This window comes from Salvelinus namaycush, chromosome 38 (assembly GCF_016432855.1).
Source record: "Salvelinus namaycush isolate Seneca chromosome 38, SaNama_1.0, whole genome shotgun sequence".
NCBI lineage: Eukaryota > Metazoa > Chordata > Actinopteri > Salmoniformes > Salmonidae > Salvelinus > Salvelinus namaycush.
Genome location: NC_052344.1, coordinates 20,675,941 through 20,746,128, shown reverse-complemented (window position 1 = coordinate 20,746,128; position 70,188 = coordinate 20,675,941). Strand labels below are relative to the sequence as shown.

At 43.5% G+C, this 70,188-nt stretch overlaps 5 protein-coding genes, 1 long non-coding RNA gene and 1 pseudogene across 6 annotated transcripts; 6 read left to right on the top strand and 1 right to left on the bottom strand.

The window, feature by feature from the left end:
- Positions 1-4,850: 4,850 nt before the first annotated feature.
- LOC120031936 lies at positions 4,851-5,315 on the bottom strand. Its single transcript, XR_005473772.1, has 3 exons — positions 5,273-5,315; positions 5,058-5,162; positions 4,851-4,939 (listed from the first exon to the last, which is right to left on the bottom strand). It is a non-coding gene; the product is annotated as an uncharacterized LOC120031936 (long non-coding RNA).
- Positions 5,316-20,359: 15,044 nt separating this feature from the next.
- On the top strand, positions 20,360-22,162 carry LOC120032095 (fish-egg lectin-like). Its single transcript, XM_038978035.1, has 5 exons — positions 20,360-20,414; positions 20,530-20,763; positions 20,941-21,158; positions 21,292-21,410; positions 22,021-22,162. The coding sequence occupies exons 1-5, from the start codon at positions 20,360-20,362 to the stop codon at positions 22,160-22,162; spliced, it is 768 nt and encodes a 255-aa protein (XP_038833963.1).
- An 8,287-nt stretch (positions 22,163-30,449) lies between these two features.
- Positions 30,450-32,250, top strand: LOC120032094 (fish-egg lectin-like). The gene is made up of 5 exons (XM_038978034.1): positions 30,450-30,504; positions 30,620-30,853; positions 31,031-31,248; positions 31,382-31,500; positions 32,109-32,250. Exons 1-5 carry the CDS (start codon positions 30,450-30,452, stop codon positions 32,248-32,250), a joined length of 768 nt encoding a protein of 255 aa, XP_038833962.1.
- A 2,795-nt stretch (positions 32,251-35,045) lies between these two features.
- On the top strand, positions 35,046-37,014 carry LOC120031742 (fish-egg lectin-like). Its single transcript, XM_038977533.1, has 5 exons — positions 35,046-35,100; positions 35,243-35,476; positions 35,684-35,901; positions 36,050-36,168; positions 36,782-37,014. Exons 1-5 carry the CDS (start codon positions 35,046-35,048, stop codon positions 36,921-36,923), a joined length of 768 nt encoding a protein of 255 aa, XP_038833461.1. The 3' UTR covers positions 36,924-37,014.
- An 11,918-nt stretch (positions 37,015-48,932) lies between these two features.
- On the top strand, positions 48,933-49,930 carry LOC120032265 (annotated as a pseudogene).
- A 6,926-nt stretch (positions 49,931-56,856) lies between these two features.
- LOC120032340 (fish-egg lectin-like) lies at positions 56,857-59,066 on the top strand. Its single transcript, XM_038978390.1, has 5 exons — positions 56,857-56,911; positions 57,027-57,260; positions 57,438-57,655; positions 57,789-57,907; positions 58,515-59,066. Exons 1-5 carry the CDS (start codon positions 56,857-56,859, stop codon positions 58,654-58,656), a joined length of 768 nt encoding a protein of 255 aa, XP_038834318.1. The 3' UTR covers positions 58,657-59,066.
- Positions 59,067-64,946: 5,880 nt separating this feature from the next.
- LOC120032058 (fish-egg lectin-like) lies at positions 64,947-65,805 on the top strand. The gene is made up of 3 exons (XM_038978001.1): positions 64,947-65,142; positions 65,340-65,557; positions 65,689-65,805. Exons 1-3 carry the CDS (start codon positions 64,947-64,949, stop codon positions 65,803-65,805), a joined length of 531 nt encoding a protein of 176 aa, XP_038833929.1.
- Positions 65,806-70,188: the final 4,383 nt, after the last annotated feature.

Sequence of the window (70,188 nt, the reverse complement as noted above, 5' to 3'; positions counted from 1 at the left end):
TGTTTAGTGTAGTAGAGTGTTTAGTGTAGTGAAGTGTTTAGTGTAGTGTAGTGTTTAGTGTAGTAGAGTGTTTAGTGTTTAGTATAGTGGAGTGTTTAGTGTTTAGTGTAGTGAAGTGTTTTGTAGTAGAGTGTTTAGGGAGGGAGTGTTTAGTGTTGTAGAGTGTTTAGTGTAGTGTAGTGTTTAGTGTAGTGGAGTGTTTAGTGTAGTGTTAGTGTAGTGGAGTGTTTAGTGTAGTGAGTGTTAGTGTAGTGAAGTGTTTAGTATAGTGGAGTGTTTTAGTATAGTGAGTGTTTAGTGTAGTGAGTGTTTTAGTGTTTAGTGTAGTAGAGTGTTTAGTGGAGTGGAGTGTTTAGTGTAGTGGAGTGTTTAGTATAGTGAAGTGTTTAGTGTAGTAGAGTGTTTAGTGTAGTGGAGTGTTAGTTTATAGTGGAGTGTTTAATGTTTAGTGTAGTGTAGTGTTTAGTATAGTGTAGTGTTTAGTATAGTGAAGTGTTTAGTGTAGTAGAGTGTTTAGTGTAGTAGAGTGTTTAGTGTAGTGGAGTGTTTAGTGTAGTAGAGTGTTTAGTGTAGTAGAGTGTTTAGTGTAGTGTAGTGTTTAGTATAGTGAAGTGTTTAGAGTAGTAGAGTGTTTAGTGTAGTAGAGTGTTTAGTGTAGTAGAGTGTTTAGTGTAGTGTAGTGTTTAGTATAGTGTAGTGTTTAGTGTAGTGAAGTGTTTAGTGTAGTAGAGTGTTTAGTATAGTGGAGTGTTTAGTGTTTAGTGTAGTGAAGTGTTTAGTATAGTGGAGTGTTTAGTGTAGTGTTTAGTGTTTAGTGTAGTGGAGTGTTTGGTGTTTAGTATAGTAGAGTGTTTAGTGTAGTGGAGTGTGTAGTGTTTAGTATAGTGGAGTGTTTAGTATAGTGTAGTGTTTAGTGTAGTAGAGTGTTTAGTGTAGTGAAGTGTTTAGTGTTGTAGAGTGTTTAGTGTAGTGAAGTGTTTAGTGTAGTAGAGTGTTTAGGTATGGAGTGTTGAGTGTTGTGGAGTGTTTAGTGTAGTGAAGTGTTTTTGTAGTAGAGGTTGTGTTAGTTAGTGGAGTTGAGTATAGTGTAGTGTTTAGTAGTAGAGTGTTTAGTGTAGTGGAGTGTTTAGTGTAGTTAGAAGTGTTTAGTGTAGTGAAGTGTGTTTAGTGTGTAGAGTGTTTAGTGTAGTGGAGTGGTTAGTGTTGTGGAGTGTTTAGTGTAGTATAGTGTTTAGTGTAGTGAGTGTTTAGTGTTTAGGTATATGTGGAGTGTTAGTTAGTGGAGTGTTTAGTATAGTGTAGTGTGTTAGTGTAGTGGAGTGTTTAGTGTAGTGGAGTGTTTAGTGTAGTGAAGTGTTTGAAGTGGTGTTTAGTGTAGTGGAGTGGTTTAGTGTAGTGAGTGTTTAGTGTAGTGTAGTGTTTAGTGTAGTGAAGTGTTTAGTGTAGTAGAGTGTTAGGTGTTTAGTATAGTAGAGTGTTTAGTGTAGTAGAGTGTTTAGTGTAGTAGAGTGTTTAGTGTGTGTAGTGTTGGGTAGTGAAGTGTTTAGTGTAGTGGAGGGTAGGGTAGTGTTTTAGTGTAGTAGAGTGTTTAGTATAGTGAAGTGTTAGTGTAGTGTAGTGTTTAGTGTAGTGAATGTTTAGTGTAGTAGAGTGTTTAGTATAGTGAAGTGTTTAGTGTAGTGTAGTGTTAGTGTGTGAAGTGTTGTGTGTGTAGATGTTAGGTTTAGTATAGAGAGTGTTAGTGTAGTAGAGTGTTTAGTGGTAGTAGAGTGTTAGGGTAGTGTAGGTGTAGTGAGTGGAGTGTTAGTGTAGTGTTTAGTGTAGTAGAGTGTTTAGTATAGGAAGGTTTAGTGTAGTAGAGTGTTTGTGTAGTGGAGTGTTTGTGTAGTAGAGTGGTTAGTGTTTAGTATAGTGGGAGTGTTTAGTGTTTAGTGTAGTGAAGTGTTTAGTGTAGTAGAGTGTTTAGTGTAGTGGAGTGTTTAGTGTAGTAGAGTGTTTAGTGTAGTGGAGTGTTTAGTGTAGTGGAGTGTTTAGTGGAGTGGAGTGTTTAGTGGAGTGGAGTGTTTAGTATAGTGAAGTGTTTAGTATAGTGAAGTGTTTAGTGTAGTGGAGTGTTTAGTGTAGTAGAGTGTTTAGTGTAGTGGAGTGTGTAGTATAGTGAGTGTAGTTGGAGGTGAGTGTGAGTGTTTAGTATAGTGAGTGGTTAGTGTAGTAGAGTGGTTTAGTGTAGTGGAGTGTTTAGTATAGTGGAGTGTTTAAGTGTTAGTGTAGTGTGTGTTTAGTATAGTGTAGGTTAGTATAGTGAAGTGTTTAGTGTGTGTAGTGTTTAGTGTAGTGAGTATTTAGTGTTTAGTATAGTGGAGTGTTTAGTGTTTGTGTAGTGAAGTGTTTAGTAGTAGAGTGTTTGTGTGTGGAGTGTTTGTGTAGTCGAGTGTTTAGTATAGTGAAGTGTTAGTGTAGTAGAGTGTTTAGTGTAGTGGAGTGTTTTGTATAGTAGAGTGTTTAATGTTTAGTGTAGTGTAGTGTTAGTATAGTGGGTTTAGTATAGGGAAGTGTTAGTGTAGTGTAGTGGTAGTGTAGTGAAGTGTTTAGTGGAGTGGAGTGGTTTAGGGTAGTAGAGTGTTTAGTGTAGTGATGAAGTGTTTAGTGTAGTGGAGTGTTTAGTGTGTGGAGTGTTGTTAGTTGTAGTGAAGTGTTTAGTATAGTGGAGTGTTTAGTATAGTGGAGTGTTTAGTGTAGTGGAGTGTTTAGTGTAGTAGAGTGTTTAGTGGGTGAGAGGTTTAGTGTAGTGGAGTGTTTAGTATAGTGAGTGTTAGTGTAGTAGAGTGTTTAGTGGAGGTGGAGTGTTTAGTATGTGGGTGTTTAAGTGTGTTAGTGTAGTGTTTAGTATAGTGTAGTGGTAGGTATAGGAAGTGTTTAGTGTAGTGTAGTGTAGTGTAGGAAGGTTTAGTGTAGTGGAGTGTTTAGTGTAGTAGAGTGTTTGTGTAGTAGGTGTTTAGTGTAGTGTACGTGTTTAGTATGTGTAGTGTTTAGTGTAGTGAAGTGTTTAGTGGGTAGGAGTGTTTAGATAGTGAGTGTTTAGTTTAGTGTAGTGAAGGTGTTAGTGATAGTGGAGTGTTTAGTGTAGTGTTTAGTGTTTTAGTGTAGTGGAGTGTATGGTGTTTAGTATAGTTAGATTTGAGTGTTAGTGTTAGTATAGTAGAGTGTTGTGTTAGGTAGTGAGTGTTTAGTGTGTGTTTAGGTTTAGTGGAGTGTGTTAGTGTAGTGTAGTGTTGTAGTGTAGTGAAGTGTTTTGTGTAGTAGAGTGTTTGTGTTTAGTATAGTGAGTGTTTAGTGTAGTAGGGTTTATGTAGTGTTAGTAGAGTGTTTTGTAGTGAGTGTTTAGTGTAGTAGAGTGTTTAGTATAGTGAAGTGTTTAGTGTAGTAGAGGTTAGTGGTAGTGGAGTGTTTAGTGGTTTAGTGTAGTGAAGTGTTTAGTATAGTGGAGTGTTTGGTGTGTGAAGTGTTTAGTGTAGTGGAGTGTAGTGTAGTGTAGTGTAGGTGTTTAGTGTAGTTGTAAGTGAGTTTAGTGTCGTGAGAGTGTTTAGTATAGTGAAGTGTTTGTGAGAGTGAGTGTTAGTGTAGTCGAGTGTTTAGTATCGTGAAACGTCTAGCACGTTTAAATTTGACTGAACAAGGCGTTCTAGCAGGTTAACAAATTGTTCAAGATCTGCTTCACCCTTATTTAAAATAAGCGATACACGGCTCTGCAGACTGTCTCCAAAAATTTCCAACTGTAAGGTATCCCTTGGTTGGCTATAAGCTCTAACTCTATCTACCAGTTCATTCAAAGTGTCCATAAGCATTACGTAAAACACAGCATATTCCCGAATCTGACCCCCCCATGCGAAATTGAAAAACTGTCGAACCTCAATATTGTGGAATTTATTTCGATACAAAACATGTTCACTGCGATCAAGACCATCCCCATCCTGATTTGCTAGACAATTGTCCAACTGTTCAAAAACATCGTATTGGGTTTCAGACTCTTCAGACATGGGTGTTAAAGGCTGGCTTAGAGGTGTAGGTGGTGCAGAATTAAACCTAGGGCTCTCGTTCTGTACATTGTGATCAAGACCTTCCCGCTCCAGATTTGATAGACATTTGTTCAGCTGTTCAAAAACATCGTATTGGGTTTCAGACTCTTCGAACATGGGTGTTAAAGGATGGCTTAGAGGTGTAGGGGGTGCAGAATTAAACCTAGGGCTCTCGTTCATCTGGGTAATTAAAGATATGATTGATTCGGGTATCTGTGATAACCTGTTTTCATCGGCAGATCCTGACTCATTCATACGTGTAATAATTTCAATGAGTTCGGAGGGAATCTGGGATAATAGGTTTTCATCTATAGCCCCTATGTCAATTAGCCCAGAATCATTCATATGGTTAATTATATCTTGGAGCTCTGTAGGGATTTCCGCTAAGAGGGTTTCAATTGTCTCGCTTAGGTCTATAGGGGGCGCCATTTCTCTACTTAAGGATGTGTGTGCTTGTGTTTTTTACATATGTGTTTTTTAACGGAGGTATTTGCTTGTTTTAACCCTACTGTTGTTTAACATGCGGGGAAGCTCTCTACGCCAGAATGACACATCCTGATTGTATTGATGTTCGAATAGAATACCCATACGACGTTGAAGTAAAGCCTTTCGTGATTTTAAACCCTGTGTAAAAGCCTTGAAAAGCACGGCTTGGTCTATTTCACAAGAGGCTGTTGCCCCACCAGAATTGGCCGCTTCAATAAGGTTGGCCACTTCACAGAACATCAAATCGTCTACCTCAGAAATGTCATTTAAAACTTTGAAATCATCAGGCTTCGCTGTTCTGGTGACTGGGGTCTTTGGCGCCTCCTCGGGATCTAGATGTGTAGCTTCTTGGATGTCTTTATAAGCCGGCGAGGAGTCTGCATTAAAAATAATACATACAGAAAAATAGGTTATTAACCCTAAAATATGTTTGATAAAAATGTAAAATACATTTCAGATATAAGCCTATATATTAACAATACATTAATTAAATACCTCGGCTTTTTTGAAGAGGGCTGTTCTGAAGAAGCTCTGAGAACTCGGGAACATGTCTTTGGGCAACCCTAATTATAGCATCTGCCTGGTCTGTAGCTTGTGAGCCTGAAATAAAAAAAAAAAAAAAAAACAGCATTAGGCCATGTTTAAACATATTATTTTATATATTCAGGCATAAAAATAAAATATATATATAAATGATAATTGATTCATACCTTGTCCTTGTAACGCTGTCTCGTGAATACCCTCCCAGTAGTATTGTTCGGGTGAAGCAGACCTGTGGATCTGGGCACTGATTGTCCGTTGGTGTTTAATAGGGGGCGCCCAACGGTCCTGGCTCAGGGGAGTTGACCTGCCGTTTAAAGTCTCTGTTTGCGGCTTGTGTGTAAATACATCCTGGGAGTAGGGCAAAATTGTCTCGTAGGCATATCCTTCACAGAAACCGTGTAGACTCCCTATCGCACCCCTTCTAGGATGTATTTCCGCTGTAAACACATAAAATAACTTTTAATATAAGATGCCGACACTTTTTGTTTTTTAAGGTATAAATATTCTTACGGAATTCTTGGATCTTACTTACTACAATTCAGGGTCGGCGTTGGGATGTAAGCAATTTGTTCCGGAGACCCTACGGCCGGTTCGAGTTCAGTTATATCTCGGAGAATCTGCGTGAAGGTTTGAGAATCTAAAAAAAAAAAAAACATTAGATAATACTAAAGCTCTAATCATTTTAGCTAATATTGACATTTTATACGTTAAGAATCCGGGCCCTAAGGCCTGTTTAATATTTCTATAACATACAACGTTTTCAAACAATTCCCCAGAACAAACAAATCTAATATATAGCATATGTAAATATTTATTTCAAGAACTAACCTTCAGAAATATCCATGAGGAGGTTTTTCCCAGATTATCTTTTTTAACGGGGTCCGTCCGATAACTATTCCTGGGGGAATGCTGTAGGGTAAATGCGCTAAAACGAGGCTAACAGGGGGACCTGTTTTGCTTAGCTTTTGTAGCCGTCTGACTCTAGTGGTGTCGTATTTTTTCGCGCTAAAACCGCCTCAAAGTTATCTTTGAAGCCTAAGGCATGTGGTTCAAACACCTGCCATTTGGTTCAAACATAGGGTATTGGGGGGGTGTCTAAACATTAGGTATCTTTTGATATTCTAAAATCTCCGGGGGCTAGCATCTAGATGCTGGGGTGGGGAGGTCTCGAGATCGCTGGGCTGAATGACTTTTAGGCATCTGTTTTGCCAGATAGTGTAAACCTTGGTTTCAAACGACCCCATGCATAGAGAGCCTTGAGCGCAGATGCAAGGGTATTTTTTTAACAAACACCTCGCCCCCTTTTTCTGTTTTTGAAACACACACACACACACAGCCACTACAGCACACGCACGCACATACGCGCGCACATGGCTTTTTTCCGCAAGTTTTTGGGCTAAGAGTGAACAAACTAACGAGTTCATGACGTGGTGAGATTCTGCTTTTAAAACCATTTATTTCATTCAAAATATTTAGTACATACATTTTATAGCCTTACATTATTAAGGTCTTTTACGCAGCCTTTCTTACAGATCCAGGGATCTGATGCAACCATCCCCCATTATCAGTGTCCAGTTGGCCATCAAAATGCCGGGATCTCTTGCAAGGTTCATCAACACTTGGTAAGTTTTCACTCCAGGGGTAGATCCGACGTCGGGCCTTTTGGTCTTGACTCTGTCTCAAGGAAAGCCTCGCCCAGCGCTGTAACTGTTCACCATTTTGGAAGAGAATGTCCAGCTTATTCATAAGGGTTATGAAAATTGGATAATCCACCCATTTAAAACTAAACACAGGAATAAAAAAGTTTACATGTTTGCGTGCTCTGGAAGCTACAGGAGAATTGACAGACTTTGTAGCATTAGACTTATCATAAAGGTCACAGGCTAAAATTGTCACTTTGTTGTCAGGGCTATAGTCCATTGAAGCAATTCTTAGAGCCTTGAGATCACTGCGGCCGCAGACCTGTTCTTCCAACGCATATCCTGGCACATTTGTACCACTCAGGACCTGTTCAATTTTACAAAGCGCCAGCCTGATGTTTAGCCATTCTCTCATCCCCAGAGCCGGGGGAAAACTCCCAGGTTTTGCCGGATAAAGGGGTTTGGGTCCACTGTCTGTGAATATCTTTACCGTAGAATCCTCCGGGTGGAATATGTAAGACATGTGGCCCTCACTCGTACCCAAAAATCCTTTAAAACATTCTGGAGCTTCACACAGAACTTTTTCAAGGCTTTGGTCACTGGGTTCATGACAAGCCGTGCATAACATCCCTAAAATTGGCATAGGTGTCATTTTTGTTTAATATTCAGGGGGGTTATCATGTACAGGCTTAAACAGGTATTGTTCAGGCGCTTTATAAGGCTTCTGCAAAGCCAGCCTCTTTGAAAGGGGCATTAACCACCCCCAAACCGTGAGAAACAAGTTGACCTGACACCTGGTCACTTACTCAACCCTACCCCCCTAACCACCACGATGTCCTGACCTGAAACCCAAATATTGGCATGCACCCTTCTACATGACATAGGGTCATAAATCATTACATAGGGTCATAAATCAGGCTTGGGTCATAAATCATTACCGGTTGACCTGACAACTGGACCCTTACCCAAAGACCCCCACCTAACCATCAGGATGTCCTGACAGGCAGCCCCTTAGGTTCACATAGCGGTCACATAGGTTCACATAGGGTCATCCATCAAATTTTGACGTGTGACATCTACTTTAATCTCTCTCATAAGAATAAAAAACACATTTCGGTGGGCACAACTCTATCGCAATTATCTCTCCGCTATTATTTAGAATTCATTAGATTTAGGTAACTGTCTCTTCTATGATTCAGTCATTTAAATACGACTCCATTCTCAATACGTTATTCCAGCAGACCATTTAGGCAACAGACAACGTATTACATCGAAATCGCCTCGCTATTATTTAGAATGAATTAGTCTTTCAATTGAACCTTAACAAGCTATTAAAACGTTCAGTTTATATCTTAAACAAACATTAACAACCGAATCTTTCCAGGCAAAACATATCAATAGTTGAATTACATTCAGACACCCAGATTTTAGTCAATTGGTGTATAGGCTGGGATACAAACCCTGGTCTCCAGCATGGTAGGTGAGAACTATACCCCTGGACCACCAAAGCTAATGAAATGTTGAAGACTCCTCGCAAATATCCCTATTTATAATTGTCTGTAGTCGTAAAATCAGGCACGTACTACCGAGACAATTCCCAGAAAATAGCCCTAATTTAAAGGTCCGAGCATTTCTCCGGCGATGATTCCCCTTCCTCTCTCTCTCGTTGTCTCTGCCTCTCTCTTTCTCTCTGCATGTCCCCTTATCTTCTCTTTTCCTTTCCTCTCTTGACTTTTGTCACTCTCTCTATCTCCTACTCAGAATTTAGGAATAATTACTATTGTGACTTTTAATAAGTTATTAGGTCTCACACGCACATCATTTTTCCCCTGCTGATATCCTTCTTGTAACTTTCTCTCACACTTGCCTTCTTACCTTCTTTTCCAGGCTTCAGACAGCCAGGTATCTAACCCTCGACCTGCTGTTTCCCTTGACTATCTATACGTCTTATGTATCTACTTTATCATTAATTCAAATTTTTCTACATCTAGACGTCTCTCAAATTCGTACTTCTTTCTCCATTTTGGGCATTAGATTTACCTCTCATCCCCGGTTAATTCTGGGACCTCCTTTGAGGATTTACTACCCATGTTATTCAATTACCTTTCCTTGTTATTCTGCTTCTTCTCACGATCTATGTGTATGTGCTTTTAAAACTCTGATCTCTTCTCACAATCTATGTGTCTCACAATTGATGTGTATGTCACTATTCCCTATGTGTGTGCTCCCACTATATGCTCACAATCTATGTGTATCTCTTAACCTATGTGTGCTTTTCCATTCTTGAAAGTTTATCTATAGAGGTGTCTTTCGATCGGACATTAGGTCTCACACGTATACAACTATAAGCTATTTTCCAGGGGTCGTAAGGCCCTAGTTAGCAGCCTATTTTTCTGTTGTTCCTTGTGACTCGTTAATATCTCGTATCTCACCCCGCTATATTAGGCTTCCCTTCTTTTCCTTTCTAGACTTTATTTCAGTATTGTCTTTTGAATCGGATCTATGGTTAATTCAACACATGTTAATTAACCATTTAAGTTATCTTGTTCGCAAAGAATTACCGTCCTATCTCACAAACCCTATTTTATATATACTGCTCCACCGACTCCCAGACGGTCTCTGGCTCTCTCCACGGCTCGACCGACCACCCCTTGTGCCCCCCCCCATTCTGTGGCCGCGGACCCCGGCGGCGTCGCTGTCCTCCTATACTCCTTGGTGACTCGCATCCACCCATTATTTCCTCCCATGTCCAGCTCTCCTTTACCTCCATGGCATGCTGCTTGGTCCTGTAGTGGTGGGATATTCTGTCACGTTCGTCGTATACATAATGAGCGGACCAAGGCGCAGCTTGAGTAGAGTTCGACATATTTATTAAAGTGAACCTTCAACAAACAACAAAGAATAAACTAACGTGCAGTTCGTAGCGCACATAGCACTGAACCAAAACAAAACAATATCCCACAAACCCAGGTGGGAAAAGGACCACACTAAGTATGATCCCCAATTAGAGGCAACGATCATCAGCTGCCTCCAGTTGGGAACCATACTCACGCCAACATAGAAATTCAAGACTAGAACACCCCCTAGTCACACTCTGACCTATTGCACCATAGAGAACCCCAAGGGCTCTCTATGGTCAGGGAGTGACAATTATGCTGGTGTCAATTTTGTGAGAGTAAAAATGTATCATTTTTCAATAAAATCTCTGAACTATTGTAGTGGAAATTCACCACCATGTTGTGGAAATTACCACCAGGGACACTCGAAATCAATCTTAAATGAATCATCCTTTCTGATCAGCGTGCTGGAGAGGTTCCAACCAACTCAATGCACCATAGTACACGTGTCAATCAGGAGCTCTGCTGGGGCAGTCCCAGCTCAATGCACCATAGTACACGTGTCAATCAGGAACTCTGCTGGGGCAGTCCCAGCTCAATGCACCATAGTACACGTATCAATCAGGAGCTCTGCTGGGGCAGTCCCAGCTCAATGCACCATAGTACACGTATCAATCAGGAGCTCTGCTGGGGCAGTCCCAGCAGTTGTCTTATATATGACTATACACAGACAAGTTATATTTGCATGATTTAGCATAATTAATCAATCATTAACATTTTGTTTCATTCATGTGACCGACCAATACTGGTTCATACCATGTGACAGACCAACACCTCACGAGGCTTCTTTCTCTCTAAACTGAGACCTTGAAAATGAGATCCTTCAAATCAAATTTTGTTGGTCACATACACATGGTTAGCAGATGTTATTGCGAGTGTAGCAACATTTCTTCTCAAAACAAAGGTCTGGGCGTACTGCTAAACAGCAGATACTGATAGTGAGAATTCGTTCAGTCAGTCACTTGCATGAGCACAGAAAATGGTTATTAGAAAAGCACATGAATAGAACACAGAAATTAGTTATTAGAAAAGCACAAACATAAAAAAAATCCAGCACACCATTAACAGGAAAGGCATAGTTCCAGAAATACATTTTTAGAATGAAAGATTCTCACAAACAAAACGTCTGGACACTGTAATAGCATGTTAGCTCTCTAATTTCAAGTGACCAATGGCTGGCCAACTTGAGACTCAAAAGATAAACCTGACTTTGCAAGATATATCTTAGATCAGCATAAAAAGACTAGCATTACAACCCCTCAGACAGCTGTACATGAGAGTATTACAACCCCTCAGACAGCTGTACATGAGAGGATTACAACCCCTCAGACAGCTGTACATGAGAGGATTACAACCCCTCAGACAGCTGTACATGAGAGCATTACAACCCCTCAGACAGCTGTACATGAGAGGATTACAACCCTTCAGACAGCTGTACATGAGAGGATTACAACCCCTCAGACAGCTGTACATGAGAGGATTACAACCCCTCAGACAGCTGTACATGAGAGGATTACAACCCCTCAGACAGCTGTACATGAGAGGATTATAACCTCAGACAGCTGTACATGAGAGGATAATGTTTTATAATTTGTTGTTCCTGTTTGTTTGCTTTTCGACCACTGAGATTCTATTTTATAATTTAAAGCGATATATAAACTAAATAAATTATTATTTATTACTATTGTGTGCACTGCATGGTGAAACCGGACTTGGAGATGACCCAAAGATGGCCCAATTCTTAGGTCATGTGCTTGTGGTGGCTAATTTCTTTACTATCAAATGAGGAGACAAACTTATCACACAAGTCAGAGTTATACTTAAACTAAATCTTTATTCACTTATTAATAAGGGAGCAGGTCAATACAAAACACACATATAAAGTGAGTCGATTTAAGTGCTCTACAATAATGATGGCTGGTCGACGAATCACCCTCAGATGATTCGTTGAGAGCCCCGAGAAAAAAGTACAAAGGTCTTTTATAGCCAAGTTACTCCCCTTTCAACCTACATAGAAAGGGTCACAAGGTTAAGATTTGTATGAAAGATACTTATAATTCACAGCAGACAGTATCTGCTGTAAAAACAGTTATCTTTGTGTAGAGACCAGGGTCTGGCCCCGAGCCATCTCTCCCTGGTACGGTATAGAACAGAAACATTAACTCATGCTCTGGAATGCGGTCTCCTTAGGTTTTATCACCCAAAAGACATCGTAAATCTCCTGTCAGTGTTATCTCCCAGAGGCCCATCCTCAGTAGAACACACACACAATAGTTATAAGAATCCTCTATTCTGTTGCATAAAACAACTATTTGATGCAATAAAATAATTATAACATAATCTTGCAATTTTGTTCTCACATGCTTCATGTGCATGCACATCGAGACATGGCTCCATCCAGTGTCCTCTGGTTTACTGGCTGTGATGCCATCTGTGTTGAAGAAAGGGGTGAGGTTTGTGTTTAAAGGAGATCCTAAATGTTAGGGAGACTGTCAAATATACACGGTAAAAAATGTATGCCGTTTCAACTAATTATTATTAAGTAAGGCTTTTTTTAGTTTACTCAACTTTTCAGGTAAAGTGTTAGCAGAACTTCATGTTTAGTTGGCCCAAAATTGTGTTTGCTCAACTTGTCTATGTTCGTTCAACTATTATTTGGGCATCTAACAAAGAAAGTATGTGCAGCTGGTTACACAAACACACACAAAGTGCTTTTCACATACAATGTTTTCAACTTATATATCTGATGTACATGATTACATTGTTCATGTTCATTTATTCAGTAATTGTTATTCAACATGCCCTTACCTGGGATTTGAACTCACAACCTTTGGGTTCATGGCATTCCGATCATCCTGCTACGCCCCCATGTTGTGTGTTTGTAAAAAGTTATTGTTTTCCTACCTTGTCAGAACATTCAGGTGAATTGTTTGGACGTTGGGGTCCTGAAAAGGCAGGAAAACACGTACACATGTACGCACGCACACAATATATGAGATAAGTTAATATAATATATGATGACAAGGTGTTAATCAAGGAATAAAGGTGAATGTGGTCACACTTTATTTAGATAGTTCCATATAGATGATCTACAGATAGTATTACCATCTGTTGATCATTTGAGTGGGTTGAGTCATTGACGTGGTCTTCCTGTCTGGGTTGGTGCCCCCCCTTGGGTTGTGGCGTGGCAGAGATCTTTGTGGGCTATACTCGACGTTGTCTCAGGATGGTAAGTTGGTGGTTAAAGATATCCCTCTAGTGGTGTGGGGGCTGTGCTTTGGCAAAGTGGGTGGGGTTATATCCTGCCTGTTTGGCCCTATCTGGGGGTATCATTGGATGGGGCCACAGTGTCTCCTGACCCCCCTATTTATGCTGCAGTAGTTTATGTGTCGGGGGGCTAGGGTTAGTCTGTTATATCTGGAGGATTTCTCCTGTCTTATCCGGTGTCCTGCGTGAATTTAAGTATGCTCTCTAATTCTCTCTTTCTCTCTCGGAGGACCTGAGCCCTAGGATCATGCCTCAGGACTACCTGGCATGATGACTCCTTTCTGTCCCCAGTCCACCTGGCCGTGCTGCTGCTCCAGTTTCAACTGTTCTGCCTGCGGCTATGGAACCCTGACCTGTTCACCGGATGTGCTACCTGTCCCAGACCTGTTGTTTTCAACTCTCTAGAGACAGCAGGAGCGGTAGAGATACTCTGAATGATCGTCTATGAAAAGCCAACTGACATTTACTCCTGAGGTGCTGACCTGTTGCACCCTCAACAACTACTGTGATTATTATTATTTGACCATGCTTGTCATTTATGAACATTTTAACATCTTGGCCATGTTCTGTTATAATCTCCAGCCGGCACAGCCAAAAGAGGACTGGCCATCCCTCATAGCCTGGTTCCTCTCTAGGTTTCTTCCTAGGTTTTGGCCTTTCTAGGGAGTTTTTCCCAGCCACCGTGCTTCTACACCTGCATTGCTTGCTGTTTGGGGTTTTAGGCTGGGTTTCTGTACAGCACTTTGAGATATCAGCTGATGTAAGAAGGGCTATATAAATACATTTGGTTTGATTTTGATTTGATTTACAGCTAAAGGCTATCAAATCTGGTCGTCTATTGCATTGGGGACAGAGAATAAATAGAGCAGATTTCTATGCGTGGTAGAAAAGATTCAGGGCATAATGTACAGACAGGAGTTTGGTAGGGTAAGGGTAGAGTGGAGTAAAACCTAGGCATTGAGTGACAATAAAAGAGGTTGCATCTCTGAAGGTGCTAGTTATGCTAGTTGAGGTCACCCCATTTGTGGGAGGTCGGGCAAAAGCGTTATCTGAGGCATGTTGTTTGGGGCTAAGGGCTCCATAGTAAAAAAAACAATGATAACTACCCTAAACAACAGTATACAAGGCATATTGACATTAGAAAGAGACAAAGCGAGGCATAAAGCAATCACAGCTGTTGATTGGGAGAGCTAGCAAAGACAACAACGGGTAAGACAGCAACAGCTAATCAGCCAAGACAACAACAACAGGTAAAATGGCGATGAATGGGCAGAGAGGGTCAGTTAACTACACACAGGGCCTGAGTTCAAAGTTTGGGGCCGACAGATAAACAAAATGGAGTACCGTGATTAATGAACAGTCCAGCAGGCATCAGCTATGGAGCCAGATATCATAGGGTCCAGTGAACAGCAATAAATGAAAACGGGAAGTCGTTACTACGCTAGCAAGCGGGAGACACGGCGCTCATAAAGGTTAGCTGGCCGGGGCTAGCAGAAGCGTCTTCACCGATGTCCGATAAAGACCGGTTGAGGGAACATAGGACTGAATTACGTCGGCAGACCAGATGTGATGGATCGGCAGGGCTCCGTGTCGACAAAGGGTCCAGGCCAATTGGCAAAAGAGGAATTGTAGCTGGAGTAATTTTGTTTGCTAGCTGGGAAATGCGCCTGGCTCGGGGCTAACTGGTGCTAGCTTCGGGACAAGGGCGTTAGCCACTCGGTAGCAGCTAGCTAGTTGCGATGATCCGATGCAAAGGTCCAGAGCTTACGGCAGGAATCTGGCAATGTAGTGGCTTCTAGTCGTGCTAGTGAAGAGTCCGGGGGGCATCAGCTGTGTAGCCGAGTGATCATAGGGTCCACTGAGCAGACCGGGAGATGGGCCTCGAGGCTGGGCCACTCGGTAGCAGCTAGCGAGCTGTGGTGATCTGGAGTAATGGTCCAGTAATGGTGGCGAAAAGCAGTCCAATATTCTCAGGGTTGATATCGCACTGAGCAGACTGGCGGGTATTATCCAGGGTAAAAGCGGCTGGTGTCTGAGCTAGAGGTAAAGGCCACTAGCAGTGGCTAACAATGACTAAATAGCTAGTAGCTCATTAGCTGGCTAGTATCTGATGGCTAGCTTCTGATGGAGGTTCTAGCTTTAAGGTCTAAAAAAAATAGCGGATCTGTATTACATTGGGTGAGGCGGGTTGCCGGAAGGTGTATTTAATTTAAAAATGGAAAAAGAGATTGAAATATATACAAAAGACGAAAAAATACAATTTACACGGGACAACGACAAACACGTCTGCACCGCTACGCCATCTTGGATCACTATGTGATCTGTGTAACACTGTTTTGGTAACTACACGATTCCATATGTGTTATTTCACAGTTGATGTCTTTACTATTATTCTACAATGTAGAAAATAGTAAAACCCTTGAATGAGTAGTTGTCCTAACTTTTGACTGGTACTGTAGGTATATGGAAAGTTGTTGACTGAGACATGGGAATGAAGAAAGTTTACATTCTGTCAAACATGTTATTGTTGAATCTCATGGATCCTAATGGGGGAAGCACAGGGCAAATGTCTGGTTTCAGTCACAGATAAGGGAGGACAGGTGTGGATTAAGGAGGAGAGAGGAATTCGGCCCAGGTCACAGGTCAGATGGAGTGAGAAGGAACAGACCACAAAGGTTTTAGCGTCAGGTGGGGCCATGACTACACCAGTGAGAGGAACCAAACAAGTTATTGACTAGTAACAGAAATGTATTGGCTGTCTAGATGTGCAAGGAGTTGATTCCGGCTAGTGGGAGGACAAAAATATATGTGTTTGTGTAATCATGTTTTTGTATTTTGCAGTTGTTTAACCCAGTGGGTGAATGAACTTAGTTTGAGCTTTTCGTGAGTTTTTACTCTGTTTGTTCAGAACCTAACACAACCTTACCTAGTATAAACATCACCCAAAAAGTTGACCCCACTACCATCAGTTTCCACCTCAATCATAAAAAGCTTGCCGTCAATGGGACTCCACCCCTTGTTTAGGCAGTCTTGATTCAGCTGGAAACAAACAGATTCAATCAGGGTTTAATGACAATTTCAACAGTTATAATACGAAACAGTTTTATAAACTGACACTCTCCATCCTCTACTACTCTGCTCCAGCTCTCACACTCTTTCCCAGATCTTACACTCATTGAGTAGATATCATCATTCTTGTTGACTGCCCAGCACCCAAAGGGTCCACAACTGTAGTACTTCACAGCTCCTGGCAATCCTGTCCATGGAAGGGGTGAGCCTGGACCCTTGTAACCAACTGTGGCACTACGTGTCAGACAGAATGGAGTATCGTCCATGTTGGCCCCCACAATAAACTGTTCACCTCCAGCATCCACCTGCTTCAGAAGGCCTGAAGACAACAAAGACAGACGGACAGACAAGCAAACGGGAGCACGTATCTGTGAATTCTGCCAAATGACTTACATGTTAAAATTATAATACATTAATAATTTTTTCAACACCCTGATGGTATCAGGAACGCTAAGAAGCAGGTGTCCTCTGGATAAATATTGAGCAATACTCTCCACTTACCTGCAGCTTGCACCCAAATTTGGCAATTGTCAGTAGGGAAGAATTTATGCGTCCACTGCTGTTGCCGCGCATTTCGGTGCCGGCCACTCATCTCTGCCTGGGCAAAATGTCAGTGTTCTCGTTGAACCACATCGTATTTGAATGTTGGCTATACCATTATTTGTCAAGCCCATTCGCTCATTTGTCATGCCTCTAACATGCAGTAATCCTAAAAAGTTGTGTAATAGCATACAGTTTTTGTGAATGTCTCATGTCTCACCCTGGCTCTATCTGCTACATGTTGCACAAACACAGAAAATAATAATTACCCACACACACAGGTGGGGAAAAAGGCTGCCTAAGTATGATTCCCAATCAGAGACAACGATAGACAGCTGCCTCTGATTGGGAACCATACCCGGCCAACAAAGAAACAGACAAACTAGAATGCCCACCCAAATCACACCCTGACCTAACCAAATAGAGAAATAAAAAGGCTCTCTAAGGTCAGGGCGTGACAGTTATTCTATATGTGTATTTATGTGATACAGGACTTGTGCAATTGAGTTTTATTTGTGTGTTTTTTGTTAGAAATAGTGGAATAGTGGAATGATTTGATTCTCTTTTTTGTTTGTATTTATATGCTACAATTTGTTTCTATTTGTCTTTGTTACTTCTTTTTGATATTTATAGTTTTAAATGTTATGATTATTTATTTGTGTTGTTCCAAATGTCTGAATAAAAATTACAGTTAGTGCAGAATGGTGTTTGTTTTTCTGTGTGTGGGGGGGGGGCTTGAAGTGGAGGTTCGCCAAGGGAGCCATGCAAGCTAGAACCGCCTCAAGTATTGAATTTCAAGCACAGATTCAACTATACAGACCAGGGAGCTTTACAAAAGCCTCATGAAGAAGGGCAGTGATTGGTAATTGGGTAACAATGACAAATCAGATATTGAATATGTATTTAATTTAACATTTATTTAACTAGGCAAGTAGGTTAAGAACAAATTCTTATTTACAATGACGGCCTACCAAAAGGCCTCCTGCGGGGACGGGGGCTGGGATTACAAATGTAATAAAAATATAGAACAAAACACACATCACGACAAGAGAGACACCACAACACTATATAGAGACCTAAGACAACAACATAGCATGGCAGCAACACATGAAAACACAGCATTGTAGCAACACAACATGACAACAACATGTTAGCAACACAACATGGCAGCAGCACAGCAGGGTAGCAGCGCAAAGCATGGTACAAACATTTTTGTGCATAGACAACAGTATAAGAGGCAAGAAGGTAGAGACAACAATACATCACGTGAAGCAGCCACAACTGTCAGTAAGAGTGTCCATGATTGAGTCTTTGAATGAAGAGAATGAAGCATGGTCACGTTAATAATTATGCTGTGGATGATGTTTTAAACGACCCAGATACAACAAAGATACATTGGTCCTTCTGAACTGAGCTGCAGGACAGGAAGGAAACTGATTAGTCATTTTAAAACAGCTAAAGTTCAATGGCTGTGATGGGAGAAAACTGAGAAGGGATCAACAACATTGTAGTGACTCCACAATAATGACCTGAATTACAGAGTAAAAATCATTATAAAATGTACAGAATAAAATATTACAAAACATGCATATGTATGCAACAAGGCAACAAAATGAACACAGCAACGGAATACACGTTTTGGCCTAAATGCAAAGCCTTATGTTTGGGGTAAATCCAACACAACACATCACTGAGTAACTGCCTCCTTATTTTAAAGCATGGTGGTGGCTGCATCATGCTATGAGTATGCTTGACATTGGCAAAGACTGGGGGAGTTTTTCAGGATGAAAAGAAACAGGATGGAGCTAAGTACAGGCAACATCCTAGAGGACAACCTGTTTCAGTCTGCTTCACACCAGACACCGGGAGAGGAATTCACCTTTCAACAGGACTAAGACACATCTACACTGATTGGTTACCAAGAAGACAGTGAATGTTCAATGAGTGGCCAAGTTACAGTTTTGAGTTAAGTCTGCTTGAAAATCTTTGGCAACACTTGCAAATTGCAGTCTAGCCATGATCCACAACACCTTTACATAAACTATATGACCTAGTGGGGCCTAACCCGAACCACGAAAACCATCCCCAGACCATTATTTCTCATCCACCAAACTTTACAGTTGGCAATATGCATTCAGGCAGGTAGCGTTCTCCTGGCATCTGCCAAACCCAGATTCATCTGTCGGACTGCCACCTCAATTACCTCGACTAAGCTGTGCCCCACCCCCCCCCCCCCCCACACACATTGACTCTGTACCGGTACCCCCTCTATATAGCCTCGCTACTGTTATTTTACTGCTGCTCTTTAATTATTTATATATTTTTTAAATGTACTTATCCATTTTTTACTTAATACTTATTTATTTCAACTGCATTGTTGGTTAAGGGCTTGTAAGTAAGAATTTGTCACGACTTCCGCCGAAGTCGGCTCCTCTCCTTGTTTGGGCGGCGTTTGGCGGTCGACGCCACCGGCTTTCTAGCCATCGCCGCTCCATTTTTAATGTATCCATTTCTTTTGTCTTGTTCCCTGCACACCTGGTTTTCATTCCCCAATCAATTCATATGTATTTATTCCTCTGTTCCCCATCATGTCTTTGTGTAAGATTGTTTGTGTTACGTGTATTTTGATATTGTGGATATTGTTACGCGCATTACTTTTTGTCTATGTTCCGTGTTTGGGCACATTTTATGTTACTTTGTGCTGTCATTTTGACCGGAATAAAAAGTGTGCCTGTTTACTACACTCTGCTCTCCTGCACCTGACTTCGCCTTCTATACACACTCCTAACAGCATTTCGGCGCATGTGACAAACACTATTTTATTTGATTTTATTTGAGATGGTAAAGCGGGATTCATCACTCAAGAGAAGGCGTTTCCACTGCTCCAGAGTCCAATGGCGGCGAGATTTACACCACTCCAGCCGACACTTGGCATTACGCATAGTGATCTTAGGCTTGTGTACGGCTGGTCGGCTATGGAACCAATTTCATGAAGATCCCAACGAACAGTTCTTGTGATGACATTGCTTTCATAGGTAGTTTGGAACTCGGTAGTGAGTGTTGCAACCGAGGACAGACTATTTTTACGCGCTACACACTTCAGCAGTTGGCAGTCCAGTTCTGTGAGCTTGTTTGGCCTACCACATCGCGGCTGAGCCGTTGATGCTCCTAGATGTTTCCACTTCACAATAACAGCACTTACAGTTGACCGGGGCAGCTCTAGCAGGGCAGAAATTTGACGAACTGACTTGTTGGAAAGGTGGCATCCTATGACTGTGCCAAGTTGAAAGTCATTGAGCTCTTCAGTAAGGCCATTCTAATACCAATGTTTGTTTATGTAGATTGCATGGCTGTTTGCTCGATTTTAGACACCTGTCAGCAACGGGTGTTGCTGAAATAGCTGAATCCACAAATGTGTAGTTGTGTCCACATACTTTGTATATATAGTGTAGCTTGAAGAAGATTTTAAAAGAGAAATGGGCAAATATTGCACAATATAGGTGTGCAAAGCTCTTATGAGACTAACCCTTGAAGAAATCCAAGGTGGGTGTGGACTTTCTATAGGCACTGTATTTCAAAATGTAAACATGGCAAATGCATATTTCAATGTAAACACAGAAAACATGAGAATAACAAAGGAATGATCTTTGTCATCAGGTGACTTTAACACAACTCTCCTCTCTCCCGGACACCGGACACCATCAAGTCTTCGTTTAACAGGTGGAACAGGAACCCATCATTGGTGAAAGGTATGTGCAGGGCTATAAAAGCTCAGTCTTGCAAGGGGACAATTGAAGTCTGGTGTACAACCAAACTTATACTGTAGATCTACAGAGACATCATGAGAGTCACTGCAGCCGTCCTACTGGTCCTCTGTCTCCTGGCCGTCAGTCATGGTAAGTTACCATCATCTGAAACATGCTTGCTCAACTTGGAGTTGATGAAATTTGCTCCATAATGTCATCCTCCTTTTTCTTGGTGTACTCTACTCATATGTCTTTGTCTCCATAGCATGGGACTGTCAGAAGGTAGTAAACATCAAGAATCTGATGCAGATCGATGCAGGACTGGGGCAAGTGGTTGCTACGGACACAAGTCAAGTCCCCTACTACCTTGTAGGTGATACATGGATCCGCCTGCCTGGTTCCCTGAAGCATATCACTGTAGGACCAGCAGGGATCTGGGGTGTCAACAAGGCAGACTCAATCTACAAGTATGTGGCCGGTAACTGGGTGCAAGCTGCCGGTAAGTGGAAAGCATTACTCAATATTTATCCAGACGACACCTTCTTTTTAGCTTTCCTGATATCATCAGGCTGTTGATTTTTTTTTAAATTGTAACTTGTAAGTCATTTGGCAGTACTGACAGATATGTGCTCCTTGTTTGCTTGTCCGTCCGTCTGTCTGTCTTTGTGGTCTTCAGGCCTTCTGAAGCAGTTGGATGCTGGAGGTGAACAGTTTATTGTGGGGGCTAACATGGACGATACTCCATTCTGTCTGACACGTAGTGCCACAGTTGGCTACAAGGGTCCAGGCTCACCCCTTCCATGGACAGGATTGCCAGGAGCTGTGAAGTACTACAGTTGTGGACCCTTTGGGTGCTGGGCAGTCAACAAGAATGATGATATCTTCTTAATGAGTGTAAGATCTGGGAAAGAGTGTGAGAGCTGGAGTAGAGTAGTAGAGGATGGAGAGTGTCAGTTATTCTAAAACTGTTTCATATTATAACTGTTGAAATGGTCCTAAAACCCTGATTGAATCTGTTTGTTTCCAGCTGAATCAAGACTGCCAAAACAACGGCTGGAGTCACATTGATGGCAAGCTTTCCATGATTGAGGTGGCAACTGATGGTAGTGTCTTTGGGGTCAACTCTGCGGGTAGTGTTTTTACCAGGTAAGGTTGCTACTGAACTATGTGTATAATAATGGTATACCTTTAATTATAATTCTTATCCTTACTGTACATGCTTAGTGAAGCTCTTTACACAACAACTAAAATACTGTAGATACATAAATAAAATCAATCAAATATAATCAGATCTAAACTTATAATAGACATATAAAGAAATGTGTAGACAGTGTATGATATAATATGTAAAGTGGGATGTCCTGTAAAGCTACAGTTTGTGATAAAAACAACAACTTCCCAGACACCCCACCACTTGTTTTGGTAAACAGCTGAGGAATGTAGTTAGAGACATGTAACTACTCTCAAATCCATACATGGAGCTACGGATGCAAAGACACATCAATTATTATTTATTTTTATTTTTTTTTACATGTTTTTTAAAGCTATACATTGTTTGTTTACAATAACATTGTTGACAAACAATTGAGTAAAAACGTACATTTTAGCTTCTGACGTGGTTAAATAAAGCTCAAGAGGCAGAAGTTATATTCTTAAAAATCAATGGCTATAATCAATTATTAAAGTCCAAAAATGGATGTACTTAAAAAGATGGATAATCTTTAAAACATGAACCCCAACCTTTTCTTCAACACAGAGACGGCATCACAGCCAGTAAACCAGAGGGCACCGGATGGAGCAATATCCCAATGTCCATGCGCATGGGCCACGTGACCTACGACCTGAGCCGTCTTTGGGTCGTCTCCAAGACTGCGGTCACCATGGTGTGCACACCTTAGCCTCTCCTCTGCATCTGATGGCCGTTCGGGATCTGTCTAACGTTCACTTGCTAACTCATTGATCTCTCTTTCTGGAACAGTCTTCTGCTTGAGAATGCCCAACATTAGTTCATAAGAATCCTTCATTCTAAAACCTACTACTCTAACTATACTGTTCAGTACTTTATCTCTGTCAATAGTAATCACTGATCTTAATGATCTTGCTCACCAGCCACATGGGTTTTGCTGTGCTTCAGAGGTCATTCATAGAGATGGATGGAATCCTTTTCAATGCTTATTATCTCATTATATAATCATTTCCCGCTAAAATAAAGCATTCAGTTTGAAGCTATTGTAATTTCGGTGTTTCTTTGTTTTCATATTGAACAGCAGGATGTTAGTTTGCTCTGCCAGTGGCGGTTTTAGCATGTACATCTTGGTGGGGAAAACAGATCAAATTGTTTTAGATACACTCCAGCAAAGCCACTACACAACACAACATTAAACCAGTGGTGGAAAAAGTAATCAATTGTCATACTTGAGTAAAAGTCAAGATACCTTAATAGAAAATGACTCAAGTAAAAGGTAACGTCACCAAGTAAAATACTACTTGATTAAAAGTCTAAAAGTATTTTGTTTGAAATATACTTAAGTATTAAAAGTAAATGGAATTGCTAAAAATGTACATAAGTATCAAAAGTAAAAGTAAAAATTCCTTATTTTAAGTAAACCAGACGACACAATAAAAAAATTGACGGATCGCTAGGGGCATGCTCTAACACTCAGACAACATTTATAAACGATGCATGTGTGTTTAGTGAGTCCACCAGATCAGAGGCAGTAGGGATGACCAGGGATGTTCTCTGATAAGGGTGTGAATCGGACCATTTACTTTTGGGTGCCAGAGAAAATGTATCGAGTAAAAAGTACATTGTTTTTTTTGGAATGTAGTGAAGTAAAAGTACAAGTTGGCAAAAATATAAATAGTAAAGTAAAGCACAGATACCAAAATGTTTTACTTAAGTAGTACTTTAAAGTATTTTTTACTTAAGTACTTTACACCACTGCATTAAACAATCCATTAATTGCAGTATAAGGGTGACAGACAGTGCCCACAAACTGTTAGGGCCTACATAAAGCTATCCAGACAGCAGAGCTTTCCTTTCAGCACCATGGAGTGAATCCTTACCACCAATACACCTGACTATCAGCGGAGCCTGGCAACCTGGTCTCAGAGTAATTAGTATTATTCTGTACGTAAATCCGGGACCACTATTTAGTATGATATGTTACATTTCGTATGGGATGTATTCATTTGTGGATATCCATTACCATTTTCATAAGATATATGTTAGGAATTATAATTTGTATTATATGTTACGAACTTGCAAAGCGTACAATATGTTACATATTCTGGTTAGGTGGCTAACGTTAGCTAGCTGGCTAATGTTAACTAGGCTAGGTTAGGGATTAAGTTTAGGAATTAGGTTAAAGGGTTAAGGTTAGGGGAAGGGTTAGCTAAAAGGTTTAAGGTTAGGGGAAGGGTTAGCTAACATGTTAAGTAGTTGTGAAGTACCTAATAAATAGTAAGTAGTTGAAGTTGCTAATCAGCTAAATTGCTAAAGCTAGTCTTGATGAGATTCAAACGCGTTATACGCCCACCCATACACCCAGACTTAAGTAATCATGTGTCATACCAAACCTAACATATCATACTAATTTGAGTGTCCCAAACTTACGTTTATGAGACCAGGCTGAGCATCGTCTGGCAGCAATACAGTTCATTCGGCCTAATTTACTGCATTTTATAAAAACAGCTGATATGGCTGACTTGCTTAAATAAATATGGTTTCTACGGATTCCTTGTGGATTGGTGTAACTCGATAAGAATCACGTTCTGCTTCAAAAATAGTGAATTCCGACATGAGTTTAGACTTTTGAACCATACACAAACATTATTACATTTATGTTCAGTAAATTCATAATGTTTGTTCTGATCATTAGCAAACGAGCTGCGACGAGGTAGGCCTATTCCTTTAGTACTTTCAAAATGGACACCGACAGAAATTCAGATGTTATTTCAGATAAATTCAGCAATGTGTTGAGGCCTTAACTTTACTCTTCATTAAATCACCTCAGACACACACAGAGAGACAGACAGACAGACAGACAGACAGACAGACAGACAGACAGACAGACAGACAGACAGACAGACAGACAGACAGACAGACAGACAGACAGACAGACAGACAGACAGACAGACAGACAGACAGACAGACAGACAGACAGACAGACAGACAGACAGACAGACAGACAGACAGACAGAGACAGACAGAGACAGACAGAGACAGAGACAGAGACAGAGAGAGGAGACAGCGAGAGAGAGCGAGAGAGAGAGAGCGAGAGAGAGAGAGTGTTAGCCTACCATTTGAAGTATTTTATTAGGCATTTGTGGTCTAAAACGGACGGAAAATACAATCACGAGGATTCACTTTTATAGGCAATATACCGACTCACAGACAGCGCATTGAGCAAACAAAACAACCCTCGCAAAATCAACTGGAATTACATGGAGAAAAACACCTGAGCTAATTATAATACACAAAGTATGCAAAACAATTAAATGCATCATTCCAACATTACCTAAAATTATGAACAAGATGAGATAGACCTATATATGCAATATAATAATTGAGATGTACAAAATACAGAATAAGGGAAAAATTTGCGGATAAGAGGGAAGCCATCATTTTGATTAAGACATTAATGAGCGAGTATAAATGGACGTAGTTGATATGCCTATTTAGTTGATAGGACGTAGTTGATATGCGAATCCCAGCCCGGGATTCGAACAGGCCACCTTTTGGCCACAGGTCTAACTCCTTAGACGCTGGCTACCTACCCCAAGTACAGTATGTATTGTTGCCTGACTGTTTCCGGAGAAGAAGAAAAAAGGAGGAAACAGTTAATCTGCAGAAAGAGTTAATCTGACAAAATGAAGACAAAATGCTATGTGTACATACTGTATAATTTGTTAGGATGTTGTAGAACTATTTACATGCAGTGGCTGTCAGCAGCAGCTGAGAGATCATCTGCCTCTGGTAGTTCTGGGTTACTGCCAGACTGAGCAAAACATACAGTAGCGGTGCGTAGGTAAAATCACTGGGGATGCCAGAAAAAAAAGCCATATTACAACCTATGTGTTGTGATAGTTGAGTTGTTTGCTCTATAACCTGTTAGTTCATATGCCTTGACACCGTGACATATATGCCTAAGGCCAAGACAGTAAGAATACACCATGACAGAATAAATTCAACCACACCTTTGTTTCATCACGAAACCGGATAGCAACCTCTGTCTGGTGAAGTCCACAAAGCATATTGCACTTAACAGTGACATGACTTACAGTATGTTCAAGGAAGTAAATCTTTGACATTTCATGACCACTAAACAACTGTTGACTTAGAACCACATTACCGCAAGTATAACAAAATAAACAGGAGCTGCCTCCACTATTCCAGCACCATTTAATCTTCAACATTTTAACATCAAATCCCCTATGCTTAGTCTAATACAGCGACAGCTAATATACCAAAATATATCAAAAACGATTTCGTCCAATCAATGTCCAATCAATGTAATCTCACTGTGTTCTTTGGGACCTTCAATGCTGCAGAAATGTGTTGGTATCCTTCCCTAGATCTGTGCCTCGCCACAATCCTGTCTCAGAGCTCTACAGACAATTCCTTTGATATCATGGCTTGGTTTTTGCTCTGACATGCACTGTCAACTGTGGGACCAGATATAGACAGGTGTGTACCTTTCCAAATCATGTCCAATTAATTGAATTTACAACAGGTGGATGATCAATGGAATCAGGATGCACCTGAGCTCAAAACGAGTCTCGTATCAAAGTGTCTGAATACTTGTGTAAATAAGGTATTTCGATTTTTTCTATTCAACAAATGTGATGAAAAAAATATTGCTTTGTCGTTATGGGGATATTAACCCCATACCCCTCAGAACACTATCATCAAGAGCCAGGTGGTAGACAGCAGGTGGTAGAGATCATGCTCTAGCTGGTCTGACCAGCATGGTCTAGCTGGTTTTGCTGGTGACAATCCTTCAGTGTATTTTGGACAATGGTGACAAGCCTTCACTGTGTTTTTGACACAGGTGACAAACCTTCACTGTATTTTGGACACATACAAGCTTATAATGGTGATGTTGTTATACTGGTGACGAAGCTGGTCAAGCTGGTCTGACCACGTCCAACAGTTTGGGTAGTCGTATTTAGTATTATTTCTAACCCTGGCAGTCATTCTGGATGCATATTGTGTGAGAAGAAAAGTTAAAAATTGTTGATATCCCCACTCTGGCTGGATTTTGATAGGAATTAAACATCCCTTTTCAAGCCAGCATGACGTGACTTGATTCTGGTGACTGGCTTATGTTGGTCACCATCAAAAACACACCAACGTCTGGTCATCACAAAAAGACCACGGAAACACAGCAAAGGCTGGTCACCAACATCCTCAACAGGCTCTTCCTGGTCTAGTCTGTTTTTCTCAGCAGAGGAGGCCGCCATCTTTATGCACGTGAAAACTCTACACTTCAATTATTGATCACACAGCGCTTGTGATGTACTGTAGGTTGACATAGCAAACATACAGGCCTAAAGAAAGTCTACACCTCCATGTTGTTGTGTTACAAAGTGGGACTGAAATATATTTAATAGATTTTTTTTTGTCGTTGATCTACACAAAATAAACTATGAATACTCCATAATGTCAAAGTAAAAATAACGAATCTGAAATGTTTTACAAATTAATAACAATTAATTAACTAAAATATAGTTGTTGCGTAAGTAGTAGAAGTAAAATGTGGCTTAACAAATCACATAAGTTATATGGACTCACTATGTGTGAAATAATAGGGGGTTGACCCTTCCTCTGTCCCCCATACATACAGTGGAGGATTTAGGTATAGGCGACATGGGCAGCCGCCCAGGGTGGCATCTTGCCGGGGGCGGCACGGGGCGCACGCACAAAAACAAAAATAATAATATTCGTAATGGTGACATTTGCGCAATCGGTTTTCTATCGCTCATTTGCAAGTCACGTCAATGATATCATGTCACCGTGTGGGACTGTGGGTCGGTTAACCTTGTCGGAGTGGGTTCACTGATTCTAGTTTGTGAGCTAGGCAGGCTGAACAAATTCTTATTTACAATGACGGCCTACCAAAAGGCCTCCTGCGGGTACGGGGGCTGGGATTAAAAATGTAATTAAAATATAGGACAAAACACACATCACGACAAGAGAGACACCACAACACTATATAGAGACCTAAGACAACAACATAGCATGGCAGCAACACATGAAAACACAGCATGGTAGCAACATGTTAGCAACACAACATGGCAGCAGCACAGCATGGTACAAACATTGTTGTGCATAGACAACAGTACAAAGGGCAAGAAGGTAGAGACAACAATACATCACGTGAAGCAGCCACAACTGTCAGTAAGAGTGTCCATGATTGAGTCCTTTAATGAAGAGAATGAAGCATGGTCACGTTAATAATTATGCTGTGGATGATGTTTTAAACCACCCAGACACAACAAAGATACATTGGTCCTGCTGAACTGAGCTGCAGGACAGGAAGGAAACTGATTAGTCATTTTAAAACAGATAGAGTTCAATGGCTGTGATGGGAGAAAACTGAGGATGGATCAACAACATTGTAGTGACTCCACAATAATGACCTGAATTACAGAGTAAAAATCATTATAAAATGTACAGAATAAAATATTACAAAACATGCATATGTATGCAACAAGGCAACAAAATGAACACAGCAACGGAATACACGTTTTGGCCTAAATGCAAAGCCTTATGTTTGGGGTAAATCCAACACAACACATCACTGAGTAACTGCCTCCTTATTTTAAAGCATGGTGGTGGCTGCATCATGCTATGAGTATGCTTGACATTGGCAAAGACTGGGGGAGTTTTTCAGGATGAAAAGAAACAGGATGGAGCTAAGTACAGGCAACATCCTAGAGGACAACCTGTTTCAGTCTGCTTCACACCAGACACCGGGAGAGGAATTCACCTTTCAACAGGACTAAGACACATCTACACTGATTGGTTACCAAGAAGACAGTGAATGTTCAATGAGTGGCCAAGTTACAGTTTTGAGTTAAGTCTGCTTGAAAATCTTTGGCAACACTTGCAAATTGCAGTCTAGCCATGATCCACAACACCTTTACATAAACTATATGACCTAGTGGGGCCTAACCCGAACCACGAAAACCATCCCCAGACCATTATTTCTCATCCACCAAACTTTACAGTTGGCAATATGCATTCAGGCAGGTAGCGTTCTCCTGGCATCTGCCAAACCCAGATTCATCTGTCGGACTGCCACCTCAATTACCTCGACTAACCTGTGCCCCCCCACACATTGACTCTGTACCGGTACCCCCTCTATATAGCCTCGCTACTGTTATTTTACTGCTGCTCTTTAATTATTTATATTTTTTAAATGTACTTATCCATTTTTTACTTAATACTTATTTATTTCAACTGCATTGTTGGTTAAGGGCTTGTAAGTAAGCATTTGTCACGACTTCCGCCAAAGTCGGCTCCTCTCCTTGTTTGGGTGGCGTTCGGCGGTCGACGCCACCGGCTTTCTAGCCATCGCCGCTCCATTTTTCATGTTTCCATTTGTTTTGTCTTGTTCCCTGCACACCTGGTTTTCATTCCCCAATCAATCCATATGTATTTATTCCTCTGTTCCCCATCATGTCTTTGGGTAGGATTGTTTGTGTTACGTGTATTTTGATATTGTGGATATTGTTACGCGCATTACTTTTTGTCTATGTTCCGTGTTTGGGCACATTTTATGTTACTTTGTGCTGTCATTTTGACCGGATTAAAAGTGTGCCTGTTCACTACACTCTGCTCTCCTGCACCTGACTTCGCCTTCTATACACACTCCTAACAGCATTTCACACCTGTTGTATTCGGCGAATGTGACAAACACTATTTTATTTTATTTTATTTGAGATGGTAAAGCGGGATTTATCACTCAAGAGAACGCGTTTCCTCTGCTCCAGAGTCCAATGGTGGCGAGATTTACACCACTCCAGCCGACGCTTGGCATTACGCATAGTGATCTTAGGCTTGTGTACGGCTGGTCGGCTATGGAACCCATTTCATGAAGATCCCAACGAACAGTTCTTGTGATGACATTGCTTTCATAGGTAGTTTGGAACTCAGTAGTGAGTGTTGCAACCGAGGACAGACTATTTTTACGCGCTATACACTTCAGCAGTTGGCAGTCCAGTTCTGTGAGCTTGTTTGGCCTACCATATCGCGGCTGAGCCGTTGATGCTCCTAGATGTTTCCACTTCACAATAACAGCACTTATAGTTGACCGGGGCAGCTCTAGCAGGGCAGAAATTTGACGAACTGACTTGTTGGAAAGGTGGCATCCTATGACTGTGCCAAGTTGAAAGTCATTGAGCTCTTCAGTAAGGCCATTCTAATGCCAATGTTTGTTTATGTAGATTGCATGGCTGTTTGCTCGATTTTAGACACCTGTCAGCAACGGGTGTTGCTGAAATAGCTGAATCCACAAATGTGTAGTTGTGTCCACATACTTTGTATATATAGTGTAGCTTGAAGAAGATTTTAAAAGAGAAATGGGCAAATATTGCACAATATAGGTGTGCAAAGCTCTTATGAGACTAACCCAAGTAGACTGTAATCGCTGCCAAAGGTGTTTTTACCATGTATTGACTCAGGGAAGGGGGGGGGGGGTTAAAACGTATATAATCGAGGTACATTTGTGGGGGTTTTTATCGAGGTACATTTGCGTTAATTTAAAAGTATATCAGTTTCTTTCACTATGACAATACAGAGTATTTTGTGAAGATGGTTGAAAAAATATTGCTATTATATCTGTTTTAATCCCACTTGGTAATAAAAAATGTGAAGAAATCCAATATGGGTGTGGACTTTCTATAGGCACTGTATTTCAAAATGTAAACATGGCAAATGCATATTTCAATGTAAACACAGAAAACATGAGAATAACAAAGGAATGATCTTCATCATCAGGCGACTTTAACACAACTCTCCTCTCTCCCGGACACCGGACACCATCAAGTCTTCGTTAAACAGGTTGAACAGGAAGCCATCATTAGTGAAAGGTATGTGCAGGTATGTGTAAGTCTTCCACCGGGACATTTGAAGTCTGGTGTAAAACCAAACTTATACTGTAGATCTACAGAGACATCATGAGAGTCACTGCAGCCGTCCTATTGGTCCTCTGTTTCCTGGCTGTCAGTCATGGTAAGTTACCATCATCTGAAACATGCTTGATCAACTTGGAGTTGATGATGTTTGCTACATAATGTCATCCTCCTTTTTCTTGGTGTACTCTACTCATATGTATTTGTCTCTATAGCATGGGACTGTCGGGAGATAGTAAACATCAAGAATCTGATGCAGATCGATGCAGGACTGGGGCAAGTGGTTGCTACGGACACAAGTCAAATCCCCTACTACCTGGTAGGTGATAAATGGATCCGCCTGCCTGGTTCCCTGAAGCATATCACTGTAGGACCAGCAGGGATCTGGGGTGTCAACAAGGCAGACTCAATCTACAAGTATGTGGCCGGTAACTGGGTGCAAGCTGCCGGTAAGTGGAAAGCATTAATCAATATTTATCCAGACGACACCTTCTTTTTAGCATTCCTGATATCATCAGGCTGTTGATTTTTTTAAAAATTGTAACTTGTAGGTCATTTGGCAGTACTGACAGATATGTGCTCCTTGTTTGCTTGTCCGTCCGTCTGTCTGTCTTTGTGGTCTTCAGGCCTTCTGAAACAGTTGGATGCTGGAGGTGAACAGTTTATTGTGGGGGCTAACATGGACGATACTCCATTCTGTCTGACACGTAGTGCCACAGTTGGCTACAAGGGTCCAGGCTCACCCCTTCCATGGACAGGATTGCCAGGAGCTGTGAAGTACTACAGTTGTGGACCCTTTGGGTGCTGGGCAGTCAACAAGAATGATGATATCTTCTTAATGAGTGTAAGATCTGGGAAAGAGTGTGAGAGCTGGAGTAGAGTAGTAGAGGATGGAGAGTGTCAGTTATTCTAAAACTGTTTCATATTATAACTGTTGAAATGGTCCTAAAACCCTGATTGAATCTGTTTGTTTCCAGCTGAATCAAGACTGCCAAAACAACGGCTGGAGTCACATTGATGGCAAGCTTTCCATGATTGAGGTGGCAACTGATGGTAGTGTCTTTGGGGTCAACTCTGCGGGTAGTGTTTTTACCAGGTAAGGTTGCTACTGAACTATGTGTATAATAATGGTATACCTTTAATTATAATTCTTATCCTTACTGTACATGCTTAGTGAAGCTCTTTACACAACAACTAAAATACTGTAGATACATAAATAAAATCAGTCAAATATAATCAGATCTAAACTTATAATAGACTTATAAAGAAGTGTGTAGACATTGTATGATAGAATATGTAAAGTGGGATGTCCTGTAAAGCTACAGTTTGTGATTAAAACAACAACTTCCCAGACACCCCACCACTTGTTTTGGTAAACAGCTGAGGAATGTAGTTAGAGACATGTAACTACTCTCAAATTCATACATGGAGCTACGGATGCAAAGACACATCAATTATTTGTTAAAAAAAAATGTTACATGTTTTTTAAAGCTATACATTGTTTGTTTACAATAACATTGTTTACAAACAATTGAGTAAAAGCTTACATTTTTAGCTTCTGATGTGGTTGAATAAAGCTCAAGAGGCAGAAGTTACATTCTTAAAAATCAATGGCTATAATAAATTATTAAAGTCCAAAAATGGATGTACTTAAAAAAATGGATAATCTTTAAAACATGAACCCCAACCCTTTCTTCAACACAGAGACGGCATCACAGCCAGTAAACCCGAGGGCACCGGATGGAGCAATATCCCAATGTGTATGCGCATGGGCCACGTGACCTACGACCTGGGCCGTCTTTGGGTCGTCTCCAAGTCTGGCGTCACCATGGTGTGCACACCTTAGCCTCTCCTCTGCATCTGAAGGCCGTTCGGGATCTGTCTAACGTTTACTTGCTAACTCATTGATCTCTCTTTCTGGAAATTTCAACATTAGTTAATAAAAATCCTTAATTTTAAAACCTATTGCTCTACCTATTATTTTCAATTCTTCAATGATCTTATTGACATTAAAAAAAAAATGTATTTGATATTTTCTTGATCACTCTTTGATTAACACTTCAATAGATCTTTGCCATGGCTGCTATTTAACTGTAGTGTAAACTTGGGCACGGTCATGTTGCTCACAATCCACATGGGTTTTGCTGTGCTTCAGAGGTCATCAATAGGGTTGGATGGAATCCTTGTCATTGTTTATTATCTCATTATATAATAATTTCTTGCAAAAATAAAGCATTCCTTTTGAAACTATTGTAATTTCTGTGTTATTGTTTTTTTTGTTATCATATTGAACAGAGGGATTTTAGGTTGCTCTGCCAAAGGTGATTTTAGCATCGAAATCATGGTGGGGCAAACTCAACCAATTTTTTTTTAGATACATGCCAGCAAAGCCACTGCACAACACAAACTGCCCACAAACTGATAGATCCTACATAAAGCTGTCCCAACAGCAGAGCTTTCCTTTCAGCACCATGGAGTGAATCCTTACCACCACTACACCTGGCTATCAGCGGAGCCTGGCAACCTGGTCTCAGAGTATTTAGTATTATTCTGTACGTAAATCCGAAACACTCAATTTAGTATGATATGTTACATTTTGTATGGTATTTATTCATTTGTGGATGTCCATTACCATTTGTATGATATGTTACGAATTACAATTGGTATTATATGTTAAGAATTTGCAAAGCGTACAATATGTTACAAATTCTGGCTAGATGGCTAACGTTAGCTAGTTGGCTTTACTCTTCTTAGGTAGGGGAATAACTTTTTCTTCCCTCCAGGCCTGAGGGTGCACACTTTCTAATAGACTTAACTTGAAGATACGGCAAATAGGAGTGGCAATATCGTCCGCTATTATCCTCAGTAATTTTCCATCCAATTTGTCAGATCCCGGTGGCTTGTCCTTGTTGATAGACAATTTAAAAAACACTGTTTGTTGTTGGCATGTCATGCCTAAGTTTGCTATTCTTGCCAATGAAAAAATCATTAAAGTAGTTGATAATACCAGTGGGTTTTGTGATGAATGAGCAATCTGATTCAATGAATGATGGAGAGGAGTTTGCCTTCTTGCCCAAATTTTCATTGAAGATGCTCAAAACTTTTTACTATAATTCTTTATGCTATTTATCTTTGTTTCATAGTGTAGTTTCTTCTTCTTTTTATTCAGTTTAGTCACATGATTTCTCAATTTACAGTATGTTTGCCAATCGTTTGTACAACCAGACCTATTTGCCATCTTTTTTTGCCTCATCCCTCTCAACCATACAATTTTTCAATTCCTCATGTGCTGGACTATAACACTTTGGTGCTTAGCAAACTTATCAAACAACTCTACAAATATACCACCTACCAAGTACAGTAGGTGGGTCACAAAGGGAAACAACGGAAGCTTTAAAATCACTTATATTGTGGCATTGTTGAATACTCGTTTTTAATTGTCTTGAAGGGCATTCTAGAGCGTGCATTATTTCTCTCTAACGAACGGTATATCAAAACATTAGAATTCAATGGCAAGTTCATTCTTACATGTTCTACATTTGAGCTGCTTTTGAACCTACAAAAGTTCAATTCAAAACATTATTGGCTTTGTTGAATTTGATTATCATAATAGCAGGCCACCCACTGATGGTTTGGTTAGTTAATTTGGTAAGTCTCTGTTTGGTTACTAAGCCAACTATTGCAGCTGTCTATACTGAACAAAAACATGCAACAATTTCAAAGATTTTACTGAGTTACAGTTCATTTTAGGAAATCATTAGGTCCTAATCTATGGATTTCACATGACTGGGATTACAGATTGTTGGTCACAGATGCCTTAAAAAAACAGTGGCCCTCACAATGGGCCTCAGGATGTCATCAATGTCATATTTCTTTACATTGAAATTGCCATCATTAAAATGCACTTGTGTTTGTTGTTTGTAGCTATGCCTGCGCATACCATAACCCTACCTGCACTCTTTTCACTGCAAACCGCTCACCCACACAATGCCATACAGATGGACTGAATTAGGCCAGATGGACATACTGAGAAATTCTCAAAAATGACGTTGGAGGCGGCTTATGGTAGAGAAATTAACCTAAAATGATCTGGCAACAGCTCTGGTGGACATTCCTGCAGTCCGCATGCCAAGTGCACGCTCCTTCTAAACTTGAGATATCTGTGACATTGTGTTATGTGACAAAACTGACCTTTTATTGTCCCCAGCACCTGTGTAATGATCATGCTGTTTAATTAAATGTAGTGCCACACCTGTCAGGTGGATGGATTATCTTGGCAAAGGAAAAAGGCTCATTAACAAGGATGTAAGCAACTTTGTGCACTAAATTTGAGAGAAAAAAGATTTTTGTGCATATGGAGAATATCAGCGATCTTTTTACTTCAGCTCATGAAACAACAACACTTGTGTTTATATTTTTGTACAGTGTATATTATTAAAGGGTTTGTGTGTGTGTAAAGGGTGGGGTTATATCATCCTCCCATTAACTTTTCCTTGGAACAGGTTGTTTGTAAAATATAAATAGCTCATTAAAAGTTTCATGGGGGTTGAAAGCTGTTTGCAGGGCTACTGCATATAAGGGGAAAAGTCTGTGTTCAACCAAACTGCAACCAAACTTGTACTGTAGATCTACAGAGACATCATGAGAGCCACTGCAGCCGTCCTATTGGTCCCCTGTCTCTTGGCCATCAGTCACGGTAAGTTACCATCATCTGAAAAATATTTTTACAGGCAGTTCTACATTAAACTTGGAATTGATCATCAAGTTGGCTCCATAATTGAATCCTCCTTTTTGCTGCTGTACTCTACTGACGTGTCTTTGATCTGGTGTCTCCATAGCCTGGGACTGTCAGATTGTAGTAAACATCAAGAATCTGATGCAGATCGATGCAGGACTGGGGCAAGTGGTTGCTACGAACACAAGTCAAATCCCCTACTACCTGGTAGGTGATAAATGGATCCGCCTGCCTGGTTCCCTGAAGCATATCACTGTAGGACCAGCAGGGATCTGGGGTGTCAACAAGGCAGACTCAATCTACAAGTATGTGGCCGATAACTGGGTGCAAGCTGCAGGTAAGCTGCATGTGTCCTCTGGATGAACTCAATATTTCTCCAGAGGATACCTGCTTCTTAGCTTTCCTGATACCATCAGGGTGTTCTTGGAAGAATTATTCATCTTTTACAAGTTTAACATTGTTATTGTTAGTCATTTTGCACTACTCACACATAAGTGCTACTTGTTTGATTGTCCGTCCGTCTGTCTTTCTTTGTGGTCTTCAGGCCTTCTGAAGCAGTTGGATGGTGGAGGTGAACAGTTTATTGTGGGGGCTAACATGTACGATACTCCATACTGTCTGACACGTGGTGCCACAGTTGGTTACAAGGGACCTGACTCACCCCTTCCATGGACAAGATTTCCAGGAAGTGTGAAGTACTACAGTTGTGGACCCTTTGGGTGCTGGGCAGTCAACAAGAATGATGATATCTACTTAATGAGTGTAAGATCTGGGAAAGAGTGTGAGAGCTGGAGCAGAGAAGTAGAGGATGGAGAGTTATTTAGGATGGAGAGTCAGTTATTCTAAAACTGTTTCATATTATAACTGTTAAAATTGTCCTTAAACCCTGATTGAATCTGTTTGTTTCCAGCTGAATCTAGACTGCCAAAACAAGGAGTGGAGTCACATTGATGGCAAGCTTTCCATGATTGAGGTGGCAACTGATGGTAGTGTCTTTGGGGTCAACTCTGAGGGTAGTGTTTATACCAGGTAACGTTGATACTGAACTATGTCTATGGTTCCACCCTTTTCCCACTCAACTTGAGGTAATAACTTATAATTATTATTCCTTGTGGATAAATCTTATCCTCACTGTACATGCTTTGTGAAGCTTCTTACAGAAATATTTAAATGGATACATAAATAATATCTGGAAAATGAAATCAGATCTAAACTTATAATAGACTTATAAAGAAATGTGTAGACAGTGTAAGGTAAAATATGTAAAGTGGGATGTCCTGTAAAGCTACAGTTTGTGATTAAAACAACAACTTCCCAGACACCCCACCACTTGTTTTGGTAAACAGCTGAGGAATGTAGTTAGAGACATGTAACTACTCTCAAATCCATACATGGAGCTACGGATGCAAAGACAGACCCCACATGTATATTTTTTGGAACATGTAAACAATGTTATTATAAACAAACAAACAATTGAGTAAAAGCTTACATTTTGGCTTCTGATGCAGTTATATTAAGCTCAATAGGCATTTATAAGTTATATTCTTCAAAAATCAATAGCTATATAAATAATATAGTCCAAAATTACTTAAAAATATGAATAAGCTTTAAAACATGTGAACCTCGTCCCTTTCTTCAACAGAGACGGCATCACAGCCAGTAAACCAGAGGGCACTGGATGGAGCAATATCCAAATGGGCATGCACATGGGCCATGTGACCTACGACCTGGGACGTCTTTGGGTCGTCTCCAAGTCTGGCGTCACCATGGTGTGCACACATTAGCCTCTCCTCTGCATCTGAAGGCCATTCGGGATCTGTCTAAAGTTCACTTGCTAACTCATTGATCTCTCTTTCTGGAACAGTCTCCTGCTTGAGAATTGAGGACATGAATTCATTAGAATCCTTCATTCTAAAACCTACTACTCTAACTATAATGTTCAGTACTTTATCTCTGTCAATAGTAATCACTGATCTTAATGATCTTGCTCACCAGCCACATGGGTTTTGCTGTGCTTCAGAGGTCATTCATAGAGATGGATGGAATCAATTTCAATCAATCAATCAATCAATCAAGTTTATTTTATATAGCCCTTCGTACATCAGCTAATATCTCAAAGTGCTGTACAGAAACCCAGCCTAAAACCCCAAACAGCAAGCAATGCAGGTGTAGAAGCACGGTGGCTAGGAAAAACTCCCTAGAAAGGCCAAAACCTAGGAAGAAACCTAGAGAGGAACCAGGCTATGAGGGGTGGCCAGTCCTCTTCTGGCTGTGCCGGGTGGAGATTATAACAGAACATGGCCAAGATGTTCAAAATGTTCATAAATGACAAGCATGGTCAAATAATAATCAGGAATAAATGTCAGTTGGCTTTTCATAGCCGATCATTAAGAGTTGAAAACAGCAGGTCTGGGACAGGTAGGGGTTCCATAACCGCAGGCAGAACAGTTGAAACTGGAACAGCAGCAAGGCCAGGTGGACTGGGGACAGCAAGGAGTCATCATGCCCAATAGTCCTGACGTATGGTCCTAGGGCTCAGGTCCTCCGAGAGAGAGAAAGAAAGAGAGAAGGAGAGAATTAGAGAGAGCATACTTAAATTCACACAGGACACTGGATAAGACAGGAGAAGTACTCCAGATATAACCAACTGGCCCTAGCCCCCCGACACAAACTACTGCAGCATAAATACTGGAGGCTGAGACAGGAGGGGTCAGGAGACACTGTGGCCCCATCCGATGATACCCCCGGACAGGGCCAAACAGGAAGGATATAACCCCACCCACTTTGCCAAAGCACAGCCCCCGCACCACTAGAGGGATATCTTCAACCACCAACTTACAATCCTGAGACAAGGCCGAGTATAGCCCACAAAGATCTCCACCACAGCACAAACCAAGGGGGGGCGCCAACCCAGACAGGAAGATCACGTCAGTAACTCAACCCACTCAAGTGACGCACCCCTCCTAGGGACGGCATGAAAGAGCACCAGTAAGCCAGTGACTCAGCCCCTGTAATAGGGTTAGAGGTAGAGAATCCCAGTGGAGGGGAACCGGCCAGGCAGAGACAGCAAGGGCGGTTCGTTGCTCCAGAGCCTTTCCGTTCACCTTCACACTCCTGGGCCAGACTACACTCAATCATATGACCTACTGAAGAGAAGTCTTCAGTAAAGACTTAAAGGTTGAGACCGAGTCTGCGTCTCTCACATGGGTAGGCAGACCATTCCATAAAAATGGAGATCTATAGGAGAAAGCCCTGCCTCCAGCTGTTTGCTTAGAAATTCTAGGGACAATTAGGAGGCCTGCGTCTTGTGACCGTAGCGTACGTGTAGGTATGTACGGCAGGACCAACTCGGAAAGATAGGTAGGAGCAAGACCATGTAACGCTTTGTAGGTTAACAGTAAAACCTTGAAATCAGCCCTTGCCTTAACAGGAAGCCAGTGTAGGGAAGCTAGCACTGGAGTAATATGATAAATTTTTTGGGTTCTAGTCAGGATTCTAGCAGCTGTATTTAGCACTAACTGAAGTTTATTTAGTGCTTTATCCGGGTAGCCGGAAAGTAGAGCATTGCAGTAGTCTAACCTAGAAGTAACAAATGCATGGATTAATTTTTCTGCATCATTTTTGGACAGAAAATATAGATTTTTGTCAATGCTTATTATCTCATTATATAATCATTTCCCGCAAAAATAAAGCATTCAGTTTGAAGCTATTGTAATTTCCGTGTTTCTTTGTTTTCATATTGAACAGGGGGATTTAGTTTGCTCTGCCTGTGGCGATTTTAGCATGTACATCTTGGTGGGGAAAACAGATCAAATTGTTTTAGATACATTCTGTCACGACTCCTACCGAAGGTGGCTCCCCTTCCTGTTCGGGTAGTGCTCGGCGGTTGTCGTCACCGGCCTACTAGCTGCCACCGATCCCTTTTTCCCTTGTCTGTTGGTTTGGTCGGATTTGTTTCACCTGTTTCTTGTTTAGACTTTTAGTTTGGCTATTTAAGTCGGTAGGCCCGCCTGCTCTTCGAGCGGGCTTGTTTATTCCCACTGTCACGCCCTGACCATAGTTTGCGTTGTTTGTTTCTATGTTTTGTTTGGTCAGGGTGTGATATGAGTGGGCATTCTATGTTGTATGTCTAGTTTGTCTATTTCTATGTGTTTGGCCTGATATGGTTCTCAATCAGAGGCAGGTGTTAGTCGTTGTCTCCGATTGGGAACCATATTTATGTAGCCTGTTTTGTATTGTGGGGTGTGGGTGATTGTGTGGGGTGTTCCTGTGTTTGTGTTGTCCCTTTACGGGACTGTTTCGTCTTCGTTTGTTTATTCGTTATTTTGTTTGTTTCAAGTATTCATATTAAAATGGATACTCACCACGCTGCAGTTTGGTCCTCCTCTCTTTCTCCTAACGACGGACGTTACAGAATCACCCACAGCCAAAGGACCAAGCAGCGTGGTAGCGGGCAGCAGCAGCGATCGCAGGACTCCTGGACCTGGGAGGAGATTCTGGACGGAGAAGGACCCTGGGCACAGGCTGGAGAATATCGCCGCCCCAAGGCTGAGCTGGAGGCAGCGAACGCGGAGAGGCGGCGGTATGAGGAAGCAGCACGAAAGTGCGGCTGGAAGCCCGAGAGGCAGCCCCAAAAATTTCTTGGGGGGGGGGGGGGCACACGGGGGGTATAGCTAAGTCAGGTAGGAGACCTGAGCCAACTCCCCGTGCTTACAGTGGAGAGAGATGGTCCGGGCAGGCACCGTGTTATGCGGAGATACGCAAGGTGTCTCCAGTACGTGTGCATAGCCTGGTGCAGTACATAGCAGCTCCTCGTATCGGCCGGGCTAGAGTGGTCATTGAGCCAGGTGCCATGAAGCCGGCTCTACGCATCTGGTCTCCAGTGCGTCTCCTCGGGCCGGGGTACATGGCACCAGCCCTACGCATGGTGTCTCCAGTACGTGTGCATAGCCCAGTGCGGCCTACTCCACCTCGCCGCACTGGCATGCCTACGGTGAGCATTCAGCCAGGTAGGGTTGGGCAGGCTCGGTGCTCGAGACCTGTAGTGCGCCTCCACGGTCCGGTCTATCCAGTGCCTTCTCCACGCACCAGCCCTCCTGTGGCAGCCCCACGTATCAGCTCTCCTGTTGCAACCCCACGCACCAGCTCTCCTGTGGCAGCCCCACGCACCAGCCCTCCGGTGGTGGCACCACGTACAAGGCCTCCAGTTCCGGCACCCTGCACTCGCCCTGAGGTGCGTGTCCCCAGCCCGGTACCACCAGTTCCGGCACCACGCACCAGGCCTACAGTGCGCCTCCAGGGTCCAGTATGCCCTGTTCCTGCTCCCCGCACTCGCCCAGTGGTGCGTGTCCCCAGCCCGGTACCACCAGTTCCGGCACCACGCACCAGGCTGACAGTGCGCCTCAGCAGGCCTGAGTCTCCCTCCTGTCCAGCGCCGCCTGAGTCTCCCTCCTTTCCAGGGCCGCCTGAGTCTCCCGTCTGTCCAGCGCCGCCTGAGCCGCCCGTCTGTCCAGCGCCGCCTGAGCCGCCCGTTTGTCCAGCGCCGCCTGAGCCGCCCGTCTGTCCAGCGCCGCCTGAGCCGCCCGTCTGTCCTGAGCCGCCAGAGCCGCCCGTCAGTCAGGAGCCGCCAGAGCCGCCCGTCAGTCAGGAGCCGCCAGAGCCGCCCGTCAGTCAAGAGCCGCCAGAGCCGCCCGTCAGTCAAGAGCCGCCAGAGCCCCCCGTCAGTCAGGAGCCGCCAGAGCCCCCCGTCAGTCAGGAGCCGCCAGAGCCGCCCGTCAGTCAGGAGCCGACAGAGCCGCCCGTCAGTCAGGAGCCGACAGAGCCGCCCGTCAGTCAGGAGCCGACAGAGCCGCCCGTCAGTCAGGAGCTGCCAGAGCCGCCCGTCAGTCCGGAGCTGCCCGAGCCGCCCGTCAGTCAAGAGCTGCCAGAGCCGCCCATCAGTCAGGAGATGCCAGAGCTGCCCTTCAGTCCGGAGCCGCCCTTCAGTCCAGAGCCGCCCCTCAGTCCGGAGCCGCCCCTCAGTCCGGAGCTGCCCCTCAGTCCAGTGGGGCCCTTTATTAGGGTTCCCAGTCCAAGGTCGGTGGCGAGGGTCACCGCTCCAAAGAGGTCACTGAAGCGGGCAATGACTATGGTGGAGTGGTGTCCACGTCCCGCGCAAGAGCCGCCACCTCATTTGGCAGCAATACAGTTCATTTGGCCTAATTTACTGCATTTTATAAAAACATAGCTGATATGGCTGACTTGCTTAAATAAATATGGTGTCTACGGATTCCTTGTGGATTTGTGTAACGCGATAAGAATCACATTCTGCTTCAATAATAGTGAATGCCGACATGAGTTTAGACTTTTGAACTATACACAAACATTATTACATTTATGTTCAGTAAATTCATAATGTTTGTTCTGATCATTAGCAAACGAGCTGCGACGAGGTAGGCCTATTCCTTCAGTACTTTCAAAATGGACATCGACAGAAATTCAGATGTTATTTCAGATAAATTCAGCAATGTGTTGAGGCCTTAACTTTACTCTTCATTAAATCACCACAGACACACAGAGAGAGACAGAGAGAGAGAGAGAGAGAGAGAGTGTTAGCCTACCATTTGAAGTATTTTATTAGGCATTTGAGGTCTAAAAAGGAAGGAAAATACAATCACGAGGATCCACTTTTATAGGCAATATACCGACTCACAGACAGCGCATTGAGCAAACAATACAACCCTTGCAAAATCAACTGGAATTACATGGGTCTATTAATGAACATTTAGTTGAAAACAAATATTTGAATGGAAAGAGACTGTCACTGGCAAACATGGTTACAGACCCAACAACATTGTATAGTGTCCCCTCCTCATGTAGAAAAACACATGAGCTAATTATAATACACAAAGTAAGCAAAACAATTAAATGCATCATTCCAACATTACCTAAAAGTATGAATAAGATACTAATGAGATAGACCTATATAAGCAATATAACAATTGATATGTACAAAATACAGTATAAGGAAAACATTTGTGTATAAGAGGGAAGCCATCATTTCGATTAAGACATTAATGAGCGAGTTTAAATGGACGTAGTTGATATGGACGTAGTTGCACTTTTGAAATGGACAGCAACAGAATGGGCCGTTCTTACTGTATTCTCCCTATACACCAAGTCAGAACCATAGGATAAATAACGGGGGCATATAAGCAGACAATAAAAGCTCTCACAATATTCAATGAAGACAGTTCTCTAAAACTGGTTATTGGCTACAGGTGCACCACCCGTCAATTTCATATCTCCCTGGCATACTACATAATTTATGCAGCAGTTTACAATAAATACGTTTGGACTCACCATTGTTGTGCTGTGCTCACTTGAAAAGAAAGGTGGCGTGGCAGTCCCTTTTGTGGGAAAACTTTGTCATCATCAAACTTTGTCATCAAAGTCTGGCATTCTCTGGATGAAGTCATGCTGGATTGATGCATGGCCAATGATTTCAACCTTTTCTGGCCCATAATGTTGCATGTGAATGTTTATATTTTTAAGCTTGATAATGAGACCTTTTCAGACAAATGTTTTCAAGCCTTAAACCCAGACTGTGACTTCACACCCTCTGCACTGAATAGCAGGCAGGGGAAGCAAAATAGTGATTGCTAACTGCGGCACTTGCAGTTAGCCACCGATTCCTTCCAAACCACTCATTGTTGAATTTGTGATTTCCGACTTGTTGTGTAATGTTTATGTCCAATGGCCCATGAGCACAGAGATGTTTTATTTATAATGTATCTTCATATGATAAGGATTGAAAAGGATTTCCCAGTAGATTAGCAATGTGATTCATAAACAGGCTGTTGTGTCATACATTTTATCTCCTGCCTGTAGGCTACAGAAAGGACTACATACTGTTTCTAATGCTATGTCCAGGTACGGGATCAAGCGCGTGCACCAACAATTTTTATGGGCTTAATCATAGAATTACATATACAGTCCCTAAGGATCTCTGTGGGCCTAGTCATAAAGATTTTTAATTTAATTTATATGTTTAACAAATATGCTACATTTTATTGTGGCGTAAACAGAACAAATCAATATGTTTTCATCTGATTGTCAAACTATAATTTCAAAGGGCTCCTTCATAGGTCACCCACACACATTTATCCACTTGCAAGATATTTCCAGCTTCCAAATAGTGGTGAGTGGAAAGAGACATCTGTTACACAAAACACCAAAAAGTTTAATGTCAAATTTGGCAATTGTCAGTAGGGCAGAATTTATGCGCCCACTGCTGTTGCTGCGCGTTTCGGTGCCGGCCACTCATCTCTGCCTTGGCAAAATGTCAGTGTTCTCGTTGAACCACATCCATTCGCTCATTTGTCCTGCCTCTAACATGCGGTAATCCTAAAAAGTTGTGTAATAGCCTACAGTTTTTGTGAATGTCTCATGTCTCACCCTGGCTCTATCTGCTACATGATTTATGTTGGTGGAGCGTCACAGCGATGCCAACAGAGTTGCTGCTGGGAATGATCAAGCACAATATTTTGTGCCCCTGCCTTATCACAGGGCGGCATCAGCGCTCACCTAAAAAGCCCATATGCCACTGGTTGAGAGAAATTGTCAGGGTTTTTGGGCAGAATTACATGAGGTTTTATGGGTTGTTGTTGAAGGTGGGTCTTGGTCAGTTTAGCTCAGAAAATGCCGCCCTTCGCCATGTGCCTCCATAGACGGCCGCATAATCCTGCCTAATGAGCGGGCCGGCCCTGCTTAGAGGGTAGGTACAGGGTAAGACTGCTGTAAAATAAAGCTGTACACAACTAAGACAAGCACACAACTCAGAGTGAAGTTTATTTCATGAAAAATAAAGCAGTAATCATTTGTAGTTCAAACCATTCAGACTTTAAAGACGTTTTTGTGAGAATAACCGTTTTCAGGATGTAACGGCTCTCGTTTGTAGAAGGGTGAAGAGTGGACCAAGGCGCAGCGTGGTAGACGTACATTGTAACTTTATTGATGACACCAAACAAAATAACAACGTTTTTTTTTTAAACGAAAGCGCACAGTTCTGTAAGGCTAAGAAACTAAACAGAAAACAAGATCCTACAAAACCAAAAAGGAAAATGAAAACTTATTTATGATCCCCAACCAGACACAACGATAGACAGCTGCCTCTGATTGGGAACCACACTCGGCCAAAAACAAAGAAATAGAACACATAGACTTTCCCACCCGAGTCACACCCTGACCTAACCAAACATAGAGAATAATAAGGATCTCTAAGGTCAGGGCGTGACACCATCCGCCCTGGTCTCACAAACACTGTTCTAGCTCAACCCCCGTTAATCACACAGGCTAATGGTTGGTCTCAATGGATGCAGAATAGATAGACCAATGCAATGAAGCTCAAACACACCATTTGTCAAAGGGGTTGGAAGCACAAAATCACAGAAATGATCATGTGGGATTCAAGGCATTTTGAACAGATGTACCCCACCTCTTTCTTCAACACAGAGTCAGCATCACAGCCAGTAAACCAGAGGGCACTGGATGGAGCAATGTCTCAATGTGTAGGGATTGATGGTAAGGATGGTCCTATGGCCTTTAGGGGCAAGTGAACTGAGCAGTCACGCAAGTTAAGCCTGCTCTGAGGTAGGCCCACTGCTCTGAGGTAGCCCCACTGCTCTGAGGTAGCCCCACTGCTCTGATGTAGCCCCACTGCTCTGAGGTATTCCCACTGCTCTGATGTAGCCCCACTGCTCTGAGGTAGCCCCACTGCTCTGATGTAGCCCCACTGCTCTGATGTAGCCCCACTGCTCTGAGGTAGCCCCACTGCTCTGAGGTAGCCCCACTGCTCTGAGGTAGCCCCACTGCTCTGATGTAGCCCCACTGCTCTGAGGTAGTCCCACTGCTCTGAGGTAGCCCCACTGCTCTGAGGTAGCCCCACTGCTCTGAGGTAGCCCCACTGCTCTGAGGTAGCCCCACTGCTCTGAGGTAGCCCCACTGCTCTGAGGTAGCCCCACTGCTCTGATGCAGCCCCACTGCTCTGATGTAACCCCACTGCTCTGATGTAGCCCCACTGCTCTGAGGTAGCCCCACTGCTCTGAGGTAGCCCCACTGCTCTGAGGTAGCACCACTGCTCTGAGGTAGCACCACTGCTCTGAGGTAGCCCCACTGCTCTGAGGTAGCCCCACTGCTCTGAGGTAGCCCCACTGCTCTGAGGTAGCCCCACTGCTCTGATGCAGCCCCACTGCTCTGATGTAACCCCACTGCTCTGATGTAGCCCCACTGCTCTGAGGTAGCCCCACTGCTCTGAGGTAGCCCCACTGCTCTGATGTAGCCCCACTGCTCTGAGGTAGCCCCACTGCTCTGAGGTAGTCCCACTGCTCTGAGGTAGCACCGTTGGGCCGGTGATATAAAAAAGTGAATTCAAGCCAACTGAAACTAACTCCAGTAGTCCTAACCTAAAACAAATTTTTCTGGTTCCTCTACATTTAAGTGGAGTGAAAGACAGACAATGTATGGCAGTCAGGCTGGTTGAGCCTGTTCTGAGATTTCTTTTACTTAACAACCAAAATACATGAGTCCACCCCTATGTGTAGTTAAAAGGCACTTCTGAGTGTAAACAGCTCATTTACATTTTCAGGCAAGTGATCCAATCTTCAGGTAACCAAAAAATACTCCTGACTTGCCCTATGGGCAGGTGCCTTTCAGACTTTAATGTAAATCCCTGATGTGCATGAAGCACGTGACCTACGACCTGGGTCGTCTTTGGGTCGTCTCCACGTCTGGCTTCACCATGCATTGCACACATTGAGAATAATTAGTAGTCCGCAAAAACATCCATCATTCTGTATGAACAAGGCATTTGAGAATGCAATCCTTGTCATAGCTCATCATCTCTCATATTACATCATGATCATAGCCGATCTACCATCAGTGTCCAATAACTAGGCACTCAGTCAATGTTCAAATGTTCATAGTTCAATGTTATATGAGCAATCAGCATCCCATAACTAGGCAGCATAATAGGCATCCCATAACTAGTCATCAATCAATGTTCAAATAGTTAGGTCGCAGACATGACATAAACACCTTACCTAAATGTACACTTTAAAACATTTCACTTGGAAAAAGTCCAGTGAGCTTCGATATGGCTGTACTTAAAATTGGGTAATTGTTCAGCTGACATGGAATACTCCATCAACCCAATGATTTCTGCTCAATGTAAAACAAATTTTAACTTAAATATTGAAGTTTGCCTTTGCAACACAAATAGCTGAGTTGATCAAACAAGAGAGTATAATTTGCTGAGACTGACAACTTTAGAAAACTCTGTTGGCTGAAAGTACATGTCTCGTTAACATATTTCCCAGTGTGCTATCACTGAAATAACAGCCAACTCTTGTCATTGCTGCAACTTAAAGGGAAACGCAACACTGTTTTGTCAATTTCTCATATCATTATCATGTAGAAATGGAATGGAATGTTATAACTATTTTTCCATGTACGACAAGACTGTGGCTTCTATGAAACCTGGCCTGAGTAGCCACAGACCAGATAAACAGATACAACAATCTCACTAGTGTAGACAGGGCAAACCTGTTTTCACGATTTCTGTTAGTTCCATTTATAGTACAAAAAAAGAAAAAGAAATCAATAATCAATATGCAGAAACAGTTTGTGATCAGTTGAAAAGCTAATGTACTCAGATTTCACAACCATACAGGGGATAGGTAGCAGGGCAGTAGCAGTTAGGTAGCAGGGCAGTAGTAGTTAGGTAGCAGGGCAGTAGTGGTTAGGTAGCAGGGCAGTAGCAGTTAGGTAGCAGGGCAGTAGTGGTTAGGTAGCAGGGCAGTAGTGGTTAGGTAGCATGGCAGTAGCGGTTAGGTAGCAGGGCACTAGCAGTTAGGTAGCAGGGCAGTAGCAGTTAGGTAGCAGGGCAGTAGCAGTTAGGTAGCAGGGCAGTAGTAGTTAGGTAGCAGGGCAGTAGTAGTTAGGTAGCAGGGCAGTAGCAGTTAGGTAGCAGGGCAGTTAGGTAGCAGGGCAGTAACAGTTAAGTAGCAGAGCAGTAGCAGTTAGGTAGCAGGGCAGTAGTAGTTAGGTAGCAGGGCAGTAGCAGTTAGGTAGAAGGACAGTAGCAGTTAGGTAGCAGTGCAGTAGCAGTTAGGTAGCAGGGCAGTAGCAGCTAGGTAGCAGGGTAGTAGTAGTTAGGTAGCAGGGCAGTAGCAGTTAGATAGCAGGGCAGTAGCAGTTAGGTAGCAGGGCAGTAGCAGTTAGGTAGTTGGGCAGTAGCAGTTAGGTAGCAGGGCAGTAGCAGTTAGGTAGCAGGGCAGTAGCAGTTAGGTAGCAGGGCAGTAGTAGTTAGGTAGCAGGGAAGTAGCAGTTAGGTAGCAGGGCAGTAGCAGTTAGGTAGCAGGGTTGCAGCAGTTAGGTAGCAGGGCAGTAGCAGTTAGGTAGCGAGGCAGTAGCAGTTAGGTAGCAGGGCAGTAGCAGTTAGGTAGCAGGGCAGTAGCAGTTAGGTAGTGGGGCAGCAGCAGTTACGTAGCAGGACTGCAGCAGCTAGGTAGCAGGGCAGTAGCAGTTAGGTAGCAGGGCAGTAGTAGTTAGGTAGCGAGGCAGTAGCCGTTAGGTAGCAGGGCAGTAGCAGTTAGGTAGTGGGGCAGTAGCAGTTAGGTCGCGAGGCAGTAGCAGTTAGGTAGCGAGGCAGTAGCAGTTAGGTAGTGGGGCAGTAGTAGTTAGGTAGCGAGGCAGTAGCCGTTAGGTAGCAGGGCAGTAGCAGTTAGGTAGCGAGGCAGTAGCAGTTAGGTAGTGGGGCAGTAGTAGTTAGGTAGTGGGGCAGTAGTAGTTAGGTAGCAGGGCAGTAGCAGTTAGGTAGTGGGGCAGTAGCAGTTAGGTAGTGGGGCAGTAGCAGTTAGGTAGCGAGGCAGTAGCAGTTAGGTAGCGAGGCAGTAGCAGTTAGGTAGTGGGGCAGTAGCAGTTAGGTAGTGGGGCAGTAGTAGTTAGGTAGCGAGGCAGTAGCCGTTAGGTAGCAGGGCAGTAGCAGTTAGGTAGTGGGGCAGTAGCAGTTAGGTAGCGAGGCAGTAGCAGTTAGGTAGCGAGGCAGTAGCAGTTAGGTAGTGGGGCAGTAGTAGTTAGGTAGCGAGGCAGTAGCAGTTAGGTAGCAGGGAAGTAGTAGTTAGGTAGCAGGGCAGTAGCAGTTAGGTAGCGAGGCAGTAGCAGTTAGGTAGTGGGGCAGTAGTAGTTAGGTAGTGGGGCAGTAGTAGTTAGGTAGCAGGGCAGTAGCAGTTAGGTAGTGGGGCAGTAGTAGTTAGGTAGCAGAGCAGTAGCAGTTAGGTAGCGAGGCAGTAGCAGTTAGGTAGTGGGGCAGTAGTAGTTAGGTAGCGAGGCAGTAGCAGTTAGGTAGTGGGGCAGTAGTAGTTAGGTAGCAGGGCAGTAGCAGTTAGGTAGCAGGGCAGTAGCAGTTAGGTAGCAGGGCAGTAGCAGTTAGGTAGCAGCACTGCAGTAATTAGGTAGCGGGGCAGTAGCAGTTAGGTAGCGGGGCAGTAGCAGTTTGGTAGCGGGGCAGCAGCAGTTAGGTAACGGGGTCTTTCACTTATCCATAAATTGTCTGTATTTACCCTAACCATTACAGAAGAACCAGAAAAGCCTGTCTCGTTCCAGCCTCCCATAAACTCTTTGTTATACAGGTGGAACAGGAAGCCATCATTGCTTTTAAAGCTATGTGCTGGGCTATTATAGTGCAAAGCCCTGCAAGGGGATTATTGAAGTCTGGGGTAAAATCTCAATTTATACTGTAGATCTATAACGACATCATGAGAGCCACTGCAGCCATCCTATTGGTCCTCTGTCTCCTGGTCATCAGTCACGGTAAGATACCATCATCTGAAACATGCTTGATCAACTTGGAATTGATCAAGATTTTATTGGTGCAATCTACTCATATGTCTTTGTCTCTATAGCATGGGACTGTCAGGAGCTAGTGGACATCAAGAATCTGATGCAGACTGATGTAGGACTGGGCAAGTGGTTGCAACAGACACAATTAAAATGTCCTACTACCCGGTAGGTGATAAATGGGTCTACCTGCCTGGTTCCCTGAATCATATCACTGTAGGACCAGCAGGGATCTGGGGTATCAACAAGGCAGACTCAATTCACAAGTGTGTGGCCGGTAACTGGGTGCAAGCTGCAGGTAAGTGGAGAGCATTACTCAATATTTATCCAGAGGGCACATGCTTCTTAGCTTTGCTGATACCATCAGGGTGTTGAAAAGTTATTCATGTTTTACAGTTTTAACATGTAAGTCATTTGGCAGAATTCACAGATACGTCCTCCCGTTTGCTTGTCTGTCCGTCTGTCTTTGTTGTCTTCAGGCCTTCTGAAACAGGTGGATGCTGGAGGTGTTCAGTTTATTGTTGGACGATACTCCATACTGTCGGACACGCACAAGGCACCAGACACCCCTTCCATGGACAGGATTGCCAGGAGCTGTGAAGTACTACAGTTGTGGACCCTTTGGGTGCTGGGCAGTCAACAAGAATGATGATATCTACTTAATGAGTGTAAGATCTGGGAAAGAGTGTGAGAGCTGGAGCAGAGTAGTAGAGGATGGAGAGTGTCAGTTTATAAAACTGTTTCATATTATAACTGTTGAAATTGTCATTAAACCCTGATTGAATCTGTTTGTTTCCAGCTGAATCAAGACTGCCTAAACAAGGGGTGGAGTCCCATTGACGGCAAGCTTTTTATGATTGAGGTGGAAACTGATGGTAGTGGGGTCAACTTTTTGGGTGATGTTTATACTAGGTAAGGTTGTGTTAGGTTCTGAACAAACAGAGTAAAAACTCACAAAAAGCTCAAACTAAGTTCATTCACCCACTGGGTTAAACAACTGCAAAATACAAAAACATGATTGCACAAACACACATATTTTTGTCCTCCCACTAGCCGGAATCAACTCCTTGCACATCTAGACAGCCAATACATTTCTGTTACTATTCAATAACTTGTTTGGTTCCTCTCACTGGTTTAGTCATGGCCCCACCTGACGCTAAAACCTTTGTGGTCTGTTCCTTCTCACTCCATCTGACCTGTGACCTGGGCCGAATTCCTCTCTCCTCCTTAATCCACGCCTGTCCTCCCTTACCTGTGACTGAAACCAGACATTTGCCCTGTGCTTCCCCCTTAGGATCCATGAGATTCAACAGTAACATGTTTGACAGAATGTAAACTTTCTTCATTCCCATGTCTCAGTCAACAACTTTCCATATACCTACAGTACCAATCAAAAGTTAGGACACAACTACTCATTCAAGGGTTTTTCTTTAGTTGTACTATTTTCTACATTGTAGAATAATAGTGAAGACATCAAAACTGTGAAATAACACATATGGAATCGTGTAGTTACCAAAAAAGTGTTAAACAAATCAAAACATATTTAATATTTTAGATTCTTCAAAGTATTATCACATAGTGATCCAAGATGGCAACCCACCTCACCCAATGTGATACGGATCCGCAATTCTTTTTTAGACCTTACAGCTAGAACCTCCATCAGAAGCTAGCCATCAGATGCTAATCAGCTAATTAGCTACTAGCTAGTTAGTCATTGTTAGCCACTGCTAGCGGCCTTTAGCTCTAGCTCAGACACCAGCCGCTTTCACCCTGGATAATACCCGCCAGTCTGCTCAGTGCGATATCAACCCTGAGAATATTGGACTGCTTTTCTCCACCATTACTCCAGATTACTCCATTACTGGACCATTATTCCAGATCACCACAACTAGCTAGCTTCTACCGAGTGGCCCAGCCCCAAAGCTAGCCTTTGAGCCAGGCCCATCTCCCGGCCTGCTCAGTGGACCCTATGATCACTCGGCTACAAAGCTGATGCCCCCCGGACTCTTCACTAGCACGACTAGAAACCATTACATCGCCGGATTCCTGCCGTAAGCTCTGGACCTTTGCATCGGATCATCGCAACTAGCTAGCTGCTACCGAGTGGCTATAGTGGCTAACGCCCTTGTCCCGAAGCTAGCACCAGTTAGCCCCGAGCCAGGCGCATCTCCCAGCTAGCAAACAAAATTACTCCAGCTACAATACCTCTTTTGCCAATTGGCCTGGACCCTTTGTCGACACGGAGCCCCGCCGATCCATCACGTCTGGTCTGCCGACGTAATTTCGTCCGATGTTCCCTCAACCGGCCTTTGTCGGACATCGGTGAAGACGCTTCTGCTAGCCCCGGCCTGCTAACCTTTATGAACGCCGTGTCTCCCGCTTGCTAGCGTAGTAACGACTTCCCCGTTTCATTTATTGCTGTTCACTGGACCCTATGATACCTGGCTCCATAGCTGATGCCTGCTGGACTGTTCATTAATCACGGTACTCCATATTGTTTATTTTGTTTATCTGTCCGCCCCAGACTTCGAACTCAGGCCCTGTGTGTAGTTATTTGACCCTCTCTGCCCATTCATCGCCATTTTACCTGTTGTTGTTGTCTTGGCTGATTAGCTGTTGCTGTCTTACCCGTTGTTGTCTTAGCTAGCTCTCCCAATCAACACCTGTGATTGCTTTATGCCACGCTTAATGTCTCTCTAATGTCAATATGGCTTGTATACCGTTGTTTAGGGTAGTTATCATTGTTTTATTTTACTGCGGAGCCCCTAGCCCCACACAACATGCCTCAGATACCACTTTTCCCCCTCCTCCCACAAATGGGGTGACCTCAACTAGCATAACTAGCACCTCCAGAGATGCAACCTCTTTTATTGTCACTCAATGCCTAGGTTAACCTCCACTCTACCATACCCGTGTCTGTTCATTATGCCCTGAATCTTTTCTACCATGCCCAGAAATCTGCTCCTTTTATTCTCTGTCCCCAACGCAATAGACAACCAGATTTGATAGCCTTTAGCTGTAAAATCAAATCAAAATCAAATCAAATGTATTTATATAGCCCTTCTTACATCAGCTGATATCTCAAAGTGGTGTACAGAAACCCAGCCTAAAACCCCAAACAGCAAGCAATGCAGGTGTAGAAGCACGGTGGCTAGGAAAAACTCCCTAGAAAGGCTAAAACCTAGGAATAAACCTAGAGAGGAACCAGGCTATGAGGGGTGGCCAGTCCTCTTCTGGCTGTGCCGGCTGGAGATTATAACAGAACATGGCCAAGATGTTCAAATGTTCATAAATGACAAGCATGGTCAAATAATAATAATCACAGTAGTTGTCGAGGGTGCAACAGGTCAGCACCTCAGGAGTAAATGTCAGTTGGCTTTTCATAGCCGATCATTGAGAGTATCTCTACCACTCCTGCTGTCTCTAGAGAGTTGAAAACATTGGGTCTGGGACAGGTAGCATGTCCGGTGAAAAGGTCAGGGTTCCATAGCCGCAGGCAGAAAAGTTGAAACTGGAGCAGCAGCACGGCCAGGTGGACTGGGGACAGCAAGGAGTCATTATGCTAGGTAGTCCTGAGGCATGGTCCTAGGGCTCAGGTCCTCCGAGAGAGAGAAAGAAAGAAAGAGCGAAAGAGAGAATTAGAGAGAGCATACTTAAATTCACACAGTGTCACGTCTTCCACTGAAGTCGGTTCCTCTCCTTGTTTAGGCGGCGTTCGGCGGTCGGCGTCACCGGTCCTCTAGCCACCGTCGATCCACTTTTCATTTTCCATTTGTTTTGTCTTGTCTTCCTACACACCTAGTTCTCATTTCCCTCATTAAGTGTTGTGTATTTAACCCTCTGTTCCCCCCATGTCTTTGTGTGGAATTGTTTGTTGTAAGTGCTTGTGCACATGTTTACTGGTGCGCGTCGGGTTTTGTACCCATGTTTGTTATTGCTTTATGCCGTTGGTTTTGAAATTAAACTGCTCCGGCTATTACCTAGTTCTGCTCTCCTGCGTCTGACTTCACTGCCACCAGTTACGCACCCCTTTACACACAGGACACCGGATAAGACAGGGTAAATACTCCAGATATAACAGACTAACCCTAGCCCCCCGACACATAAACTACTGCAGCATCAATACTGGAGGCTGAGACAGGAGGGGTCAGGAGACACTGTGGCCCCATCCGATGATACCCCCGGACAGGGCTATCCGATGATACCCCCGGACAGGGCCAAACAGGCAGGGTATAACCCCACCCACTTTGCCAAGCACAGCCCCCACACCACTGTGGGTCAATTAACTTTGTCGGAGTGGGTTCACTGATTATAGTTTGTGAGCTAGGCAGGCTACTGCCTGGGAAGGTCAACCACTCAGAAGTACGAGATGGGGAGGGGTTGACCTCCGGTCTCCCCACTGGAAGCCCGAGGTAGGGGGAGTTGGGGAATCTATCAAATAGCGCACCTCTAACTTTGTACAGTACTAATGCAATTAGTAATGCAATTAGTTGTGAAATTTAGTTTGTGTGTTTCTTGTTTGAAGTGCAATAATCAGGTTCTCTTCTTTATAAGTGTGTTATTCTATATGTGTATTTGTGTGATACAGGATTTGTGCAATTTAGTTTTATTTGTGTGTTTTTTGTTAGCAATAGGGTAATAGTGTAATAATTAGATTCTCTTTTTTATTTGTATTTATATACTAGAATTTCTTTCTAATTTCTATTTGTCTTTGTTACTTATTTTTGATATTTATAGTTTTAAATGTTATGATTATTTATTTGTGTTGTTCCAAATGTCTGAATATAAATGACAGTTAGAGCAGAATGGTGTTTTTGTTGTTGGCGGGGGGGGGGGGGGGGGGGGGGGGGGGGGCATTGAAGTGGAGGTTCGCCAAGGGAGCCATGCAAGCTAGAACCACCACTGCGTACATACAACATCTGTAAGATCCCTCAGTCAAGTATTGAATTTCAAGCACATATTCAACTATACAGACCAAGGAGCTTTACAAAAGCCTCATAAAGAAGGGCAGTGATTGGTAATTGGGTAACAATGACAAATCAGATATTGAATATGTCTTTAATTTAACATTTATTTAACTAAAATGTAATTAAAATATAGGACAAAACACACATCACGACAAGAGAGACACCACAACACTATATAGAGACCTAAGACAACAACATAGCATGGCAGCAACACATGAAAACACAGCATGGTAGCAACACAACATGACAACAACATGTTAGCAACACAACATGGCAGCAGCACAGCATGGTAGCAGCACAGCATGGTAGCACCGCAAAGCATGGTACAAACATTATTGAGCATAGACAACAGCACAACAAGGCAACACAATGAACACATCAAACGAATACACGTTTTGGCCTAAATGCAAAGCCTTATGTTTGGGGCAAATCCAACACAACACCTCACTGAGTAACTGCCTCCTTATTTTAAAGCATGGTGGTGGCTGCATCATGGTATGGGTATGCTTGACATTGGCAAACACTGGGGAGTTTTTCAGGATGAAAAGAAACAGGATGAAGCTAAGTACAGGCAAAATCCTAGAGGACAACCTGATCAGTCTGTTTCACACCAGACACCGGGAGAGGAATTCACCTTTCAACAGGACTAAGACAAATCTACACTGATTGGTTACCTGCTAAATGACTTAAATGTAATGTAAATGTAAGACAGTGAATGTTCTTGAGTGGCCAAGTTACAGTTTTGAGTTAAGTCTGCTTGAAAATCTATGGCAACACTTGCAAATTGCGGTCTTGCCATGATCCACAACATCTTTACATAAACTATATGTCACGCCCTGACCATAGTTTGCTTTGTATGTTTCTATGTTTTGTTTGGTCAGGGTGTGATCTGAGTGGGCATTCTATGTTGTGTGTCTAGTTTTTCTGTTTCTGTGTTTGGCCTGATATGGTTCTCAATCAGAGGCAGGTGTTAGTCGTTGTCTCTGATTGGGAACCATATTTAGGTAGCCTGTTTTGTCATTGTGGGTTGTGGGTGATTGTCTATGTGTAGTGTTTTGTGTCAGCACTTTATTCGATAGCTTCATGTTCGTTGTTTGTTATTTTTGTTAGTTCGTTCAGTGTTCTCTTTTCTAAATAAATTCAAGATGAACACTTACCATGCTGCATATTGGTCCTCTCTTTCTCCCAACGAAGATCGTGACACTATATGACCTAGTGTGGCCTAGCCTGAACCACTTAAACCATCCCAAGACCATTATTTCTCCACCACCAAACTTTACAGTTGGCAATATGCATTCGGGCAGGTAGCGTTCTCCTGGCATCCGCCAAACCCAGATTCATCCGTCGGACTGCCACCTCAATTACCTCGACTAAGCTGTGCCCTTCCCCCCCACACACACACATTGACTCTGTACCGGTACCCCCTCTATATAGCCTCGCTACTGTTATTTTACTGCTGCTCTTTAATTATTAGTTTAAAAAAAAAAATTACTTATCCATTTTTTACTTAATACTTATTTATTTCAACTGCAGTGTTGGTTAAGGGCTTGTAAGTAAGAATTTCACTGTTTGACCGGAATAAAAAGTGTGCCTGTTCACTACACTCTGCTCTCCTGCACCTGACTTCGCCTCCGATACACACTACTAACAGCATTTCACTGTAAGGTCTACACCTGATGTATTCGGCGCATGTGACAAACACAATTTTATTTTTATTTTATTTGAGATGGTGAAGCGGGATTCATCACTCAAGAGAAGGCGTTTCCACTGCTCCAGAGTCCAATGTTGGCGAGATTTACACCACTCCAGCCGACGCTTGGCATTATGCATAGTGATCTTAGGCTTGTGTGCGGCTGGTCGGCTATGGAACCAATTTCATGAAGATCCCAACGAACAGTTCTTGTGATGACATTGCTTTCAGAGGCAGTTTGGAACTCGGTAGTGAGTGTTGCAACCGAGGACAGACTATTTTTACGCGCTACACACTTCAGCAGTTGGCAGTCCAGTTCTGTGAGCTTGTTTGGTCTACCATATCGCGGCTGAGCCGTTGATGCTCCTAGATGTTTCCACTTCACAATAACAGCACTTACAGTTGACCGGGGCAGCTCTAGCACGGTTGAGCTCTTCAGTAAGGCCAATGTTTGTTTATGTAGATTGCATGGCTGTTTGCTCGATTTTAGACACCTGTCAGCAACGGGTGTTGCTGAAATAGCTGAATCCACAAATGTGTAGTTGTGTCCACATACTTTGTATATATAGTGTAGCTTGAAGAATATTTTAAAAGAGAAATGGGCAAATATTGCACAATATAGGTGTGCAAAGCTCTTATGAGACTAACCCAAGAAGACTGTAATCGCTGCCAAAGGTGTTTTTACCATGTATTGACTTGGGGGGGGGGGGGGGGGGGGGACGTATATAATCGAGGTACATTTGTGTTTTATATTGCATTAATTTAAAAGAATATCAGTTTTCTTTCACTTTGACACTACAGAGTATTTTGTGTAGATGGTTGACAAAAAAATGCTATTATATCTGTTTTAATCCCACTTGGTAATAAAAAATTTGAAGAAATCCAAGGTGGGTGTGGACTTTCTATAGGCACTGTATTTCAAAATGTAAACATGGGAAATGCATATTACAATGTAAACACAGAAAACATGAGAAGAACAAAAGAATGATCTGTGTCATCAGGTGACATTAACACAACCCTTCTCTCTCCCGGACACCGGACACCATCAAGTCTTCGTTTAACAGGTGGAACAGGAAGCCATCATTGGTGAAAGGTATGTGCAGGGCTATAAAAGCTCAGTCTTGCAAGGGGACAATTGAAGTCTGGTGTACAACCAAACTTATACTGTAGATCTACAGAGACATCATGAGAGTCACTGCAGCCGTCCTACTGGTCCTCTGTCTCCTGGCCGTCAGTCATGGTAAGTTACCATCATCTGAAACATGCTTGCTCAACTTGGAGTTGATGAAATTTGCTCCATAATGTCATCCTCCTTTTTCTTGGTGTACTCTACTCATATGTGTTTGTCTCCATAGCATGGGACTGTCAGGAGGTAGTAAACATCAAGAATCTGATGCAGATCGATGCAGGACTGGGGCAAGTGGTTGCTACGGACACAAGTCAAGTCCCCTACTACCTTGTAGGTGATACATGGATCCGCCTGCCTGGTTCCCTGAAGCATATCACTGTAGGACCAGCAGGGATCTGGGGTGTCAACAAGGCAGACTCAATCTACAAGTATGTGGCCGGTAACTGGGTGCAAGCTGCCGGTAAGTGGAAAGCATTACTCAATATTTATCCAGACGACACCTTCTTTTTAGCTTTCCTGATATCATCAGGCTGTTGATTTTTTTTAAAATTGTAACTTGTAAGTCATTTGGCAGTACTGACAGATATGTGCTCCTTGTTTGCTTGTCCGTCCGTCTGTCTGTCTTTGTGGTCTTCAGGCCTTCTGAAACAGTTGGATGCTGGAGGTGAACAGTTTATTGTGGGGGCTAACATGGACGATACTCCATTCTGTCTGACACGTAGTGCCACAGTTGGCTACAAGGGTCCAGGCTCACCCCTTCCATGGACAGGATTGCCAGGAGCTGTGAAGTACTACAGTTGTGGACCCTTTGGGTGCTGGGCAGTCAACAAGAATGATGATATCTTCTTAATGAGTGTAAGATCTGGGAAAGAGTGTGAGAGCTGGAGCAGAGTAGTAGAGGATGGAGAGTGTCAGTTATTCTAAAACTGTTTCATATTATAACTGTTGAAATGGTCCTAAAACCCTGATTGAATCTGTTTGTTTCCAGCTGAATCAAGACTGCCAAAACAACGGGTGGAGTCACATTGAAGGCAAGCTTTCCATGATTGAGGTGGCAACTGATGGTAGTGTCTTTGGGGTCAACTCTGCGGGTAGTGTTTTTACCAGGTAAGGTTGCTACTGAACTATGTGTATAATAATGGTATACCTTTAATTATAATTCTTATCCTTACTGTACATGCTTAGTGAAGCTCTTTACACAACAACTAAAATACTGTAGATACATAAATAAAATCAATCAAATATAATCAGATCTAAACTCATAATAGACTTATAAAGAAATGTGTAGACAGTGTAAGGTAAAATATGTAAAGTGGGATGTCCTGTAAAGCTACAGTTTGTGATAAAAACAACAACTTCCCAGACACCCCACCACTTGTTTTGGTAAACAGCTGAGGAATGTAGTTAGAGACATGTAACTACTCTCAAATTCATACATGGAGCTACGGATGCAAAGACACATAAATGATTTGTTAAAAAAAAAATGTAACATGTTTTTTAAAGCTATACATTGTTTGTTTACAATAACATTGTTTACAAACAATTGAGTAAAAACTTACATTTTAGCTTCTGATGTGGTTGAATAAAGCTCAAGAGGCAGAAGTTACATTCTTAAAAATCAATGGCTATAATCAATTATTAAAGTCCAAAAATGGATGTACTTAAAAAAATTGATAATCTTTAAACATGAACCCCAAACTTTTCTTCAACACAGAGACGGCATCACAGCCAGTAAACCAGAGGGCACCGGATGGAGCAATATCCCAATGTGTATGCGCATGGGCCACGTGACCTACGACCTGGGCCGTCTTTGGGTCGTCTCCAAGTCTGGCGTCACCATGGTGTGCACACCTTAGCCTCTCCTCTGCATCTGAAGGCCGTTCGGGATCTGTCTAACGTTTACTTGCTAACTCATTGATCTCTCTTTCTGGAAATTTCAACATTAGTTAATAAAAATCCTTAATTTTAAAACCTATTGCTCTACCTATTATTTTCAATTCTTCAATGATCTTATTGACATAAAAAAAAAAATGTATTTGATATTTTCTTGATCACTCTTTGATTAACACTTCAATAGATCTTTGCCATGGCTGCTATTTAACTGTAGTGTAAACTTGGGCACGGTCATGTTGCTCACAATCCACATGGGTTTTGCTGTGCTTCAGAGGTCATCAATAGGGTTGGATGGAATCCTTGTCATTGTTTATTATCTCATTATATAATAATTTCTTGCAAAAATAAAGCATTCCTTTTGAAACTATTGTAATTTCTGTGTTATTGTTTTTTTTGTTATCATATTGAACAGAGGGATTTTAGGTTGCTCTGCCAAAGGTGATTTTAGCATCGAAATCATGGTGGGGCAAACTCAACCAATTTTTTTTTAGATACATGCCAGCAAAGCCACTGCACAACACAAACTGCCCACAAACTGATAGATCCTACATAAAGCTGTCCCAACAGCAGAGCTTTCCTTTCAGCACCATGGAGTGAATCCTTACCACCACTACACCTGGCTATCAGCGGAGCCTGGCAACCTGGTCTCAGAGTATTTAGTATTATTCTGTACGTAAATCCGAAACACTCAATTTAGTATGATATGTTACATTTTGTATGGTATTTATTCATTTGTGGATGTCCATTACCATTTGTATGATATGTTACGAATTACAATTGGTATTATATGTTAAGAATTTGCAAAGCGTACAATATGTTACAAATTCTGGCTAGGTGGCTAACGTTAGCTAGTTGGCTTTACTCTTCTTAGGTAGGGGAATAACTTTTTCTTCCCTCCAGGCCTGAGGGTGCACACTTTCTAATAGACTTAACTTGAAGATACGGCAAATAGGAGTGGCAATATCGTCCGCTATTATCCTCAGTAATTTTCCATCCAATTTGTCAGATCCCGGTGGCTTGTCCTTGTTGATAGACAATTTAAAAAACACTGTTTGTTGTTGGCATGTCATGCCTAAGTTTGCTCTTCTTGCCAATGAAAAAATCATTAAAGTAGTTGATAATACCAGTGGGTTTTGTGATGAATGAGCAATCTGATTCAATGAATGATGGAGAGGAGTTTGCCTTCTTGCCCAAATTTTCATTGAAGGTGCTCAAAGCTTTTTACTATAATTCTTTATGCTATTTATCTTTGTTTCATAGTGTAGTTTCTTCTTCTTTTTATTAAGTTTAGTCACATGATTTCTCAATTTACAGTATGTTTGCCAATCGTTTGTACAGCCAGACCTATTTGCCATCTTTTTTTGCCTCATCCCTCTCAACCATACAATTTTTCAATTCCTCATGTGCTGGACTATAACACTTTGGTGCTTAGTAACCTTATCAAACAACTCTACAAATATAGCACCTACCAAGTACAGTAGGTGGGTCACAAAGGAAAACAACGGAAGCTTTAAAATCACTTATATTGTGGCATTGTTGAATACTCGTTTTTAATTGTCTTGAAGGGCATTCTAGAGCGTGCATTATTTCTCTCTAACGAACGGTATATCAAAACATTAGAATTCAATGGCAAGTTCATTCTTACATGTTCTACATTTGAGCTGCTTTTGAACCTACAAAAGTTCAATTCAAAACATTATTGGCATTGTTGAATTTGATTATCATAATAGCAGGCCACGACTGATGGTTTGGTTAGCTAAATTGGTAAGTCTCTGTTTGGTTACCAAGCCAACTATTGTAGCTATCTATACTGAACAAAAACATGCAACAATTTCAAAGATTTTACTGAGTTACAGTTCATTTTAGGAAATCATTAGGTCCTCATCTATGGATTTCACATGACTGGGAATACAGATTGTTGGTCACAGATGCCTTAAAAAAAAGTGGGCCTCACAATGGGCCTCAGGATGTCATCATGGTATTTCTTTACATTGAAATTGCCATCATTAAAATGCACTTGTGTTCGTTGTCTGTAGCTTATGCCTGCGCATACCATAACCCTACCTGCACTCTTTTCACTGCAAACCGCTCGCCCACACAATGTCATACAGATGGACTGCATTAGGCCAGATGGACATACTGACAAATTCTCTAAAATGACGTTGGAGGCGGCTTATGGTAGAGAAATTAACCTAAAATGATCTGGCAACAGCTCTGGTGGACATTCCTGCAGTCAGCATGCCAAGTGCACGCTCCCTCTAAACTTGAGATATCTGTGATATTGTGTTATGTGACAAAACTGACCTTTTATTGTCCCCAGCACCTGTGTAATGATCATGCTGTTTAATTAAATGTAGTGCCACACCTGTCAGGTGGATGGATTATCTTGGCAAAGGAAAAATGCTCATTAACAAGGATGTAAGCAAATTTGTGCACTAAATTTGAGAGAAATAAAAATGTTGTGCATATGGAGAATATCAGCAATCGTTTTACTTCAGCTCATGAAACAACAACACTTGTGTTTATATTTTTGTTCAGTGTATATTATTAAAGGGTTTGTGTGTGTGTGGAGGGTGGGGTTATATCATCCTCCCATTAACTTTTCCTTGGAACAGGTTGTTTGTAAAATATAAATAGCTCATTAAAAGTTTCATGGGGGTTAAAAGCTGTTTGCAGGGCTACTGCATATAATGGGAAAAGTCTGTGTTCAACCAAACTGCAACCAAACTTGTACTGTAGATCTACAGAGACATCATGAGAGCCACTGCAGCCGTCCTATTGGTCCCCTGTCTCTTGGTCATCAGTCACGGTAAGTTACCATCATCTGAAAAATATTTTTACAGGCAGTTCTACATTAAACTTGGAATTGATCATCAAGTTGGCTCCATAATTGAATCCTCCTTTTTTGCTGCTATACTCTACTGATGTGTCTTTGATCTGGTGTCTCCATAGCCTGGGACTGTCAGATTGTAGTGGACATCAAGAATCTGATTGTCACGTCCTGACCATAGTTCTTATGTGTTTTGCTTGTTTAGTGTTGGTCAGGACGTGAGCTGGGTGGGAATTCTATGTTGTGTGTCTAGTTTGTCTGTTTCTGTGTCCAGCCTAATATGGTTCTCAATCAGAGACAGCTGTCAATCGTTGTCCCTGATTGAGAATCATATATAGGTGGCTTGTTTTGTGTTGGGGATTGTGGGTGGTTGTTTCCTGTCTCTGTGTTTGTGTTCTGCCCCAGATAGGACTGTCTCGGCTTTCACGTTTGTTATTTTGTTATTTGTTAATGTTCATCGTTTATCGTCATATTAAACATGTTGAACAATAACCGCGCTGCATTTGGTCTTCTCCTTCATCCCAGGAAGAAAGCCGTTACAGAACCACCCACCTTACCCGGACCAAGCAGCGTGGAAACGGGCAGCAGCGACAGCAGCAGTGGTACAAGGAGGAATGGACATGGGAGGAGATTCTAGACGGAGAAGGACCCTGGGCAGAGCCAGAGGAGTGTCGCCGCCCCAAAGCGGAGCTGGAGGCATCAAAAGCGGAGAGGCGGCATTATGAGGCGCTAGCAAGGCAGAGCGGCTGGAAGCCCGAGAGGCTCACCCAAACATTTCTTGGGGGGGCCTAAAGGGGAGTGTGGCGAAGTCAGGTAGGAGACCTGCGCCAACTTCCCGGGCTTACCGTGGAGAGCGAGAGTACGGGCAGACACCGTGTTGTGCGGAAGAGCGCACAGAGTCTCCTGTACGTGTGCTTAGCCCGGTGCGGGTTATTCCACCTCCCCGCACTAGCCGGGCTAGAGTGAGCATTGAGCCAAGTGCCATGAAGCCGGCTCAACATATCTGGCCTCCAGTACGTCTCCTCGGGCCGGTGTACATGGCACCAGCCTTACAAATGGTGTCCCCGGTTCGCCAGCATAGCCCAGTGCGGGCTATTCCACCTCGCCGCACTGGCAGGGCTACGGGAACCATTCAACCAGGTAAGGTTGGGCAGGCTCGGTGCTCAAGGGAGCCAGTACGCCTGCACGGTCCGGTATATCCGGCGCCACCTTCCCGCCCCAGCCCAGTACCATCAGTGCCTACACCACGCACTAGGCTTCCTGTGCGTCTCCAGTGCCCTGTTCCTCCTCCACGCACTCTCCCTGTGGTGCGTGTCACCAGCCCAGTACCACCAGTTCCGACACCACGCACCAAGCCTCCTGTGCGTCTCCAGAGCCCTGTACGCACTGTTCCTTCTCCCCGCACTCGCCCTGAGGTGCGTGCCCTCAGTCCGGTACCACCAGTTCCGGCACCACGCACCAGGCCTATAGTGCGCTTTGAGAAACCAGTGTGCCCTGTTCCTGCTCCCCGCACTAGCCTTGAGGTGCGTGTCTCCAGTCCGGTGCCACCAGTTCCGGCACCACGCACCAGGCCTACTGTGCGCCTCAGCAGGTCAGAGTCGGCCGTCTGCCCAACCCCGCCTGCACTGCTCGTCTGCTCAACGCCGTCTGCACTGCTCGTCTGCCCAGCGCCGTCTGAGCCATCCGTCTGCCCAGCGCCGTCTGAGCCATCCGTCTGCCCAGCGCCGTCTGAGCCATCCGTCTGCCCAGCGCCGTCTGAGCCATCCGTCTGCCCAGCGCCGTCTGAGCCATTCGTCTGCCCAGCGCCGTCTGAGCCATCCGTCTGCCCAGCGCCATCTGAGCCATCCGTCTGCCCAGCGCCATCTGAGCCATCCGTCTGCCCAGCGCCATCTAAGCCGTCCGTCTGCCCAGCGCCATCTGAGCCGTCCGTCTGCCCAGCGCCATCTGAGCCGTCCGTCTGCCCAGCGCCGTCAGAGCCGTTCGTCAGTCAGGAGCCGCCAGAGCCGCCAGCCAGTCAGGAGCCGCCAGAGCCGCCAGCCAGTCAGGAGCCGCCAGAGCCGCCAGCCAGTCAGGAGCCGCCAGAGCCGCCAGCCAGTCAGGGGCCGCCAGAGCCGCCAGCCAGTCAGGAGCCGCCAGAGCCGCCAGCCAGTCAGGAGCCGCCAGAGCCGCCAGCCAGTCAGGAGCCGCCAGAGCCGCCAGCCAGTCAGGAGCCGCCAGCCAGTCAGGAGCCGCCAGAGCCGCCAGCCAGTCAGGAGCTGCCAGAGCCGCCAGCCAGTCAGGAGCTGCCAGAGCCGCCAGCCAGTCAGGAGCTGCCAGAGCCGCCAGCCAGTCAGGAGCTGCCCTCCAGTCAGGAGCTGCCCTCCAGTCATGAGCTGCCCTTCAGTCATGAGCTGCCCTCCAGTCATGAGCTGCCCTCCAGTCATGAGCTGCCCTCCAGTCATGAGCTGCCCTCCAGTCATGAGCTGCCCTCCAGTCATGAGCTGCCCTCCAGTCATGAGCTGCCCTCCAGTCATGAGCTGCCCTTCAGTCATGAGCTGCCCTCCAGTCATGAGCTGCCCTCCAGTCATGAGCTGCCCTCCAGTCATGAGCTGCCCTCCAGTCATGAGCTGCCCTCCAGTCATGAGCTGCCCTCCAGTCCAGAGCTGCCTCTAGTCCGGAGCAACCATTCAGTCCAGAGCTGCCTCTCTGTCCGGAGCTGTCCTTCAGTCCTGAGCTGCCTCTCTGTCCTGAGCTACCCCTCTGTCCTGAGCTACCCCTCTGTCCTGAGCTACCCCTCTGTCCTGAGCTACCCCTATGTCCTGAGCTACCCCTCTGTCCTGAGCTGTCTATATTTAGGAGGGGCCTTGGTGAAGGTTCCTGGACCATGGTCGGGGGCGAGGGTCGCCACTCAAAGGACGCTAAGGAGGGGGACAAAGACAGTGGTGGAGTGGTGTCCTCGTCCACCGCCGGAGCCGCCACCGCGGACAGATGCCCACCCAGACCCTCCCCTTGAGTTTCAGGGGTGCGTTCGGAGTCCGCACCTCAGGGGGGGGGGGGGTACTGTCACGTCCTGACCATAGTTCTTATGTGTTTTGCTTGTTTAGTGTTGGTCAGGACGTGAGCTGGGTGGGAATTCTATGTTGTGTGTCTAGTTTGTCTGTTTCTGTGTCCAGCCTAATATGGTTCTCAATCAGAGACAGCTGTCAATCGTTGTCCCTGATTGAGAATCATATATAGGTGGCTTGTTTTGTGTTGGGGATTGTGGGTGGTTGTTTCCTGTCTCTGTGTTTGTGTTCTGCACCAGATAGGACTGTCTCGGCTTTCACGTTTGTTATTTTGTTATTTGTTCATGTTCATCGTTTATCGTCATATTAAACATGTTGAACAATAACCGCGCTGCATTTTGGTCTTCTCCTTCATCCCAGGAAGAAAGCCGTTACACTGATGCAGATCGATGCAGGACTGGGGCAAGTGGTTGCTACGAACACAAGTCAAATCCCCTACTACCTGGTAGGTGATAAATGGATCCGCCTGCCTGGTTCCCTGAAGCATATCACTGTAGGACCAGCAGGGATCTGGGGTGTCTACAAGGCAGACTCAATCTACAAGTATGTGGCCGGTAACTGGGTGCAAGCTGCAGGTAAGTGGAGAGCATTACTCAATATTTATCCAGAGGACACCTGCTTCTTAGCTTTCCTGATACCATCAGGGTGTTCTTGGAAGAATTATTCATGTTTTACAAGTTTAACATTGTTATTGTTAGTCATTTTGCAGTACTCACACATAAGTGCTACTTGTTTGATTGTCCGTCCGTCTGTCTTTCTTTGTGGTCTTCAGGCCTTCTGAAGCAGTTGGATGCTGGAGGTGAACAGTTTATTGTGGGGGCTAACATGGACGATACTCCATTCTGTCTGACACGTAGTGCCACAGTTGGCTACAAGGGTCCAGGCTCACCCCTTCCATGGACAGGATTGCCAGGAGCTGTGAAGTACTACAGTTGTGGACCCTTTGGGTGCTGGGCAGTCAACAAGAATGATGATATCTTCTTAATGAGTGTAAGATCTGGGAAAGAGTGTGAGAGCTGGAGCAGAGTAGTAGAGGATGGAGAGTGTCAGTTTATAAAACTGTTTCATATTATAACTGTTGAAATTGTCATTAAACCCTGATTGAATCTGTTTGTTTCCAGCTGAATCAAGACTGCCTAAACAAGGGGTGGAGTCCCATTGACGGCAAGCTTTTTATGATTGAGGTGGAAACTGATGGTAGTGGGGTCAACTTTTTGGGTGATGTTTATACTAGGTAAGGTTGTGTTAGGTTCTGAACAAACAGAGTAAAACTCACGAAAAGCTCAAACTAAGTTCATTCACCCACTGGGTTAAACAACTGCAAAATACAAAAACATGATTACACAAACACATATATTTTTGTCCTCCCACTAGCCGGAATCAACTCCTTGCACATCTAGACAGCCAATACATTTATGTTGCTAGTAAATAACTTGTTTGGTTCCTCTCACTGGTGTAGTCATGGCCCCACCTGACGCTAAAACCTTTGTGGTCTGTTCCTTCTCACTCCATCTGACCTGTGACCTGGGCCGAATTCCTCTCTCCTCCTTAATCCACACCTGTCCTCCCTTACCTGTGACTGAAACCAGACATTTGCCCTGTGCTTCCCCCTTAGGATCCATGAGATTCAACAGTAACATGTTTGACAGAATGTAAACTTTCTTCATTCCCATGTCTCAGTCAACAACTTTCCATATACCTACAGTACTAGTCAAAAGTTAGGACACAACTACTCATTCAAGGGTTTTTCTTCAGTTTTACTATTTTCTACATTGTAGAATAATAGTGAAGACATCAAAACTGTGAAATAACACATATGGAATCGTGTAGTTACCAAAAAAGTGTTAAACAAATCAAAACATATTTAATATTTTAGATTCTTCAAAGTAGTATCACATAGTGATCCAAGATGGCAACCCACCTCACCCAATATGATACGGATCCGCAATTCTTTTTTAGACCTTACAGCTAGAACCTCCATCAGAAGCTAGCCATCAGATGCTAATCAGCTAATTAGCTACTAGCTAGTTAGTCATTGTTACATTTTTTACATTTTAGTCATTTAGCAGACGCTCTTATCCAGAGCGACTTACAGTAGAGTGCATACATTTTATTACATTTACATTACATACTGAGACAAGGATATCCCTACCGGCCAAACCCTCCCTAACCCGGACGATGCTATGCCAATTGTGCGTCGCCCCACGGACCTCCCGGTTGCGGCCGGCTGCGACAGAGCCTGGGCGCGAACCCAGAGACTCTGGTGGCGCAGCTAGCACTGCGATGCAGTGCCCTAGACCACTGCGCCACCCGGGAGGCGGGCAGCCACTGCTAGCGGCCTTTACCTCTAGCTCAGACACCAGCCGCTTTCACACTGGATAATACCCGCCAGTCTGCTCAGTGCGATATCAACCCTGAGAATATTGGACTGCTTTTCTCCACCATTACTCCAGATTACTCCATTACTGGACCATTATTCCAGATCACCACAGCTAGCTAGCTTCTACCGAGTGGCCCAGCCCCAAAGCTAGCCTTTGAGCCAGGCCCATCTCCCGGCCTGCTCAGTGGACCCTATGATTACTCGGCTACAAAGCTGATGCCCCCCGGACTCTTCACTAGCACGACTAGAAACCATTACATCGCCGGATTCCTGCCGTAAGCTCTGGACCTTTGCATCGGATCATCGCAACTAGCTAGCTGCTACCGAGTGGCTATAGTGGCTAACGCCCTTGTCCCGAAGCTAGCACCAGTTAGCCCCGAGCCAGGCGCATCTCCCAGCTAGCAAACAAAATTACTCCAGCTACAATACCTCTTTTGCCAATTGGCCTGGACCCTTTGTCGACACGGAGCCCCGCCGATCCATCACGTCTGGTCTGCCGTCGTAATTTCGTCCGATGTTCCCTCAACCGGCCTTTGTCGGACATCGGTGAAGACGCTTCTGCTAGCCCCGGCCTGCTAACCTTTATGAACGCCGTGTCTCCCGCTTGCTAGCGTAGTAACGACTTCCCCGTTTCATTTATTGCTGTTCACTGGACCCTATGATACCTGGCTCCATAGCTGATGCCTGCTGGACTGTTCATTAATCACGGTACTCCATTTTGTTTATTTTGTTTATCTGTCCGCCCCAGACTTCGAACTCAGGCCCTGTGTGTAGTTAACTGACCCTCTCTGCCCATTCATCACCATTTTACCTGTTGTTGTTGTCTTGGCTGATTAGCTGTTGCTGTCTTACCCGTTGTTGTCTTAGCTAGCTCTCCCAATCAACAGCTGTGATTGCTTTATGCCACGCTTAATGTCTCTCTAATGTCAATATGGCTTGTATTGTCATGTTTTGTCATTGATTATCATGTCTTGTCCCTGTGCTTCCCTTCTATTCGTTTCCCTCTGCTGGTCTTATTAGGTTCTTTCCCTCTTTCTATCCCTCTCTCTCCCCCTCCCTCTCTCCCTCTCTCGCTCTCTCTCTCTATCGTTCCGTTCCTGCTCCCAGCTGTTCCTCATTCTCCTAACTACCTCATTTACTCTTTCACACCTGTCCCCTATTTTGCCCTCTGATTAGAGTCCCTATTTCTCCCTCTGTTTTCCGCTTCTGTCCTTGTCGGATCCTTGTTTGATGTTTGCTGTTCTGTGTCCTTGTTCCGCCCTGTCGTGTTTTTGCCTTCTTCAGATGCTGCGTGTGAGCAGGTGTCTATGTCAGCTACGGCCTGTGCCTTCCCGAAGCGACCTGCAGTCTGTGGTCGCGTCTCCAGTCGTTCCTCTCTACTGACGAGAGGATTTCAGTTTTCCTGTTTTGTATTTACCTAAGATACTATCCAGGAGTATCGTTTTTGTTTAAGACTGGAATAAAGACTCTGTTTCTGTTAAGTCGCTTTTGGGTCCTCATTCACCAGCATAACATGTATACTGTTGTTTAGGGTAGTTATCATTGTTTTATTTTACTGCGGAGCCCCTAGCCCCACACAACATGCCTCAGATACCACTTTTCCCCCTCCTCCCACAAATGGGGTGACCTCAACTAGCATAACTAGCACCTCCAGAGATGCAACCTCTTTTATTGTCACTCAATGCCTAGGTTTACCTCCACTCTACCATACCCGTGTCTGTTCATTATGCCCTGAATCTTTTCTACCATGCCCAGAAATCTGCTCCTTTTATTCTCTGTCCCCAACGCAATAGACGACCAGATTTGATAGCCTTTAGCTGTAAATCAAATCAAAATCAAATCAAATGTATTTATATAGCCCTTCTTACATCAGCTGATATCTCAAAGTGGTGTACAGAAACCCAGCCTAAAACCCCAAACAGCAAGCAATGCAGGTGTAGAAGCACGGTGGCTAGGAAAAACTCCCTAGAAAGGCTAAAACCTAGGAAGAAACCTAGAGAGGAACCAGGCTATGAGGGGTGGCCAGTCCTCTTCTGGCTGTGCCGGCTGGAGATTATAACAGAACATGGCCAAGATGTTCAAATGTTCATAAATGACAAGCATGGTCAAATAATAATAATCACAGTAGTTGTCGAGGGTGCAACAGGTCAGCACCTCAGGAGTAAATGTCAGTTGGCTTTTCATAGCCGATCATTAAGAGTATCTCTACCGCTCCTGTGGTCTCTAGAGAGTTGAAAACAGCAGGTCTGGGACAGGTATCACGTCCGGTGGACAGGTCAGGGTTCCATAGCCGCAGGCAGAAAAGTTGAAACTGGAGCAGCAGCACGGCCAGGTGGACTGGGGACAGCAAGGAGTCATTATGCTAGGTAGTCCTGAGGCATGGTCCTAGGGCTCAGGTCCTCCGAGAGAGAGAAAGAAAGAAAGAGCGAAAGAGAGAATTAGAGAGAGCATACTTAAATTCACACAGTGTCACGTCTTCCACTGAAGTCGGTTCCTCTCCTTGTTTAGGCGGCGGTCGGCGTCACCGGTCTTCTAGCCACCGTCGATCCACTTTTCATTTTCCATTTGTTTTGTCTTGTCTTCCTACACACCTAGTTCTCATTTCCCTCATTAAGTGTTGTGTATTTAACCCTCTGTTCCCCCCATGTCTTTGTGTGGAATTGTTTGTTGTAAGTGCTTGTGCACATGTTTACTGGTGCGCGTCGGGTTTTGTACCCATGTTTGTTATTGCTTTATGCCGTTGGTTTTGAAATTAAACTGCTCCGGCTATTACCTAGTTCTGCTCTCCTGCGTCTGACTTCACTGCCACCAGTTACGCACCCCTTTACACACAGGACACCGGATAAGACAGGGTAAATACTCCAGATATAACAGACTAACCCTAGCCCCCCGACACATAAACTACTGCAGCATCAATACTGGAGGCTGAGACAGGAGGGGTCAGGAGACACTGTGGCCCCATCCGATGATACCCCCGGACAGGGCTATCCGATGATACCCCCGGACAGGGCCAAACAGGCAGGGTATAACCCCACCCACTTTGCCAAGCACAGCCCCCACACCACTGTGGGTCAATTAACTTTGTCGGAGTGGGTTCACTGATTATAGTTTGTGAGCTAGGCAGACTACTGCCTGGGAAGGTCAACCACTCAGAAGTACGAGATGGGGAGGGGTTGACCTCCGGTCTCCCCACTGGAAGCCCGAGGTAGGGGGAGTTGGGGAATCTATCAAATAGCGCACC

Coding starts and splice junctions, on each gene's coding strand:
- LOC120032340 (XM_038978390.1), top strand. CDS start 56,857: ATGAGAGTCACTGCAGCCGTCCTACTGGTCCTCTGTCTCCTGGCCGTC. Junction 56,912..57,026: donor TCTCCTGGCCGTCAGTCATG/GTAAGTTACCAT, acceptor TTGTCTCCATAG/CATGGGACTGTCAGGAGGTA. Junction 57,656..57,788: donor ATGATATCTTCTTAATGAGT/GTAAGATCTGGG, acceptor GTTTGTTTCCAG/CTGAATCAAGACTGCCAAAA.
- LOC120032095 (XM_038978035.1), top strand. CDS start 20,360: ATGAGAGTCACTGCAGCCGTCCTACTGGTCCTCTGTCTCCTGGCCGTC. Junction 20,415..20,529: donor TCTCCTGGCCGTCAGTCATG/GTAAGTTACCAT, acceptor TTGTCTCCATAG/CATGGGACTGTCAGAAGGTA. Junction 21,411..22,020: donor GCGGGTAGTGTTTTTACCAG/GTAAGGTTGCTA, acceptor TCTTCAACACAG/AGACGGCATCACAGCCAGTA.
- LOC120032058 (XM_038978001.1), top strand. CDS start 64,947: ATGCAGATCGATGCAGGACTGGGGCAAGTGGTTGCTACGAACACAAGT. Junction 65,143..65,339: donor TAACTGGGTGCAAGCTGCAG/GTAAGTGGAGAG, acceptor TGTGGTCTTCAG/GCCTTCTGAAGCAGTTGGAT. Junction 65,558..65,688: donor ATGATATCTTCTTAATGAGT/GTAAGATCTGGG, acceptor GTTTGTTTCCAG/CTGAATCAAGACTGCCTAAA.
- LOC120031742 (XM_038977533.1), top strand. CDS start 35,046: ATGAGAGCCACTGCAGCCGTCCTATTGGTCCCCTGTCTCTTGGCCATC. Junction 35,902..36,049: donor ATGATATCTACTTAATGAGT/GTAAGATCTGGG, acceptor GTTTGTTTCCAG/CTGAATCTAGACTGCCAAAA. Junction 36,169..36,781: donor GAGGGTAGTGTTTATACCAG/GTAACGTTGATA, acceptor TTTCTTCAACAG/AGACGGCATCACAGCCAGTA.
- LOC120032094 (XM_038978034.1), top strand. CDS start 30,450: ATGAGAGTCACTGCAGCCGTCCTATTGGTCCTCTGTTTCCTGGCTGTC. Junction 30,505..30,619: donor TTTCCTGGCTGTCAGTCATG/GTAAGTTACCAT, acceptor TTGTCTCTATAG/CATGGGACTGTCGGGAGATA. Junction 31,249..31,381: donor ATGATATCTTCTTAATGAGT/GTAAGATCTGGG, acceptor GTTTGTTTCCAG/CTGAATCAAGACTGCCAAAA.